The following is a 72,089-nucleotide window of genomic DNA, read 5'->3' on the forward strand; positions in this document are numbered from 1 at the left end:
AAAGAAAAACACAGTAGGAGCAGCTCAGTCTCTTATTGGACCGTGAAAATTCAGCTTGCTCCGTTAGTTAAAACAATACACACACACACACACACTCACATTCACAGCTTTGACGCGCGCGCGACCGGAACCCTTAAGATAAGGGGAGCTCCCAGAGCTACTTACTCCCTAGACCCAGTCTAGACCCAGCTGGGGGAGCTACCCAGAGCTCCAAAGCTACGAGTCGACGAGCTCCCAGAGCTACCAGCCGACGAGCTACGCTACGAGTCGACGAGCTCCCAGAGCTACCAGCCGACGAGCCACTTCCGCTATTTTAAATTCCCTGAATTCAAAACGCGCTTTTACGCAAGATTGTGTCAGTGTGTCTGTATCTACCTGGTCAGTGTCGCCGGGTCTGGTCCACCTCGATCGGGTCCCACCACCGTGGGTCGCTTTCTAGAACGTTGGCCAAGACCCGAATTTAAACGCTCTTGGACTTTTATCACACACCTGGTGTGTGAGCTGTCGACAGACGAACAACGTGGACTGGTCACGGAGATGGGACACGATGGAGGCGCCCCGGCTGTCGAAGGACCAAGAAATGTTGGGGGAAAACTCTGTAAAAGACCCAGGAGAAATAAAGACACAATGAGACAAGATCACTTTTTATGCTTTAACGTGCACACGGGTAAGCTGTCCAGAAACAACTCACACCGTGTACAGAGGCTTGGCACTTTTTATAGGAAAGACAGTGAGAACAGGATAAGAAAATACAAAACAGATAAAATAAACAACTCCATATGTGGCGCTAGTCTCGTCAGCAGAGAGCTGGGAGAAAGCTGTGAGAGATAAAACAATCTAAAACAATATGTCCCAAAACAGTATGTCTTTGCTGAGAAAGTCTAAAAGGATAATTCTAAACTAATCTAACCATAGACGAAGGGCATCCAAACAATGCTTTGTACATTTAAAAGAAGGTAAAGAAACATAGAATCATTTTTCCTGTAACAGCCGGGTACTAAAAGACTGTGCTGCGGACCTGGCGGACGTCTTCACCTCTATATATAACACCTCGCTGTCCTGTTCACTGGTACCATCCTGTTTCAAAGCAGCAACCATCGTTCCCATCCCAAAACAGTCAAATGTCACATGTCTGAACGATTTCAGACCTGTGGCACTCACCCCCATTCCCGCCAAATGCCTGGAGAGACTGGTCATTAAACACATCAGAGCTGCTTTTCCACCATCCCTGGACTCGCACCAGTTTGCATACAGGGAGAACCGGTCAACCGAGGATGCGATCGCCATAGTGCTGCACACATTACTGAAGCACTTGGAACACAGGAACACCTATGCACGGCTCCTCTTTGTAGACTACAGCTCGGCTTTTAATACCATCCGGCCATACAAACTCCGTCCCAAACTCCACCAACTGGGACTTAACTCCTCTCTGTGCAACTGGATTGTGGACTTCCTCACTAACCGTAGACAGAGTGTCAGAGTGGGTAAGAACACCTCTTCCACCCTTGTGGTCAACACCGGTGCCCCTCAGGGGTGTGTTCTAAGCCCTCTGCTATACACTCTCTTCACCCATGACTGTATTTCCTCCTGCGCGTCCAATCTCATTGTTAAGTTTGCCGATGACACTACAGTGCTCGGACTTATATCCAACAACGATGAGACAAACTATAGGACAGAGGTGCAACAACTAGAGTCATGGTGCCACGACAATAACTTGGTCTTAAACACCAAAAAGACCAAGGAGATCATTGTAGATTTCCGGAAGAAGGGTCATAACAACCATCTGCCTCTCTTCATTGGCAGTGAGGCGGTGGAGAGGGTGAGCAGTTTTAAATTCTTGGGGGTAACTGTGACCGAGGACCTGTCCTGGGGCAACCATATCACCTCAGTTGCACGGAAGGCCCAACAGCGCCTCTACTACCTGAGGAGACTGCGGAGCGCACACATTCCCAGATCTCTGATGTTGAACTTCTACAACTGTGCCATCAGCAGCGTTCTGACGAATGGATTTCTAGTGTGGTTCCCCAGCTGCACCAAAGCCGATCAGCAAGCACTCCAGCGGGTGGTGAAAGAAGCTGGCAGAATTATTGGAACAAGTCTGCCAGAGATCAGTAATATCTTCCCCACTCGCTGTCTGAGGAGGGTGCACAGTATCCTGCGGGACCAACATCACCCTGCACGCCACCTTTTCCATCTGCTGCCCTCAGGGAGAAGGTACAGGTCTATACAGGCCAGAACATCCAGACTGGCCAACAGCCTGTATCCACAGGCTGTGAGGCTCCTGAACTCTCTGCCCCCCTCTCACGGACAATAACCATATCCAACTTCTTAATAGCAATGAACTGGTCTGCATTGGTGCATCATATCTTTATTCTCTTCCCCCTCCTGCCCCCCCCCCCCCTCTTTCTTAAATAGATAACTATTGTATCTGATATCATATCTCACAGTACAATAATATTGAATGGGTTGCATTGTTGTACTTTGTCATGTTTCTCAGGTCTCTGTCTGAATTTCTACGAACATTACGTGTCATGTTCTCATGTTATTGCTAAGGATTGTCTTATTGCATTGGAGTCACACTGGGTTAAATACAGTTGTGGTCAAAAGTTTACATACACTTGTAAACAATATAATATAATGGCTCTACCGAGTGTCCCGTTATTTCTAAAACTCTGATTTTCCTCTGATAGACTGATTGGAACAGATACTTCTTTGTCACAAAAAACATTCATGAAGTTTGGTTCTTTAATGACTTTATTATGGGTTCCAATCACTCTATCAGAGAAAAATCAGAGTTTTAGAAATAACGGGACACTCGGTAGAGCCATTATATTATATTCTTTACAAGTGTATGTAAACTTTTGACCACAACTGTATGTACACTTGGGTTTTAAGGGGTATTTATTATTTTCTTTTTTTTTTTGGGTTGTATGGAAGCCCCAAACGCAATTTCATTGTTCCGACAATGACAATAAATAAATACTACTACTACTACTAAGCTAGCGAGCTAACTCCCTGCTAACTTCTAACTCCGTTTTAATTGTCATAAATTCCGTTTTCATGGATGCCTGGATGTTAAACTCAATTGTTACACCTGGTAGAGCAGAACGCTGATCATTTTATTAAAGATGAAAGACTTTAGACAGTTTTTCAACTCTCAGTGATGCCATAGTGATCGTTTGATATATGGACCTGCAGCAGAGTTTAGGCCCAGACACGGCTAGTGACGTCAGACTGAACAACTGGATTGGAAAGGGGAAGTGTTTAGAACCCCCCCCCCCCCCAAATCATGACCAGGGTGGGGGCAGTGCTGAAGGATACAATGCATAACGGGGTTCGCGGACTCAATAACCACAGAGCCTCGAAACCTCCCCCTCCTTAACATCAGCACAAATGCTGTGCACTGGGAGCTCCATGGTTTAGGTTTAAATGACGTCACTGGTTTTGTAAAACTAATGGAAAATTGTTCATATTATGCTCTCACAAGTTTACTGAGCCACTTCTGCACCTTTGTTTCTCTCCTTTGACTCTGCCATCTATCAATCAATCGATGTTTTTAACTTTGACTGCATTTCTCCATGAGCTTACTATCTGGTATGGCTGTAATTATGCATACCAGTTCATTATTTTTGACCATCTGCTCCTATCCTTCAAGGTCACATGGGTCAGCTGGAGGACTGTTGACTTTTGCTTAACTGGGAGAAACTCTCTCTCAAGTTGAACACAGGATACACACACACACACACACACACACACACACACACACACACACACACACACATACACACAAGCGCACACACACATGCACACGCACACACACACACACACACACAAATCTCCCATGTACACAGACACGCACTTACCCCCCCCCCCCCCCCCCCCCCCCATGCCTCCAAACGCTTACTCCGACCCGAAGTAGGCAGGCGGATCTGTCTAGCACTGGAAGACTGGCTGCTGTCTACATGGACTAACTCCTGACCCCCCCCCGCTGCAAGTCATGTGCTTTTAGGTTGTAAGATGTGAAGATTTATGTGCTTTCTGTGCTGAGGTGTTTTTTTCTGTTCTCAAGCTGCTCTCCCCGAGGAGCTCAGTCTGCGAGGATATCTTTTTTCTCCTCCTCTTTCCTCGTGTGTATTTCCATTGTTTTTTTCGTACCTCCCCTACCTGTCTTCCCAGTGTTATGTTTGTGTATTCCATGTATGGTCAGAAAGGGTGCTCATGATGACACCGGATTGTCTGGTAGCCTTTTAAACAATTTCCCTCGGGATAAATAAAGTATTGTTACTCAATCAATCAATCAATCAATCAATCATGTGACTTGAAGTAGTTTGTTTAGCCTTAAATTTGCTATTTAGCTTGTAAAAGTGGCTTTCAATCTGTCATTTTTCCACTTATATTGTAAAAATTAGTAAACTTTAGTTCCACGTTATAAATGGTTTCACTTGCTATCTTTAGTTAAGTTACCAACAGAAACCTTACCTGCAGAGCACTCTCTAAATCGATTCACTGGTACTGCTGGCATAGCAACAGTGACCTTAAGCCAGAGCCACTGAATGGCACTGAGTCAAGCTAACTGAAACCTAGCACTGGGAATTTCCTAACTCTTGTAATAATTTAAAATAAAATCGTGATAAAATAAAAATAAAATCTTTATAACATTTCATGCAGTTCATGACTGAAAAACAGCATTGTGCTGGTTAAAAATAAGGACAGGGAAGTAAGTCTGATTTAAGAAAAAGAAAGGAAAATGTGAAGGAGGTATGGAAGTCCATTCCTGCCAAGAAAAGTATACAAGGAGGTGAAACACATGAAAATGCTAACTTTTTTTATGTGGATTCATGATCAGTGTTTAACTGAATTCCAAATCAACTGTCCAAAAACCAGATTAGTATTTAAGAGATTAATATTTAATATTTCTTTTATTTCTCAGTAGATATGTGTATATGTCTATACACATATTCATATAAGCAAAAAATGACCAAAGATTACACTATTTGGTTCTAGCTTTTTGGTTTGTATAATTGTACAGTTACAGACTTTTTATTTTAGATTGTTGCTACAAAATATACAATTTGAAGACATTAAATTAGGATAATTAGGGTAGATCACTATTATCTGTCAGAGAGAAGTGGGTCTCTAATAGGGTCCGGGGGACAAGGGATCTGTAATCTGTAAAATAATTTGTTAAATTGCACTAGATCATTAAAAAGTGCATTTTACAGATTGGGGACCATTTGATAAAATAACAAAAGCATATTTTATCCAGTAATTGCTACCACATTATGGAGGAACTGATATGATTGTGACTCACTGCAACAATGAAATCACTTGCTAGTTTATTAGCCTGGTAGCTAGCAGGTGTGGGAAGATTTTCGAATGCTGTGGCAGAACCAGCCAAATCGATATTTTGATTATAGGAGGTTTTGTGTCACTGGACCCAAAGAATTTGAGAACCACTTGTCTATGGGATTAATTTAAAAACCATTAGCACATTATTATTATCAAAATAACCAGAAATTATAGGTATGTCTGATCAACGTATATATTTTTCTTTTACAAAATCCATCCACCCCAACTTGCTCAGAATGACAGCGCTACAGTTTTTGTGGAACTGTGAACACACATGACACAAGAAGCACATTGACAAATCTTTGTTGGCAAGGTTCACATGTTATTGTAGCAACCGTTCAACATCCCCTTTTGTTATAGGAAATGTCAGCACACAGTTGTCTGGGTACTTGTTTCCCATCGCGGTTCTCCCACTGACAAGTGTTATTGGAAATATGGAGTGGAACTTGATGATGTCTGCCACAGAGTCAAACATCTGAGGAAAAATAAAGGGAATTAGAGTAAATATAGTGCGATTGAGGGTTCTTAATGAAACATTTTCTGAAATGTGTTCACTCACATCATTTGAACGATATCCTGTGCCCAATGCGTACTTTTTTGTGCTCTCGACAAACCGAATTTTGACATTGTAAACTTTCTTCTCATGATACACAACCAATACCAAGGGTTCAAAGTTGCTGTTGGTGGAGCAGTCTCGTACCAAAAATGCACCATCCTAATGGGAGGAGTTACAGAAAGAAAAGAATACTCCTGTTAAACTGTGCTTTTGGTGTGTTGTTTTTACACTTTCAACTGATATAGATCCAAATAACTATGTTTAACATCTGCCCAAGCTTAAGACATGTTCAGTTATATTTTTATATTTAGAGTCCTTATTCATATACCTTGTTCACCAGGTGCAAAGCGTGCTCAGCATCTGCTCGATTACATGTCCCGATGTACCAATCTTCCTCACAGGTCTGCCAGAAAAGTTCATTGATCAGTGGATTCAAAGCTAGTTAATATCACGTTGTGATGGATATCATTCTTGATTACAGGATTAGTTTGGGTTAATTATGGATAGCTGTGAAAAATTAAATACACCTCCACTGTTTCCATAGGAATTAAAGGGATAATTAGCAGCCAGGTGATGCCAATACACTTGATTACCTGATCATCAGCACATGTGATCATCTCTAAAACACAGAAGCTTTGGCATTTTGCTGGAAATGATTATTCAGGTGTTTGTTAACACAATACTACAGTTTTCCCAGGAGTGGATTCCCCCAAGAAATTCACCCCAAGGTCAAACTGTGCATTGCTAGGTGCTGCAAAATAAGTGAAAAATACCCAAGAGCTACATCTTAGACTCTACAGGCCTCAGTTAACATGCTGAACCTTAAAGCTCTTGAATGTACAATTAGAAAAAGAATGAACATGTTTGGCTTTTTTTGAAAGGGTTACCAGTAGAAAGCTACTTCTTTCTGAAGAAACGTAGTAGCATGGCTGCAAGTCTGCAAAGTTGCATCTTAACAAACCACAACATCTCAGGAACAGTCTCCTTTGGACTGATGAGACCAAAGTGGAGATATTTGGCGTGGCGAAGTGTAATTTCTTGGCTCAGCTGCTGGAGGGAAAGGTGGAGCAAAGTGGTTGAGGAGAAGTGCCAGCTGAAGAGAATAGTGCATCTGCTAATTAAGCTCTCCTACTGAATAATAGGTGTTAAAAACTGTGTCTATGCAATACTGAAGTGACTCATAGTAGCAAAGATACTTGCTGCTGCCACATGCTAAACATAGCATGTCAGTGCAAACACCTCTTACCAACTGGTGGTGGAGGTATGATGGCTGGGTCTTGTTTTGCAGACACAGGACCTGTGCAGTTGATCATAAACTCCGCTGCATACCAAAGTACTCTTAAGTGAAGTCTATGGCCATCTGTCCAACAGCTAAAGCATGACTGAAACTGGATCATGCAACCGGGAAAATCATCCCAAGTACAGCAGCAAATCTACAACGAATGACCCAGTCAAAGTCCAGACCTCAACCTGATTAAAATAGACGGTGGGACCCTAAGAAAGCTGCACATGAACAAATGCCTGCAAACCTCAATGAACTGAAGCAATGTTGTAAAGAAGAGTGGGCCAAAATCCCTCCACAATGACACAAGGGACTGGTAAAGTCCTTTAAAGTCATTCTTGAATCCTGAATCACTTAACCTTTCAAATGTCTTTTTTAGAGTTCTATGAAAATTTTAAGTTTGGAAAGAAAAGCGTCTGGACTTCTTTAAGTTTCCTTGAAGATGTTTCTCCTCTCATCCAAGAAGCTTCTGCAGTTCTAAGAGCAGTTGGTGGAGAGTCCCAGATTTTAAGCCCTATGGGAGTGTCCCCAAGAGGGTCATGGACCCCCTCTTGATCCTCTACCGAATCACACGAGCCAAGGTGTGAAAGTGGGTGTGGGTCACAATCAGCCAAGGTTTCAGGTGAACCCACTGTCAAACCTATCCCCACACTGTCATGTGATTTACTGAGGTTAAATGGCCCAGGATGTGAGTGGGTGTTAAGGTGTCTGGGGAGGGAACTCAAAACTGGATTATAGATGTCAGTTGGTGTCGTAAGCCACCTTCTCTGTTCAAAGATGGTCGTTCACAGTGGACATAGATGCTTCTTTCACTCCTCTTTCAAACCGTCTGTCTTCTCTGTCCAAAATGTGAACATTGGCGTCCTTGAAGCAATGACCTTTGTCCTTTAGATGCATGCGAGTTGTGTCCCGTGGAGGTGGCTCTTCCATGTTGTGAACCCATTGGGCTAGTTTTCACAGTGGGTTCACCTGAAACCTTGGCTGATTGTGACTCACACACACTTTCACACCTTGGCTTCATGTGATTAGGTAGAGGATCCATAGGGGGCACATGACCCTCTTGGGGACACTCCCATAGGGCTGGGAATCTGGGACTATCCACCAACTGCTCTTAGAACTGAAGAAGCTTCTTGGATGAGAGGGGGAAAGTCTCTTAAAGAAGTCCAGACGCTTCTTTCCAAGCTCCTTAGAGTACGATGACCTGGATGACTGAGAACCTTTACAGACATACTTCAACAAAAACTTTCTTTTTCACATGACTGTAGCAGCACATGTACCTGTTGAGGCTTTTCCATTGGGACAAAGTCGTGCTGGTCAAAGTCTTCTTTCGTCTGAGGCCATTCATGGTGATGGCGTTTTGATGGGACCCTTTCTTTAAGTAGATGTCAGGGGGGACTTATTAAGTCAGTAACTGTATAATGACTGATAATGACGAGCTCAAAGATACTTACCTAGACTTTGATGGGTCCTAAATAAAAGATAAAAAAGATGCATGTAAATAAGACATTTAAAAGAGCATCTTGAGAAGCCTGAAAATATAAAGTCAGACCTTCTTTCTAAGTGAGACTCCAAATCCAGTGAATGCCTGTAACTGCCAGGTGTAAGACTTTCAGAACTGAGTGGACCTAAAAATAAAAACCCTTTATGTGTTAATACAGTTGTAAACAATTATTGGTAACACTTTATCACAAGAGGCTGTGATTTTTATCTTACCTTTCATATGTGAACTAAACTCTGCCTGTTAAAAGTATAAAAAGAGAGTTAAACGACAATGCTTGGTGAAATTTGTAGAATAAAATCAAATGTATATATGAATAAGGAAAGCATGTTTATTTTACAGTATTTCTCATAGGACTTAGTTTGTTAAGAGATGGTGAATAAAACACAAACAACACCTTCTAATAGGTTCAGCATTTTCAGCTACTTACATTTCTAGTGGTCCCGTGCTCTCTGCTGAAATCAAATGACATTAAATAACATGTCAGAAGAGCCTCCAGCATTTTCTGTGATAATCTTTCCAACCAGCAGATGGTGTCATCGCTACACTGTACAAACTGTGGGGTGTTGTTTTTGCTTTACACCATTATTGCAGGGAAAACGTCACACTGGGTTATCGTCAACTCCAGCAAATTAAAACCACAGGGAACTGGGACAAGTGTCAGGTTCTATATGTAAAATAAAACAGTACTCACTCTCTCCTGCAACCTTGCTGTGGAGCCTTTCCAGACAAGACATTGACCAACTCCAGGGTAAAAGGTGACGGTGATTGCAAACTCCTGCAGGAACAAAGAATCAAACAGTAAGTGCGTCCATAAGGCAGATAAATACAACAATGAGTAACTTAAACAATAATTTAGCAAATTACCTTTGTGAGTGCTGTAATGTTAGAAAGAGAAAAAGTTGGTCACCTTTTTGATAGTTTGTCAGCATTACAATTTATTGAAAGATAAAAAAGCAAACAAACAGTAGTACAGTAAACTGTATTGTTTGGCAGGTGAAGTTACCTGTTCTCCTTTTGGCACAGGTGGAATCCTCCTATCTGTAACTACACCACGTGAATATACAATATGAGATTTAAACTGTGACCCAGAAAGGCAAAACAATTTCAGTCAGCTGAGATGTTACCTGTTTTTATCTTTTGTCGGCCAGGCTTCAGATCTCTATTTATCACAGGTGCTGTGTTTCAAACACAGAAGACAAAGGTGAAAAGGTTCTTCTTCTGGGACAGAATCAGCTTTTACTCAGTTTACGGAAAACATTACAGTACATTTAACTAAAGACAACCAGCATCCTTCAATTAATCTGTAATAATCAGCTTTAGTATTAGAGGATGCCAAATCTACTGAGATCAGAAGCTGTAAATCTATGAGAAAAAAGTATTTTATGTTAAGCTGCATTAAATTAAACAGAAAAAAAGAGTCGCCAAAGACTGCACATCACTAGAGGCTGAATATTTCTCACCACACCATGCATGGATGAGAGGTATATCTAGATCCTGCTTAGTTAAAAAATATTCTTAAGAATTTCAAGACAATGTCTCCCATTTTTGAAATGTTTATTAATTTTAAATGTTTGCCCTTCCCAGTGGTGCAGTCACCTCTATGCCGCCCTCTGTGCCATCTCTGGTAAACTTTTCATGTCAACCTATCCATTCGTTTCTGAGCATTACCACAAACAATACAACAAAAAGATATACAGACTGATGAAATGAACTACATAACTTCATGTTATCTGGTTGAGTTAAAAACTAGCTGAATATCGACAGCTACCACTAAATCCCCAAGTTGTTTAGGTGGAGTTGACTTTCCTACTTTGTCAGTCAAGTGTAAAACACAACTTCAGATTTCTTTTGAAGTACTTTCTTTTCATTCTTCTTTGATTTTAAGCGACAATTAGAGCTAGTATTTGCTTCACTATGTTCATTAGCTAGTCGCTGCCCACTCTGGCAGTGCAAAGGTGCAAGGGCAGGCAGCAACTAATTAATGAAGTTAGTTGCATCATATGGGTTTTCAGCATGAGTAATGCCGTCTAAGTGACTCTGTGCTTTGATGAGCAGCAACCAAGAAGAGAGAAATTATTAAGCCATTGCAAAGACTAAGTTACCTTCAATATTTATCCAATGTTTTCTCATTTTCATTGATCATATTTGCCAGCACAAGCTGCTGTTACCAGGCAAAGTATGGATGTGCGCGATTATGTAATTAAGTTATTTTAACTGTTAATTAACTGTGATTTAATAGTTTTGTTTTTCAAGGTAAACAAAGATGTCTCTGATTTGAATTTCACTGTTACTGTTTAGTATCTTTACCACAATAATCACTCAATTTTAAATGCGTTGTAGGTTTACCTGTTGAAAATGGTGTTTCTCTGGATGGACATCTTGGGAGGATGTTTGAGTTTCCCTGATTGATTGAAGAGCACAACGAAATGTGGAGTACGGTCAGTAAGGTAGTTGCATTCAAATTGTATATTCATTAATGAAGACCAAAAAAGAAACCTTACAGGGGAGAGTGATGAAAGGTTGTGAGCTGATGATGACCTTGGGAGATCCCTGTCTTAAGAGCCAAAGAAACACTCTCATCAATGACTGTGATGATAGTACTTTAAGAAGTTCCAGTGTAAGCTGACAGTTTAAACACCCTGTGAGTTTGTATCATTCCTGTAAGTCGGTCGATGTCGGTCCCAGTAGTGCACTGCAGCAGCAGACTGTATTGATTACAGAGGGAGAATGCTCCAAGTGTGAACAAATTTAAAAGCCACATTCACTATAAAGTTGTAGACATGCAGCTGTGAGGCCCCTGGCTGCGGGCCACATCCAAGCAGGAGAGTAAAGCGAGCTTGTTCGCACTGCACATTTCCCTCTCTTCCCCCTCAGCTGCTGGATAATTGTAATCTCCCGCAGTCTGACTCAGCCAACAGATGGCCCTGGAGACCCACTGGCAGATCATGCTCACTCAGCATGAGCTCTTTCTCAGATCCAGGCTGCTTTCATTCTCACCACAGTTTGTGGTAGATCTGTTTTTTCCCCTGCACCTCATTCAGCTTCATTCTAATTACATTCATGAGAGCATTTCTGTGTAGGAAGGTAAAATAGACTCAGTGTCCCTGTGTCAAATACAAATAGTACTTTAAGTCAAGTTTGAAGAAGTTTGGGAATTATTAAAATCATTTTAGTGGTTTTAGATTAAGATAACTGCTTAACAATTCATTTAATAATTACTTGTGGACGTATGTCCTTAATCCACTGTATATGTATACATTTAAGAAATAATGAAAAAAGGAAATAATAAAACACTATTAAACATAATAATAATAATAATCACTAAGCTCCTCTTACTTTCATGTTTTAATGTGCTTTATTAGGACCAAATAAACAACTTTTCTCAGTGGTCTCATTAAAGACGCTTTAAATACATTTTCAACTCATGAAATTAAAATCAAGCTATAGCTGAGGTAGTAGCAGTACTAGATGTTAGTATGAACAAAACTAACATTAAAATAGAAATGAAAGACTTTCTTTCTACCTGCATACTCTTGGTCATCATTTATGGGCCTCGCAGGAAGAATGCGTACACTAAGCACTTCTTCCTGGTTATCCACCACGTCGTACTCTGGTTCCTCTACGTCGTTAGCATATCTTTGAGTTCTGTTCCTTTCTGCTCTGCTGCGATCCTGTGAAAAGAAAATTGCAGCTTCTTTAGAGTGGGAAATGACACTGGCCTGCTGTTATTATTGCCATTATTTTTGTTTTTTGTTGTAGTTTTTTTAACTTGCCTTTTCTTGCCCTCAACATCAGTATAAAGTAACATATTCTGAGCAGGCAACTCTTTGCAGTTTCGATGCACATACACTACACTAAGCACAGGAAGCAACTATGGTGATATAACCCGCTGCTTGTCCCCCAGGGATTTCCTCATTTACAATTACACAGGCACCAAAGCCAACACATCATAGAAAAAGAGGTGATAGCTTGTGACACAGTGTTAAAAATCAGCAGCGTCTATTTCTGGGAGTTAATGACATATGACACAAAGTGCATTGTGACCATGTTTGGTATTTTGTTCCTGCTGTTGCAAATTTGGAAAGATGGGTGAGATTACGGTGAATACACAGTTAACGGGTGCATTGATCGTGCCGAATCAAACCTGTTCCTCTCCTTTAGTTAAAAACCTCCACGTCAGAACTCCTTTGCTTTTAATGAGGAGAAGTCAAGACTGACTTTTCCACAAGGAAATTGATGTTTGTGTCCAGCAGGTGCAGTGTCACCATTAGACATTTGTGCACCACCCAACCTGAATATTTTGTGGAAACCATGTGTCCATGTTTTCTGTCTCTAATGATGCACCCTGAGACTTTATTTTAAAAATACTGGGCTGGAAATGTATTTTTTTAATTCCCCATTTATTAAACTAATCTATCTAAACTACCTGACTAACGCAGTCTTAATGAGAAAATTAAATTGCAAGCAATCCTTAATCGACATTTAAACCAAATAAAAAAAAGTAACAGTATAGGTTTTTAAACAGATATTAGTCCTCCTCAGCTAAAAACACTTTTATGAAAAGAAAACATTTGAGATATGCAACATTAGATTTTACTTCAGGTCTGTTACACATTTTTGTAGTTTGCTGTAGTTCATGATACAATGTTCAAAATAGTTTTTCAGAATATGATTGAACTATAATGTTTTTGTTGTAGAAATCAACTCTAACTCGACATTTTCAGTCTTTGAATCATCATATAGATCATAGAGTTCAATAGAGTTCAATAGAGTTATCCAGATGAATGAGAAAAGAACAAAAACATACGTTTAGGTTTTTAAGTTAAGATCAGATTTCGTCCCTTTCTGATGTACATGCAAGCCGTTTCCTCTTTCCAGAGGACTTTGGTCATTACGTTTGAGTGTTAGCACTTTGCGCCATGCAACGTCGTTCTGCTCTGCACTTCTGAGAAGCATCGTGAACCTAAGCGCTTAGGAAAGTACAGAAGAAGCTTTCCTCTAAACACAGAGCATTTCCTTGTAATACCTTGGTGCTGACATTACATAGTAATCGCCCAAACAATACGTTTACCTAGAATATATAACAACTATTTTAATTTCTTTAAACCTCTTATGTTTTTAAATGATAGACGTATAATGTATTAATTCATTAACAAGTATTATTAATAGTAACCAACACATGTCAGCAGAGTGCATGTAAACTTATGAGAAAATTATTGTATAATTGGTGACACTAATATAAAATATTTCACAATTTCAGTTTAGAAATGATATTACTAAATCACAGAGAACAATCCTTGTCGCCTACAATGTGTTGTTTTTACAATGCACTAACAATGACAGAGCAGAATCTCACTTCAGTCATTTCTGTGCTAAAAGGTAATTACACAGGGGGCTGCAGACTCCCAGCGTATCCCCTGGGAACATTCATGTGGAACCAGCAGCGAAACGCTGTGGATACGGCCGCCATAACTCACCATTATCACAGCAGACTCATGGCTGTTCCCTCTCTCTGCAGCTAACGAGGGGGTGAAACAAAAATGAAAAACATCATTAGTTGGGTGTTCAGCAAAAGAATGTGGCCTTCCAATACAGTTTGTCCTTGGACTTTTCTTACTCAACAGTTACACATGCAGAGGAATGAGGTCATTATATACAACAAAACAGAGCCGTTTGTGGCCTCCTGCTGCTGTCACTTGGAGCCACGATGTTTTCTTTCGGGTGTGAATTATATTTTTAACATAACAGAAACTGTTCAGCTATTTTTTTTAACACTTTTTAAAAAAATGTTAACTCAATCCATCCATCCATTGAAGGTTGATCATTTGACATTTGACATTACCACCTAGGGGTGGGGAAAAAAATCGATACTGTGTAGTATCGTGATATTTTGTTTGCTAATGATGTATCGATACAGGGACAGCAGAAATCGATATTTTGTTACAAAAAAGGTTTTTGTGCTCTGACTTCAGAGCATGTTGATCCTTTTTCTGAGCAACAATCCTGACATCCCTTCACTGTCCAAATGTGTTTAACTGGTTTTTGGCAGCAATAAACATGACAGTTTACTTATTTTAATTTAAGACATGTTTTATTTTAATTAAGTTTAAAACTTTTTTATTTAACGCAAAATTATGTTTTGTTTTAATTTACTTTCAAATTCTTCAGTTGCTGAAGGGGCTGCATAGTTTTCATATTGCATAGTTCAGAATAGCTGTAATTGTACCAGATGGTTGCATTCAGTTCAGTTGGACTAGACTGTAATACAAACCGTTCAGTTTGTCAACAATAAAACTGAAATGAGAGAAAGACTGAGTGCGAGACTTTGATATTAGATAAAATGAATATTGATAAAGTTTACCTTTATGTACAGAATCTGAATATCGCAAAATATTTTTTAAAATTGCAATAATACCGTATTGTGCGTTATGTATTGTGATAATATCGTATCGTGGGATGTATGGTGATTCCCACCTCCATTATCACCTGGCTTTGGAGTTTGTTCTTCAAATGGAAGGACTGATGATGCCAAAAAGCAAAAAGCAAAAAACAAACAATCAAACAAACAAAAACAAAAACAAAAAACCAAGCAAAACAAAAATACCAGAACTATTCAATTATTCTTATCTTATGTTAAGCACGCTGAGTTTACATGTAACAAAGTGTCATTGAAATTAACACTGACGAGTTTTTCTTGGTCATAGCTGAATTATGGTCAACAGTTCTGACCCCCCCCCCCCCCCCAACACCCAAAAATCTAAGAAACAAACCAAAAAAACTTGTATTAGTTAAAATTCATGACGATGATCAAGTTTGCTAATGATTATATTTGACTTTTTAAATATAATTGTTCACATATTAACATTATTCCTACTTAAAATGAGGTTCTGCAGGATTTGAAGGAAGAGACGTGACCTGGTTTAGATTTATGGAGGTGCTTATGGAGGTAACTCATATTAATAACTGAGGACACTCAGTTTATAACTTTTCTAGACCAGCGTCAGTGCTACACACTCTTGCCTTCACTCTTGGCTCAATCATACAGATGAGTTTACCTAAACTTCAGTGATGACTGTTTTATATAACTTTCTTTTCTAAAAGGTTCGGTCAAGTGTCATCAGCATAATGAGCAATAAGGCTGTATTGGCGGATTATGGGAGGCAGAGGAAACGTGATATTAGATTTTGGTTAAATACGCAAAGTAATTAGCATCCCGAACAAGTTGTAGATCACCCAAATAAGACCAGATCAAACACGATCAAACGTGAGCCTTCCCTGCAACTCGGTAATATCACTGCATGTGTCTAAAAGTATCTCTCTGTATGGTCAAGATAATGTTGCTGATTTTTACAATTTTGTTTACAGTTTTGTCTTAAAAATCTAACAATTAATTCATGAAAAATCCATAAAATTTAAACTCACAACCGTATACAATGTCAGAATTTAATCCATGAATAATTTAACCGGTCAACACTCCTTACCCCAAACATGCTGGTGCTGGTGTATTTTGAATCAAATAAACTTAATATACGTTAAATCTGATTAACTTTACACTGTTTGAAATACACTGTATTTCAAATGGTTAACACATCACTAGCGAGAGTATGTCCAAAGTAAAAGTCTTACTTCTTCTGTAATTTAGAGGCACATACTTGTTGAATCACAATGTGCCACAGACGGTTTTCTCATTAACAGTTCAATAATTAGGTGCTCCAGAGGTTTCAGTCTTTCTTAATGCCAAAAAACGGGGGTTAAAGTGAATAAAAGTGAGCAGATTTTACGTGGTCCACAAGTTCGTGAATATCACAAAGGTGGCTGTGAAATCGTTTTAAATTTGATCACATTAGATCACTCAGATCAAATGAACTGAAATCCAATCTCACAGTGAAACAGCTGAAGGGCACAAAGACAGTTGTTATGCTTTTGCATTAGCACGCTGCACTGAGACAGACTCGTGCAGTCACAGTTCCTTCACTTGTGTAATTTTCAAATTTTAACCTCCTAGGACCTGCGTCCACATATGTGGACATCACATTTTGGGATATTTAGACCAAAATACTAAATTTTGCTCTACAAGGGCCTGACATCCACTTACGAGGACATTATTCTGCTACCGTTCTATCAAAATTGTGAACGAATATCCTCAGATGTGGCTCTCATTTTTCCTAAAAACAAAAATAAGGTAAAAATAAAAAAATCTGGTAATTCTTTGTGTTTACATTCATCGTGTCCCAATCAGCCCAAATATCAAAGAGAAATTAAAAATGCTGCCGTGGAAGAGTTCGGGTCTTAGGAGGTTAAAAATATTCCATGAATTTTAAAATCCTGTTTTCAAAAAGGGCACAAAGAGGAAAAGAACCACATCCTCACGAGTTATCCACCAGTCTTTGATTGACAGCTTTTGATAGTTTTCTTTGGCCATGAAGGAAAACAAAACAGAAAGCAGGAAGGAAACCTGCCCAAAATAGGATTTAGGACATTTCAGCAATTTGAGGGATTGTGAAAATGCCAGCTGACATTAGAGGCTACCGACTCAAGAAGCAGCAAACTCAGTATTGGATTTGGCACTGTGGTCTAACACTCTGTGGGGTTGCCTGACTGCTTTGCAGAGCTTACTGGGCCACGGGAAGTGGGGTGGGGCGAGACATATGAAAAAGGAGATTAGATACATGGAGCTAGCATCTGAGGTTAAGCAGTTAGTCTGGAAAATAAACTTGTGCCCCATGGAAATTGGGTGCAGAGGATTGTGGCAACTCAAACCACCAGACTACTTAAGGATTTGTGACCTGGCTTTGCTATGGAGATCAAGAACGTATCAACTGCAGAGAGCGAGAATAAGCTCAGTGTGAGGAAGCGCCATCAACAAATTATGATGATTATCATTAAAAGTTATTTCCCTCTGTTGACACACGTTAATCGATTTGTATCGATTTGCAGGTAGTTAGAAGCAAGTAGATTGGTTCGCTCTTTGTGCATCTTTTATCAAACTCACTTAGCACACTTGACTTTTTAGGTTGTGCAATAAAAGCGCTCGTTGACAGTTTTCATTTTATGACTGTAATTTGGTTACGCAGTGTGAAATATTTCAATTTTGCTCTGTGTAATTATTTTTGTGAATCAAAATTAGAGGCACCTTATATTTCTAACATACATATATATGTATTTTTAGAATTGACCATAATTAACTTGACACGGTTTCAATCACACTTCAGTTTTAGGAAGTTCAATGTTCATAATAAATAATAATAAAACGACTTTTTAATCAAATTTAAACCAACTGAAATCTTGTTCTTGAATTTTAATCAAAGTGAGTTTCTCATCTTTTGCAGCAGCTCTTGCCTTTTAAAGACCCCCTTTCCTATTCACACATTTTCATCTATTTTTAGCACAGAGAAACATCTGCGCTTTGTTCTTTTGTAGCATTTACACACTCACAAATGCAGAATTTCAACATTCAACTCAAAGTGAACCCACCTTTTCTGAAGATTATACAGCAAGCACACCTTCATCAGTAAGTGACCAGCAGTTTTGTGCTTCTTTGGTTTGTGTATGGTTATAGAGAGAAAGTGTCTGCAGTATGTCTTCCTTCCCGGTGTACGCGCAGAGACACTGAGGTTGCATCAAGTCTCTAAGTCTCAGAGTTAAGCAGCCCACTGTAACCTAAAATAACTTCCTGTGTGGTGAGTAACTGGCCTATAACTCAAGGTCTTCTCTGTTTTAGACAATAAAATGGTTCTTTGCAGACAGTTTCTACTTGTGCATCTGTGCCCTGACTTTACTGACACTAAATTGTCAATTCAGAAAATGAACAAAATATTTTGCAGACGCATCCTTTCAAACACGAGTCTTCGTTTAAGTTTCTTTATTACTTCTGTGGCAACTTTTAGCTCTGTGCGAATTATTTCCTGTGTTGTTTCGCCCTGTGATTTTGACAGCTTATTGTTTGACACTATTTTAAAAGCATGCATAAAGCTAAACACTACACCAGATGCTCAGTAAATCAGGGTCGAACGAATCTTTACTAAAGTAGGTTTTTCTGTTGATTTTAAAAGGAACATGATGACATTTCGACATCTGCTCTGCCAAGCGGTAAAGGAAGCACGGTGACATTTACCCATTCTTCAACTGGCTTCATTTATGTAACAACCATATGGGTGAGCCCAAATTGTAATCTGAGTAAATATTTTAGCACGAAATTTGACTTCAGTGCAATATTTACTCATTTTATAGCACCTAATAAAGTATTGAGGATATACTTAGGAAGCACTGCTAAAAGAAAAGCTTTTGTTCACACATTCAACCCTTTAGCATTTAATGTGATAGTTATAAACCCAGAAACCCAAACTGGACAGCTGTAAACATGTAACTAACTAATATTACTAATGTAATAGCTCAAATGAAGGAAATCTGCTGAATCGTGTTTTAAATGCGTCATTGTTGGCCATGAAGTGACATTGGAGTGAAGCTCCAATGCTCACTGAGGATAGCTCACGATAAACGTGCAGACAGTACTTATTGTTTTCTTCTTTTTTAAAAAAACTTGATCTGGAACAAATCCAGGAAGGTATTTAACGAATGTTCTCTTTAAATGCCTCATTTTCTCACATTCAGAAAGTGGTGACCTGTGCACGCACTTAAGATGACCTTTTAGCTCAAGAGAAATGGAAAACTTTTTGGTCCTTCAGTCCCAAGATTGCACACATTATTAGAGCTTCGCTTTTATTGCTTTGGCCATCTGTAAATGGTAAAGCCTGGAATCAATGCACTGCTGACATGTAATTCTGCTTCATTCTTAGATGATAACTGCTATTTTTCTGTTAATTGTGACTTTCATGTACTTTGATCCAAGTAAATATTTTTTTATAGGGATCTAAGTAGTTAACTTGCAAACTATTATGATAATACAAGCAATAGAACCAAGACTTCTACAAAATAAATACTTTTTAAAAGAAAGTAGTTATATTAAAAGATGTAATATAAAAGCGTAAATATTTTTTCACATGTTTTTCTTTTCCGGGCCAGCTTCTTCTGTTCTTCCTGTTCATGCGAGCAAGTAGTTTTTGTGTCTTTTTAAAGTTACTTCCTGTTACATTTTGAAGAGTTTCATGTGTTTGCTTTAGTCATTCGATCCTTTTCCTTTTGTATTCATGAATCCATTTTTATCCTTCTCTGTGTTCTACCCTGAGCTTCTCACCTGACTCCTGATCCCATGTTCTTCCTCTGTGTATAATAATTCTAGTCATATTTACCATCCTGTCAGTCACTGGGTCATGCTAAAGAAAACTTGGCCATGATCAGTGCAATTTTAACAAAACAGATCAGGTTACACATAATTTATGAATATAATTTGTTTTTGTTTTTTAAGTAAACACAAAAGGAAAGAAAAACATGAAAGAAAAACTTATTTTTTTTGTTTCTGGTGAGTTCGGTTAATAAGCTGTCAGTGGCTGAGCTGAACACCCACATTCACAGTAGTTCACATAGTCTGTGGGCACATAGTAACCTTACTGCTAACCTTTGTACTGTTTATTTTAGTTGCTTAGGTTAAAGAAGCCACCTAGAGCAACTGAGTAAAAAATAAATTACATCATACATTATTGGGGATTTAAATGCTTTTAATGCTGCCGTTATGAAAAACTGAAATACTGAAGTTTCAGACGACTTCTCAGCGATCAGCAAATCCATTCTAGAGCTGACCTGCCTGTCTGTTTAAACAGAGTAATGCTACAGCAAAGTGTCTTCCTGTCTGCAGAGGGTAAGAGGCCTGGTCCCCTCTAAAAAGCAATGCAGCAGAGCACGAGCGCACAAGGTCAGTCTCTCTCCTGTGGTTTCTTCTGCAATGGTATAGCCTGACTTCCTGTGAAAGATTACCATCAAGCCTCTCGTATTCTCACTGATGCTTATCTTTTGAGCCACAAATGCCAACTCCCTGAACATCTCTACACCTTGGCCCCCAGTGACAGCTCCACTGGCCTGTCAATCTGGCAGTCCATCCTGTGTCCTCAACCCCCCCCCTCATCCTCATCCCAGCAGCCCAAAAATGAGCCTCCTCTATCCTGGACCTGTCATCAAGAAATAAGATCCAGAGTCCCAGTCTGGGGTGTGATGAACACAAAGGCTGAATATGGGAGAGATTTGTGTACGTGTATGATCAAAGTTTCAGTTTAACCCTCTCAGGCTCAAATTGAGTTTTTGTTGCTAATGCACAAAAGAATACCTGCAGTGGTACTTCTGAGTACAAAAAACTCATAAAATATGTATGTGGGGGAATCAGGTTGTTAGCTTTTAACTGTTGCAAATCTGCAACGCCTGCCTTGAGAGGGTTAATATCACCTAAGCTTCAGTGTATTTATAGTTGTCTTGCTTGAGTTACAGATGTTGAATTCCTAGCTCCACAGGAAGGATGCATGTGAGTGCGCTGATAAACCACATCACGTAAAGAAGCATCATTGAACAGCTGCAGAAGTAGTCTGTATCAGGAGGCCCTCCTCTACACAGAAGAACCACAAAGTGACAGTAACTGTGGGCTGACATTTCCTGCAAAGAAATTACCTAACATTCACAAATGGATTGGTTTAAACATATTTCCCAATAGATATTTATATTTGGGTTTTTTTTCTGACCAATCAAAAGATTTATTTAGCTTTTTTATGTCTCAAAAGCTGAAAGAATAAAAAAGAAAACAGACAAGACTCGGTGTGTAAAGCCGTCTTAGCGGAACTGCGAGGCTTAGGCAATGCTGCACTTTGTAATAGCAACTCACTGAAGCCCTGTTGTATAAAACCCCCCACAAAAAATAAGTTCAAGCATTTAACAAAAATGAAGCTAAAAATGCCAACGCAGTGTGGAAACCTAAATATAACTAAACCTGATCTAATAGAACTCTATTTAGCAGAACAACTTAAGTTAAGTACGAAGCATGACATTTTGTGTGTGACCTTATCAGTCTCCTCCATCGTTGCGGAGGAGTTTTGGGGCATCCTTCTTTTTCAGCGTTCAGTTCATTGAGGTTTGTGGGCATTCATTTTAGCACAGATCTCTTAAAGTCACACCACAGCTGAGGTCTGGACGTTGATTTTGCCTGTTTGCAAGACCTTGATTCTTTTCTTCTTTAGCCCTTTGGCTGTAGATTTGATGCTGTGCTTGGATTTACTTTCCTCTTTCATTGGCCGGTTTCAGCCAAAGCTTTAGCTGTGGGACAGATGGCCTCATGTTTGACTGGAAGGTGCACAAGTCCTATGGCTGCAAAACAAAAAGTAAAACCTCAACCCGTGTGCTGACAGTGGGTATGACATATTTGTGCTGGCGTGGTGTCTTTGGTTTCACCAAATATGGCAACTTTGGTCTTATCTGCCGAAAGGACTTTGTTGTTTGGTCAGATGCAATTTTTCACAGACCTAAGCTGTGCTGCCATGTTCTGAGAAGAGCATTTCTCCTGGCAACACTTCCTGTCGTGAAAATTTAACATATATCTGCAGTCCCCAGGTAGCTACTGAAATGATAAATGAGGCCTGTAGATGTAGCTCTTGGGGTTTTTGCAATTTCTCTAAGCATTTCTCCATCTGACCTTTGGTGAATTTGCTGGTGAATTTGCATCCACTGCTAGGAGACTGGCACGTTTCTCGAATGTTTTCCACTTTCCTACTGTAGAATGATGAATGTCAAATGGTTTGGAACGCCTTTACAACCCTTCCCAGATTAATGGACAGCAAGAGTTGCTGTTTTTCCTCCATTGCATTGTGTTAACACCCGAATGTTCCAGACCTGTACAGCACCAACACTTCTGCTTTAATAGAGGTGGTCACTTTTCAGACGATTAATCAAGTACAGGAGCACCTGGCTGCTAATTAATAGACGTGTATCTGTTGTTTGTTTTAAACAAGTGTTGAAAACAAATGTTTCTACATTAGCTTTTGCTTCATCTTTATTCCATTAATTTTCACCATTTTAGATCTAATGCATGTAGGGAAGTTTATATGTGTGAAGAATGTAAGACCATTTGCTTGACTGTGTCTGTGTGCTGGAACTGAAACTACCTATAATTATATGAGTGTATGAGTTTGAAAAAGTGCTATGCAAATATTATTATTATTATTATTATTATTATTATTATTATTATTATTATTATTATTATTATTATTGTTGTTGTTGTTGTTGTTGTTGCATTTTGGCTTGCTATTTGTGATCTATTTTAGAGCCTCTTTATTTTCATATGTTCAGTTCCTTTAGGTATTTCCCAATAAACTAATAGTGAGATAGAAGTGAAAAGTCTTCATTTCAGTCTGGATTCTCACCTATTCCACATTTGACTGCATGCTTTTAGAACAGTCATTTTTCAAAGTTTCAAAAGTTGTCAATAAAGGTCAGTGTTCACCATAATAAGCACTTAGCTTGAATTATGCTTCAATCTTTAATGATACAAAAATGACACCATGTGACTCTTTCTTTGTTGCATTATTTGTCACTATGGAAACAAACTTACTTTTATCGCCACGCGTTATTTAGTTGACATTAAAAGCTCTAGATTTAGCAGTAGATGGCCTTTATGCAAAGAAGACACATGTTATCTGGAAAAGATTGAATGACCTGCAGTCAGTGAGTTCTGAGCCTGCTGACAGTGTGATTGAAAATGGTTGTAAACACGCTGTCAGTGCCCATTGATGATGAAGGCCAGCAAGGACATCACAGAAAATATGTTGGCAGAACATAAAATATGAAGACGGTTCATCCAAATAACTTCACACATTTCTCCTCTTTTGATCCCCAACAATACACCCACTAAGTGTGGTGTACACATACAGAGATACATGCAGAGAATCGTTCCTTTAGTTAGATAGAGGAGAAGGATGAGATAATTTCAAACAGTCAGATAAGATCGCCGAGAGAGAGAGGGCAGGCAGTCTGACCAGTTTGGCTATCTCTCCGATGAGCGTGTGATTCAGTGGCGTGAATAATTAAAGCTGGGAGCAGAGATAGGAATCTGTAGACGCCAGGCTCGGATAATACTGGACGGATATCAGGGGCCTTTGGTGCGGGGAGGTGGCAGCTGAGATGACATTAGTCACTCTCCAGTGTGCCCTGGGCAGCCGTCAGGGTACAGTGCTGAAGGTCAGAAGATGATGGATGGACAGACACCGGCGGTGGCTCGTCGCTGAAGTTGACTAGAAAACGAATGTCCTGTACATGAAATATTATCCTCATGGAGGAAGATACCTGATCTGATACTGCAGCGATGTGTCATGGTTATGTGAACTTTGTGAAAGACTGTGGTTCATCAGCTTCAACTGAAAAATGTGGAAAGACGGATAAATGTATTGTGTTGATTATTCAGAAATGCATAAAGGTGATGTTAATTCACATAAGAACGCTTTCAGATTGTCATGAAAATGATTCGTTAGACATTCATCTTGCTATATTAAGTCATTAAATTCTTCATCATAACTACAGATTAAAGGATGTACTGCCTGATCTGTGTCTGTGAGCTGAATTTGAAGGGCCATAGTGACAGATTTGTTTTTCTCCCCTCCTACATAGTGATTTTTCATTTTCCTCTCTCTTATCTTGCTGCTTTCTCTGAGCCAGATGTCTTTCATGTAAGCTGCACAGAGACACAGTCAACTGTTAGCGTAAACTTTACTAAGAGTTTTTTTTTTGTTTAGTCTACTGCAAAAGGCACAACTGCCCACTCACTGATTGTTTGCATGTTTATAGAAACTAATATTGTTTGGCTTGCAAATGAAGCTACTCTAAATTTAGCTTGTGGGTAGATGTCACAGCATGCAAAAGTTGTTCTGAAACAAGCATCTGTATGAACCTAACCACAAAAGAGCGTCCTCCTCCACCCTGAGCATCAGTGTGACTGTACTCAGTCTTTTTCTCTCAATCTTGCATCCATGCAACGCTCCATTCATTATAATGGTAGCAGTGTGTCAGCAGAGCCTCCAGGAAGGAACCCCATATTCAGGTCAACTCACAGTCAGAACGATTCCTTGATTATTCCTTATTTATCCCAGTCATTCCCCCTGCTGTGGTGTGGAGTCTCTGGAAGATGTGTGTCTGAGTGAGTGGAGCCAGGGCTAATGAGCTGAGAGCTGGCCTGCTGATTGTTAGTAGGCTAGGAGCTGTGCTACAACCCACTCAGAAAGCACATTCAAATCATCAGAAGGCCAACCCTGCATTGAGATTGATGCAGGCCAGTGACGCAAGTCAGTAATGCAAATGTGTAGGTGTTTACTGCCTTGTTTTATGGTGATAAAAACACTCAATATGCATGTAACTCGAGGTTGTTCCACTGGAGAGGTGATTCAAAATCTGACAAGGGAAAAAAATGGCTATATCAACAGCACTTAGACAAAAACATTCCAGTACTGTCACATACAATCTGCAGCCATGCTATCAGTTCTGTGAGGCTTTAGGCACAGGGTTGCTTTGATTTACAAAGCTCAGATTAGCATGTTAGCATGCTATTTGCTAATTGGCACTGACTGCAAAGGTAAGATAAAGCTGACTGGAGTTTGTTATTCATTTTGTAGTAAAAATGGAGATATACACACTTTCACCAAATAACAACCCTAGATGTAAAGGCTAAGAGACTGTATGATGGAGGTGGCTGTGGTGGTTGTTGAGATAGTTGTTTCCTCTGGGTGTTTGATTCATATTCACTGGAAAAATATAGCACTGACATAAATACACAGCAGTGATCATTCTTGTACCAGATGCCATGAAGTTACAGCCAATACTTGTTAGCATATTTAACTCAAAATCATAAAGTTTGTGCTGAGACATTGAAGGGAAAGTCAGGTGTTTAGCAGGTTCCGAGTCCACTGTCCACTGAATTTCTCCTTCCTCCTAATGTCCAGACACAAGCAGTTTGTGGGGTCAGGTTAATTGGTGATTCTAAATTGCCCAAAACTGTGAATGTGCATGCAATTGTCTGTCTGTCTCTCTGTGTTAGCTCTAGTTTAATTGGCAACCGGTACAAGGTGTACCTGCCTCTTGCTATAAGGTGCCTATCCAAGTGTTGGATTACAGTACAAGACAAAAATAGATTAGTCTCTCTCTTACTTTTTGCAGTTAAGCTGTAATGTAACGTGTTATTTTTAACTTTCTAAGATTAGCTTGTATGAAACCAATAGCTTCTGTACATACATATTTAAGAGAGGTGATACTTTTTTTTCTGCTAAAGTATTTAAAAAAATACATATGATGAGCTTTTGTGTTCAGTGTTTAATTTGATTTTGTATAAAATAAAATATGCACTGGTACTGCCCACACACACCCCACCAAAAAACTAGCTATATATATTTTTTTAGTAACATATATTTATTAAAAAACGGTATAGTTCATACACGGTAGTACTGAAGTAGGTATAACATTCAGATAACTACATTAGTGAAAATGCATTCAAGAAGCTGTTGAGAAGTTTAGGAATTTAGCACATCCGTGTCTGCAAACTGTGCAAATTATACATTTATGTGTTGTGATGTTAAAGTCAATTTAATTTACTGTCTTAACTAGAAAGTAATTTACTAATTATTAGTTGTAGAAAGTTAAGTTACAGCAAATGCATTTGCTTTAATCAGAAAAGAACAAACCCCTGACAAATCTCAATTTCTTTAACGTTTCGTATAAAGCACGCTACCAAAAGCCTGACTGATAAAAGCTGCTCATTTCTGGAAGCATCATAGCTCACGCATTCATTTCCTATTGATGTGGTGCACCTGGCAAACAGCTGTACGTTTCTCATCATCTGCCTGTGGCGAGAAACATTGATAGCATCAGCATGTGTTTTTTTCCTGTTAAAATAAAACAAGTAAACATGTTCACCACTTACCCTGTGAGGAAAAATTACAAATCATCTTAACTATTATGAGCTGTGTTTCAGAGCCACGATTTGAGACGGTTTTTTCTTTGTTTTCCATTTTATTTCTGGTCGTTGTCGAACCATTTTAAAAATATGCTTCAGTTTTAAATTTATGTTTGGAGTGCTGTTAAGTTTGCAATTGTAATGTCTGTTGGTTTTTTGAATACCAGCACAGTCTGTTTTTAGATCTCTCTCCATCAATATTAAAGGCATTCATTCCTCCAGAGATCTAAACCTGATGTGAATCATTGCAGTCAATCACTGACCCAACGCCTCAGTAAGACACGTTATTGTTGTCAGTATACATAACTCTATAGTGTTAAGTTCAATTTTGCCTCATATAAATGTAACACAAGATAGTTGCTTATCATTGCCTAGCTTCTTAGGTAAACTTACTTCATCTTTTACACAAAGAGTGACTTTATCTTATCTTTTACATGATTTGTGTCTCATTTCCTGTCGCCCAGATTTTTGTTACAAATGATATCAAAACCACAATATAGCAGAACTTATTTCAGCAATATCTATGCTGCCATCACAAATTTCAAACGGTGAAAACATTTCAAAAACTTTCAAAAAAACCCCGTAATACGGTGCATTATTTTATTTAAAATTGAAGACATTAAAGGCATTTAATGTCTAAAATATACCATTGTGGGGAAAAACATTTGATGGCAGGAACATATCTAAAACAAGTTTGGGCTATCTTAGCAAATAGGCTGGAAAAGTTAGTGGTGCTAAAATAAACCACTGGAGGAACATTTTGCAGCTAATTAGGTTCATTGGCACCAGGTCAGTAATATGGTTGGGCATAAAAAGAGCATCTTAGAGCAGCAAAGACTCTCAGAAGCAAAAACAGGTATAAGTTCACCAATGTGAAGAAAACAAACAAACAAACAAACAAACAAACAAACAAAAAAATAATAAACCCCCCCCCCCAAACTTTATCTACAAATTGTAGATGAATTTCTCCTCAACATAAAAATGTAAAGACTGTGAATATCTCTTAATCTACAGCAGGGGTGTCAAACTCAAACACACAGTGGGCCAAAATTCAAAACTGGAACAAAGTTGAGGGCTAACTTTAATATTTATTGAAAAAAAAATCTTCCTCCAGATTTAAGAATGAATCTTTTCTTATGGACTCAAACAAGTTTTGCTGGAAAACTGAATATGGAACAAGCAAAGCTTAATACTAAACAATATATATTAGCTGTGTAATACCAGTAGGCCAGCTCTGATAGTAATCTGGTATGGCTTTGCGGGCCAAATGTAATTAGGCTGCAGGCCAAATTTGGCCCGCGGGCCAGAGTTTGACACCTATGCTCTACAGTACAGTACAGAATTTAGAGAAATCTCTGTAAGCAAAGGACAAGCCCAACAATCAGCATTGATGTCGGTGATTATTGGGCATTTGGGCAACACTGCATTAAATACAGGCGTGATTCTTCATGAAAAACACTGCATGGGGTCATGAAGTACAATTAAGCACTCAACGGCCCCAACAATAGAGACACTTTGGACACTAATTCCCCCACCTCTCCCCCCTCCATAGAGCCATCACCACCTTCAAACTGTTCACCTACAACACCCCCCTCCTCACCCCACACAAAAGAGGATTTCACACCACCTCCTCCCACCACAACTCTTCATATTCATGAAGCAGATGTGAGGAAGCAGTTTAAGAACCTGAATGCTCAGAAAGCTCCCGGCCCAGACGGTGTGTCTCCTGCCACCCTCAGACACTGTGCAAACGAGCTGGCCCCAGTGTTTTCTGGCATTTTCAACTCCTCACTGCAGGCATGTCATGTGCCTGCCTGCTTCAAGTCCTCCACCATAATCCCTGTCCCCAAGAAACCTAGGATCACTGGACTAAATGACTACAGACCCGTGGCTCTGACATCTGTGGTCATGAAGTCCTTTGAGCGCCTAGTTCTCTCCCATCTCAAGACCCTCACGGCCCCCCTTCTGGACCCCCTGCAGTTTGCATACAGAGCCAACAGGTCTGTAGACGACGCCATCAACATGGCCCTACACTTCATCCTGCAGCATCTGGACTCCCCAGGAACCTACGCCAGGATCCTGTTTGTGGACTTCAGCTCTGCCTTCAACACCATCCTTCCAGACCATCTCCGAGGCAAGCTTTCCCAGATGAATGTGCCTGATCCCATCTGCCGGTGGATCACTGACTTCCTGACGGACAGGAAGCAGCATGTGAGGCTGGGAAAGAATGTCTCGGACTCCCGGACCATCAGCACCGGCTCCCCTCAGGGCTGTGTTCTTTCTCCTCTGCTCTTCTCCCTGTACACCAACTGCTGCACCTCCACCCACCAGTCTGTCAAGCTAATCAAGTTTGCAGATGACACCACCGTTATTGGGCTCATCTCGGACGGGGACGAGTCTGCCTACAGGAGGGAGGTTGAACGTCTGGTGTCTTGGTGCAGCCACAACAACCTGGTGCTAAATGCCCAGAAGACAGTGGAGATTATTGTGGACTTCAGGAAGCACACAGCCCCACTCCCCCCCATCATCCTGACTGACACCCCCATCACCTCTGTGGACTCATTCCGCTTCCTGGGTACCACCATCACCCAGGACCTGAAGTGGGAGCCCACCATCACCTCCGTCATCAAGAAAGCCCAGCAGAGGATGTACTTCCTGAGGCAGCTGAAGAAATTCAACCTGCCAACACGGACGATGATGCAATTCTACACTGCAATCATCGAGTCCATCCTCACCTCCTCCATCACCGTGTGGTACGCTGGAGCCACTATCAGGGACAAACAGAGACTGCAGCGTGTTGTGCGCTCTGCTGAGAAGGTGATTGGCTGCAGACTCCCATCTTTGCAGGACCTGTACACCTCCAGGACATTGCGGCGTGCAGCTCGGATCTCAGCTGACCCTTCTCACCCTGGACACAGTCTGTTTGACGTGCTCCCCTCAGGCAGGAGGCTCCGGTCCATTCGCACCAGAACCTCTCGCCATAAGAACAGTTTCTTCCCCTCTGCTGTTGGACACATGAACAATAACCGTATGACTGTCCCCGCCACAAACACATGACCCTACGCTGTGTTCACTGCATCATTCTATGTTTGCACTGATCACCACCTGCACTCATGTATATATCATGTATATATCTTTCTACGCAGCACTTTTAATTCTTATTCTTATGTATATATCTCATGTATATCTCATGCACATATCTTTCTACATAGCACTTTTAATTCTTATTCCTACTTTTATTTTTTTTCATGTCTATTTAATCGCAATTATGACAGTATGTTTGCACTGAAGCACCGCAGCAATTTCCTAATGTTGTAAACCTGCACAACATTTGGCAATAAACCCCTTTCTGATTCTGATTCTGATTCTGAAATGCAGACGTGGGAGGCAGGCTGGATTAATCAAAAGGTGTGCCTGTTTATTGAAGTTGTTTGTAAAATCCATAACATGAAGCCAAAAAGGCAGGAAAGCCAGAGAAAGACAAAATCAATATGAACACGGAGGGAGGAACGCTTAAGGATCACAGACGCTCTGACGAAGAACAAAGGGGAGGCAGTGCAGGCAGCCGGGGGGAAACGAGGCCATCTTGTTATCTGAAGAGAATCTTGATAACAAGATGGGGGAAAGTACAACCAGATAAACAACGCAGGAAACAAATGTTACAAAATAAAAAAGGAAGTACGTAACATTGAATAAACACAAACACATGAAAATAACTAAAAACAACAACAACGACAACAAAAATGGTTTTAATACTTAAAAAACCCCCACTAAGATCTCCAACTACACAAAGATGGCGCTGGCATGGCTGGCAGCCTTAACCTAGTTAAAGTATTATCAATCAATCAATCAATCAATCAATCAATCAAAACCACAAAGACCTTGGGACCATGACACGCTGGTCCAGGAACACTTCCATATCTCCAAAATCAGAAATATCCTGTCTCAGAGGGATGCTGAACAGTTCAGGCATTTATTGCTTCAATGCTGGTGCATTGTTATTCATTATTATTAATGAATAACAATGCACCAGCAATGCACCACCTAAAACAGGTTTAAAATTGCTTCTAGCTAAGGTAAGATGTGTTTTGGTTTAAAGTGGGTGGGTTGTGTTGACTGAAAAACTGCAGATGTCATCATGTGGTTCGTATGTTTATACCACATGTATGTGGCTGATCATAGCTGGAAACAAAGCTCGCAGGTAGTAGGGATGACATTAACACCGATTCAAGAAATTACTTGAATCGTAGGGGGAATCTTATCCCTGAATACATAATGAATGAAATCAAATCCATAATAACTGGATTCAAAAACTGCTTTTTTAATGTAAAGTTTATGCAATTGTGTGATTGAAATAATTCTTCAGACTTTAGTTTGCAAACACTGTGGACTGTTGAACTACTCAGAAATGATATGCACACATAGACACATACCACCATTCACTTGGGAGGAAGGCGTTGCTCTAGCAATTATAAATAAGCAACCGTGAGTCCAAGAATAATGCATAAGCAGTAGCACGGTGGAGTCTAAATCCTGCAGTCTTGTGACCACTGAAACCTGGTCTTTACTCTCCTGGCCACCTCTCGTCTGGTCGTGTGTGTAATACCTTTTTGGGAGAGCAGGTTTCAGTCATATTGTGACACTGCACTTTAGCAGGCTATCAGTTCAGGTCCTCACCCCAGCTGCAGCTTCCAGTAAATGTGGCAGTACATCACCTCGGACGCAATCCATCCACATTAACTTTGAGCAGGAGGAGCCTTTTTCATCCTCATTGGCTACAGTGTCTACATCCGACAGCTACTTCATTCATATCAGCCAAAGATCTCAATGTGCTCATGAGGTTCAAGTGGTTTAAAGGGCACGGCGGGGCAGAGAATGGAAATTAATTGACTGTGCGATGACTGTAATGATTTGATCCCAGCCTGAGTGTGAAAACCATCATGAGTCTCTGCAGACTGTGACTGTCCACAGCTGGAATTAGCTAACAGTATTTATCACTGCGGCTGAAAGGAAATGTGTTATATAAACAGGATGCCCTCATTCCAGTTGTTTGTTATACTGGTGAGGATTAAGTCATATATAATAAAGGTGCCCCACACGGAAGATTGATTGCGGTTTTTCAAACAGCTGTATATTAAATATTATTGCCATAATTTTGAACCTTGTGTACCACATGCCCTGCTTTTCAGTTTTTCTTATATAACCTAAAATCTGAAATGGACCTGAAAGCAGCACTACAGCCAGACAATTTTTAGAAGCGGGGCCAGGCTGAGACTACTTAAATTGCTGTGCAGGCCAAAAAGTATGACAGCTATGTAGAAGTACATCAACTTGTACTGTATATAGTAAGAGTTTTATGTAATGCTCAGTGGATAAAAAAGTAAATTAATATGGATGCTTGAGGAATTCTTTTTTAATTGTTTATAAGAAGATGACATCGTAAATGGTGTTAGTGCTATTAACCCTCTCAGGCTCAAATTAAACTTTTTGTTGCTAATGCACAACCAAGTCCTGCAGTGGTACTTCTGAGTAAAAAAACTCATAAAACATGTATGTGGGGTAATCAGGTTGTTAGTTTTTAACTGTTGCAAATCGGCAACGCCTGCCATGAGAGGGCTAAAGGGTGTCACTGCGGGATTAAAGCCATAAAATAAGAATGGTGAATGGCCTGTAAATGGCCTGTATTTATATAGCGCCTTACTAGTCCCTAAGGACCCCAAAGCGCTTTACATATCCAGTCATCCACCCATTCACACACACATTCACACACTGAAGAAGAAATAGTTGGTTTACATTTAGTTGTGTGGAGAGGGATAATCGCTGGACTCTAAAGCAAGAAATTAGCAACAGTGGAGGGATCCTTGATTTACAATATGCAGAAATTTGTTAAAAAATATAAATAAATGAATTTAAAAGCAAAGAAAACAATACCATACTTATTTTAATGGAAAAAACTGAAAACAACCATGGTATGAAACTCAGAAATCCTTCGTTTGTCATAAATTTCTATTATGTTAACCAGTCAAATGTATGTTGAACTTGAACTTGTTGCATTACACACTTGAAAAAAGGATAATGCCGCCTGTTTAAAAAAAAAAGTTGACACTTTTGTAATTTCCAAGAAACTTCATGAAAAAGACTGAGACCAACAATGACTATTGAAGACAAAACCTTTTGGAATTTGGCACAAATTACTCCAAATTAAAACAGATTTATGAAAGGAAAATCATCTCCTAAAATAGACTCCTGCGCCTCTCATCGAGTGTCTCGAGCCAGGATGGTAAAGCACTGTTTTCAGCCACACTTACACAACACAGTCTTTATATAGTTATGCAGTATTCATGGACCCACACACACACACACACATATGTATTAAGGACAATGTCAGGGGTTAAGACATTTGTTCACAAGTAAGAGAAATAAGACACTGCAGACCGACTCAGAGAGTATTAAGACATGCGCATGGGTGTGTGCCTCTCAGCAAAATCACACACACTCAGCGCAGGCTGGTTGCTTTATTTATAAGGCAAAATGGGTTACATAGTACTTCAGGCAGGGCAGGGATAGCTCAGTAGGTAGAGTGGTTGCCCCATGATCGGAAGGTCGGGGGTTCGATTCCCCTTAACAGCTACCCTGAGGTACCCCTGAGCAAGGTACCGTCCCTACACACTGCTCCCCGGGCGCCCAATGGCTGCCCACTGCTTCACTGAGTGAATGGGTTAAATGCAGAGAGCAATTTCCCCACGGGGCTCAATAAAGTACAATAATGTACACTTCTTCTTCCTCTTTTAACCGAAAGGGAAAAGGCCAGACATTACCTAAGCTTATCTGACCTCTGCACACAAACTAAGAATAAAAACATAGAAGTATATCACACTTATCTGACATCACACACACTGGGTTAAAGAATACATACTTGTATACTTGTCAAACATCTCAGACACTAAAGTAAGGAATGCATTATGTTCTCTTTAACAATAAACTTGGTTATGTGAAAATATATGAACACTCGATTATAAGGCACACTTGATTATACTTGATTTCATAAAAATCCTCTCACAGACAACCATAAAAAACCAAAGAAACCAGAATATCTTTAAACCTCTTTTTTAAATTAATTCACGGCAACTAATAATTTCTCCTAATAAGATGCATTTAAAAATAATCTTTTCAACCACGACATCCTTTTCCTGTAGCATTTGCTTGATCGAATTCAGCTATGTTTGCTTCAAATGCAAAATCATATCAGAGTATAGCATGCGGAGCAGGGAGAGAGATGCATGCCTCAATCTTCGCTGTGGTTTCCTTGCGGAACATGCAAACAGCTTGCGATCAAGACTCATCCTATTTATCTCTGTTTTATCATACTCGCCGTGACGTATTGCATTACCTTGAGGTGTTCATTCAACTGAAAGAGGAAGTCATAAAGGAAACTACTATCTACAAGTGTTTCAATCCCTTGGTTCGCTTCAAAATATCTCACAAACCCATAACATATGTGTAAAAACAGACTGTGTATGAATGTTGAAATTGTGATTAAAAATGCAGCTTCTATGGTTCCTCTAACTGTGGGTCTCATTTACTTACTAAAGTAAAGAAGTAAAGGAGTGTGTCAGTTTCTCTTCATGTACAGGTTTTCTTTTTAAAGCCACCACTTGGTGGTGCCAGTAATCACACATCTTTCATTTCCCCGTGCGTGAGTGACTTCATCAACAGACAATGAGAAATATGGAGTCATTTGGATGTCATGGAGAAACACAGTGTAAGAAAAAATAAAATAAAACTGGTGTTTTCTCTTTAAAATACATATTTGGTTTAGAGAATGCACACAATGAATGGTAGCATGTGTATTGCTGAGGTTATACATTTTCTTTTTCCTCTGCAGTAGATTAAAGGCAGAAAAATAAAACCTTTATTGAGAGTTTCAGCAGAAAGGTTTGTGTCGTCTCGTCTCTGAGACAGAGCAGCTGCGAGACTCCTTCACCTCTAAAGATGAGACCATCTTTTTACTCTCCTGCAGAGACCAGATGAGGCTTCGCTTCCCCATCCAACACACACATGCGTGCGCAAACACACGCACACACTGGCTGGCCTCAAAGACAGAGCCATTTTGTCAAATTTGAAGCAGGTTTGGTATTTCAGGTCCGGTGCTTCTAAATTGGAAAGGTCGCAGTGTTACAGTTATTTTGTTCACCCGAGCCCCTTGTGGGACAATTTAACGACTCTGGGCTGAGAATGGAAACAAGCCGTGACTGGCCTGTCTCGTTTTATTATCAAGTCGCTAACTGCAACTCTTAATTTAAGCAGTCACAATGAGCATTTCTATTCTGAAAAAGAAGTCAGTGCAGGGATTTTCCTTTATGCAAAAAATGTCTATCTAGGGACAAATGGTGAGCGAAATTCAAGCAAAACTTCTTCCTAAATGTAAACATGTGGAAATAATGTGGCAAGGGTGGGGTTGGGGGATGTAACCTATGTAAGCTGATTTTTATATATATTTTAATCGCAGTTTCTGTTCATACTTTGCTTATACTGGGTATTAATTAGAAGAACTTTGGAGTTTTTGAAACTGGTTTTATCATTTGTTGGGGAAAAAACAAACCCCATTTTTCTGTTACCTGAATGTTTGCGGGTCTTATCAGACTAGCTTGCTTGACAACAGAAACAATCCACTGAACATGAAGGTTAAACTTTTCCTTTCAGTGGAGATTTCAGTAAACAAAAAGGTTTCTAAAGTTCAGTTTAGTCACTGAGGATGGGGGTGGAGGCCATCGGCAGCATGGTTTGGTCGTTCTTGTCGTGTGCTAAATAGGTGTTGTGAAAACAAATATCATCATACCTTTGGCAGAGCACCGCACAGATAAAGCTCTCCAGCCTGGGCTAATGGAAAAACCCTACTAGATGAGACAAGTGATGCCATTCACTAACACAGTAACCATGATACTTACAGCATTTGGCTATCTTAGCGTAGCATAAAGATTAGAAGCAACTGAATAAGCTCATCTGTCTCACACAATCACCAGCTCACTTTTCCCCTTTTCTAAATGTTTGTGCTCAGCTGGGCTAATTGGATATTGGCTGCAAAAATTTACTCCACAGATGTGAAAAAAATATTTCACGTGTTAGAAAATGCTGTATATGGAACGTTAGAGTCCCAGCATTTCGGGGCAAAATGGGTGACTTAAGTCTTGATTAAATCAAGTAACATTAATTTTGTGATGGTGACCTTGAGGGTTCGCCTGGATGACCTCGTGACTGCCTGTTTTTTGTGCCCATCTGCAGGGTCAGGTTTGATGATCGACTCGAATCCTAGCAGAAATGCACACAGGGGACATATGATTAGGGGTTTGGTGAGAGGTTTGTAGGTAACTGAAGGCTTTGCAGGGGGATACAGCACAGTGCACTTGATCAGTGGTTCTCAAACTTTATGCCTCACTAGTGGGACCTAAGACCAGGGAAAAAATAAAGAGTGAAAGTAAGTCAGATTAATTGAATTGTTGTGGGGAAAGTAAATGAACGTCTCGATGCGTGTTAAATCATCCATGTAAGTAAATCCCAAAAGGTTGATTCTGTTGATCTGGACGTAGAGCTTCCAGTGGGAGAAACGTTGTGTTACTCGTCCAAGCGACGTCTTCAGTCTCAGCTGACTGCAGGTTTCCTCAACAAAATCAACCTTTTGGGAAAGTAAATAAACTAGTGATTGTGCATCTGTCGTGGTGACCTTCATCTTAGTATTATACAGGTCAATTTTTTAAATGATTAATAAAAAGTGTGGAGTGTGGGTGCTAACCTTTTAAGGCCTTCTAAAGCGAAGCACACCAAAAAGCAACCACTTAAAAACTACTGTCCTGACAAGCTAAAAAACATGGAAGATTGATCTTTTTCTTAAAATCAGTGGAAAAAGCTAAAGTTGCTTGATTGTTGTATTTTTCTTATTTTGTTTTTGATTTTTGTTTGTTTTGCGGGTGGACAAACCTGTAGCTTGTTCGAGTTGAGTGGAGATTTTGGATAATTTTCTGAACGCATAAACAAAAAGACAGCGTCCCTTTTGCATTGACGCTGTTTTTGTGAGATTTTCAAACACCGTGCTCCGATGCAGTACTCCGAAATCCCAAATGGACATCACTCGACGTGGATGCTGATTAATTGATAAGGCTCCAGAACAGGAAAGAGAGTGACAGTGAAGGAGCAGGAGAATGTGATCAAAAACACAGCATGAAAAGCACACACAGTGACTGCAGTGGACACTTCTCATTATTTTTAACACTCAGTCTCACTTCAGCTCTTTATATGTTACGACTTTGCTCTTCTCCATGGCTGGATGATGGACCGACAACAGCTCAAGCGAGAATAGACCACAGACTGGCTGTATCGCATACTTTGTGCACTGCCTTCATCGACTACAGACGCTCTCTGCAGATAGATGGGCTGTCCATGGACTGCCGCTGCTGAACCACAATTTCAGTTTAATAGGTACTGAAGATATGTAACACTACTGCCATTATGTGTTGAGATGTTGTTCTCTCAATCAGAACTCTCTTGCAGGTATGTTCCTGCTGGCTTCATTCAGATATTTCCATGACAATAACAAGGAAAATCACTGGATGCATGCAGGAATTACCACAGTGTGACCACTGTTACAATGCCCTTATAATGCCCAACAGCAGTTGGCTTTGTTTTTATTTAGTTTTTTTTCCACATACAAATACTGGAAATTGTTTAATGACTCAAGCTTGGAACGCTTTCCAAAGTTGATTTTTCTTACATGTAACACGGCATAAATTTTGTGTGAGCAGCACTCACATGACTCTGGATATTCAGTTTGGCGTTTGTTAAGGTGCTGCTTGAGCAGAGCATGGAGGACGCGGGTTAAAGATTGTTTAATGTCTCATCTGGCTGCCTCAGACATTTCAATCCTCACATGCACGCTTGTCAAGTAAAGTCTAGAAAGGTTCAGCTTCTGCGAGTGCGTGCCACACAGGGCTGTCTCCAACACTCCCACAGCTTCAGTGAAGGATTATCTTTTTTAAACAGACAATTGTGGAAACGCATCTTGTCTTTATCTTATTGATAATTAGAAACTGAGCTGTTGAGACCATCATGATACTTAGAGAGGCCACATGAGACACCAGATTAATGTGTGTCCCATGGAAGACTCTTGAGTAAAGAGAGGCATAGACTAGATAGAGGTAAATTTATGGATCAAAATGAAAAAGGATGACGAGAAGATACAGAATATGCACCAGTGTCTTAAACTCTTCTTTCTGGTAGGTATTTTGTGCATGTTTTTGTTTTGTATAAAATTGCTTAAACTGTACACTTTGGCATTTATGAAAACAGTCAGTCACTCACACAGTTTGAGAGGCTCCAGCATCTTACAGTACATCTCAGATGAATTAATACTTTATGAGTTTCCAAACTGCTTCTCCAGGGAGTAAAGTAAAAGTGCAGCAACAGTGCAGCAATCATATAAAACACATTGTGTTACAATGGCTTCATTGGCATATGACAGGCTAAAGAAGAGTTTTTGAAGCTGACTGCATATAGACGTCTTCCATGCAAAACCTTGTCCTACATATTCAAAACAGCTCCGAGCAAGGCGATGAAATTATTACATCAAACTGAGACAGTGCCCTTTTTCTTAGTTCAGCTTGTATATTAGGGGAGGAACTTTCGTTAAAGAACTAATTCAGAACTTCTGGAAATATGCTTATTTTCTACGATTTTCTTTCTGTCTTGTACCAAGTCAGATGAGGATGCTGAAAAACTCTCATATCTGATCACTAAATATACGTCGGTGTCTTGTGGTTACTTTTACAGAAAGGTGAGCAGAGTCGATTTCCTGTAGTAAAAAAAAGCAATACCACACTGTGAAAACGCTGCACTACAAGTAAAACTGTTTGCTATTAGCAAATGTTGCTGCAGAACAATGTTCCTGGGTGTGGTCTTCTGTGGTCTTCTGCTGCCTATTCTCTTAAACAGAGGAGCTAGATGAGGACATTGAAACAACCCTGCATACCAATACACTAAATATGTAGCGACGACTTGTAGTGATCTTTAGAGGAAGGCGAGCAGAGATGCTAATTGATTTCCTGGAGTAAAAGTAGCAACAGCACTCGGTGAAAACTCCCCTTCACAGACTGGTGAACCTGTCCCTGGTGGTCACCTCATAGTAGCTGGGACAGGCTGAAGTCCTCCCAGGACTGTCAATTGGACAAGTGGAAGAAAATGGAAGGATGGGTGTAAAATGGCCCACTACTATTAAAATTATGTGCTATTCATTGTTTTTTTTACTGAAGCATAACTTATTCTGTAGAAGAAGAAGAATATTCCATGTCGGTGTTTTATTGTTATATGTGATGCTTATTGATTTTACTGTGGCATTTTGGGATGTGCATAATGCACTTTACTCCTGTTACGTCCCTCTGCAGCCCCTAATGTCCTCAATGTTTTCAGCTGGTGCTAATTGGCCACGCCTAGTCAGGTGTGGATAAAAGCATACCTGAGGCAAGCTTCCCAGAGAGCTCACCTGTCGTTGCCTTGGTGGCATCAGCCCCTTTAGCCAACCTGGTTTTCCATTTTAAGATGAAACCTTCTCACCCATACTCTGGTATTCGTCTCCTTTTTTATGTTGCGGCTTTGAGCCGGGTCGTAACACTCCAGAATTACTTGTGTTAAATAATTGACTGGAGGTTTCTGATTATCGTACTTTTAATTCTATTTTTTGATGTTTCTGTTGTAGTCCCCATCTGTCTTCCTCTTCTGCTCACCAGTTACTTTGATAGATACACTGTTCTAATACCAGGTTGGACCTCTTTTTGCCCCCAGAACTGCCTTAATTCTTCACAGCATAAATTCAGCAGGGTGCTGGAAATATTCCTCAGAGATTCTGATCTGACATAGCAGCGTCACACAGGTGCTGCAGATTTGTCAGCTGCACATCTATGATGTGAAATTCCTGTTACACCACATCCCAAAGGTGCTCTATTGGATTGAGATCTGGTGACTTTGGAGTATTTGAGTACACTGAACTCACTGCCATGCTCAAGAATCCAGTTTGAGTTGACCTGAGCCTTGTGACATGGCGTGAAGCAGTTATCATAAACTGGATGCACAACGGTCATAAAGGGATCGACGTTGTCATCAGCAATGCTCAGATGGGCTGTGGTGTTTAAATGATGGTCAGCTTTAACTAAGGGGCCCATAGTGTGCCAGGAACATGCCTCCCTCAACCATTATGTATCACTAGCTGAACCATTAATACAGCACAGTATGAATCCATGCTTCTATGTTGTTTATGACAATTTTTGACCATATTGAAATACATCAGCAGAAATTGTGACTCATCACAACAGGCAACGTTGTTCAAATCTTCTTTTTTCCAATTCTATTAATCCAATCCAAATGATAACCTCGACTTTGTTTTACGCTGATAGGAAGGGTTTCTGGTGCGGTCTACTGCTGATGGCACCCATTAAGGTTCATGATTTTAATGAGTGGTTATTTGAGTTTTCATTTTCTTCCTATCAGCTTAAAGAAGTGCTCTGACCTCTGACATCAGCAAGGCATTTTTGCTCAAAGAACTGCTGTTCCACAGATATTTTGTCTTTTTCTGACAATTCTTTATAATCCATAGAAATGGTTTTCTGGAAAAATCAGTAGATCAGCAGTTTCTTAAATACTTAGACCAGCCCATCTGGCACCGACAAGCATGTCAAAGTTACTTAAATCACCTTCCTCATGTGATTCTCAGTTTGAACTTCAGCAGGACATCATGATGACATATATGTCAGATAGATGGATAGATACACAGAGGAGGTGGACACCTGGAGGGCTCTCAGTTAGCACAACTGTCTCTGATCTTCACTCAACAGCAGTATTTGGGGCGAGCGTGGCTCAGGGGGTTGGGAATCGCATCTGTAACTGGAAGGTCACTGGTTCGATCCCTGGGCTCTCTGTCCTGGTCGTTGTGTCCTTGGGCAAGACACTTTACCCTACCGCCTACTGGTGTTGGCCAGAGGGGCCGATGGTGCGATATGGCAGCCTCGCTTCTGTCAGTCTGCCCCAGGGCAGCTGTGGCTACAACTGTAGCTGCCTCCACCAGTGTGTGAATGTGAGAGTGAATGAATAGTGGTATCGTAAAGCGCTTTGGGTGCCTTGAAAAGTGCTATATAAATCCAATCCATTATTATTATTATTATTATTATTATTATTATTATTATTATTATTTAGGCCTGGTCCTCTCCTTTGCTCTTTTCCAGACTGTTGTCCTACATCATGGAGTATCATTGCTCAGGCCTTTTATTGCAATGTGAACGTGTTTGCATACTTATCTGTTGTTTGCCGTCACCCTTATCCTTGTCTCTCCTTTGCCACCCCCTTAATCCCCCTAACTGGAAAACCCCTCTTTGCACGTATTCTGGATTGTTTGCTTACTGGCTCCTGTCAGTTAATCCCCTGTTGATGCAATATTCTCTGGTGACTGTCAGTAAAGCCTGTTTACTTTTTAACTATTGCATCCTGTTTTCAGGTCCAATCTGAAAACCATAACAATTTGTCTTTTTAATGTTTCTGTCTTTATTTTGGATTTATTTGTTTTTATGTATGTTTAGTTTATTATTTCACTTTTTTTTCTTTTTTTTTAAATTCTTGTACTTATTGGCCACTTTAATCGCTTATTATTGCATATAATGTGTTTTGTTCTATTGCTTATGACGTATTGGCTTGTCCGTCATCTGTAAAGCACTTTAGATTGTAACAACCTGCATAAAAATAAAACCTGACTGCAAATATTTACCGTTGAACTCATTTTAAATATTTTATGTCCTTGTTGTGGTTTAATTTCGGGTAATGTGATATATATTTTAACAAATAATGAAAATTGTTTGTCATTCTTTGCCGACAAAACAAAGCAAAGATAAAAACGAGCAAAAAGAGACGTTAAAGTGATTGGCACAGTGATGCTACTTTAGAAACATGAACAGGCAGAAACAGAGGCTGCAGCCTGACTGTACATTACTACTTTTGTTACCTGTGGAGGTGTAGGGTCTTGCTGCTGGGCTGGGGTCTGCACTCACTTAGCTTTAACATCACTCTGGGTTCTTGGCGAGCTTAGCATTAGCATACTATCTGTGCAGGGGTTGCAAAGAGCTTAAGTTGCATTAGCAACATAATGCCGTTGTTTCGGTCCTGGATACAGTTTCCACTTTACTATCATGCTCTCAACCTTTCTTCAATAAAATATAAATGAAATATCCATGACATAGACTACACTATTTTCTTCCTCCAGCACATGAACTGAAATCAGCTGATTGTAGCACAAATGCAAGAGGAACCAATAGAGGAATAAGAGGGATCAATAGGCAAGGAGACCATCAAATCAAAGGAACTGAACTACTGTGAACCAGTTCTATACCAAACCCAGTTTTGGATCCCCATCCTTATTTGAAGGACCATGCATAGCTGTCATCTTGCTTTTATTATAACCCATTTGTGATTTTATTTACATTTCCGTCCCTACTATTATTATTATTATTATTGTTATCACTGAGTTATTTATTTTTCTTCCTCTTTGGTTATTTCATGTTTTGTTGGGGTTTTCCGTCTTGCTCTTGTTCCTGGTCGTACTTGGCCTCATTAGTGTGCAATTGTTCCCAACTGTGTTTCATTTCCAATCTTCCTGAATTGTGGCAGCACGGTGGTTAGCACTGTTGCCGCACAGCAAGAAGGTCCTGAGTTCAATTCCACCATCAGGTCTTTCTGTGTGGAGTTTGCATGTTCTCCCCGTGTTTGCGTGGGTTCTCTCCGGGTACTCCGGCTTCCTCCCACCGTCCAAAGACATGCAGCTTGTGGGGATAGGTTAATTGGATAATCCAAATTGTCACTAGGTGTGAATGTGGGAGTGAATGAGAGTGCGAATGGTTTTCTGTCCCTGTGTGTTGGCCCTGTGCAGATATAGTGTCAGATGTCTGATTGCCTTTTGGCCTTTTATTCCTAATCTTTTGTGTCTCATTATCCTTTTTTCTGTGCATTTTTGTTTGCATTAATAAAGACGATATTTTATTTAAATGTTTTTTTAACCTGCCTCTTAGTCCCACAGGTCCTTTGTCCCCACAACCTGTGGAAGTCTGTTTAAAAATAAATAAAAAATAATTCACGGTGAGAGTGGTTGTACAACATGATGGATCGGGGCTGCATTTCTGCCACTCGTCAAACTGGAGGAATTATGAATGCAGAAAAGTATGATCAGTTTGATCCACCATGTACTTCCACGTGGAAAACCATCTTATTGGCTTTATTTTTCAGTGTGACAGTGATCCTTAAAACACTGTCAATGCTGTAAAAGCAAACCTGGATAGAAAAACACACAGTGGAACAGTGCCGATCAGTCATGGATCAAACTGCGCAGAGCCTGGAGCGGGATCATCTTAACAAGAGAACAAGAGAAGTGAACAAAAGGTAGCCAACATATAAAGAAGAGCTTTTAAATGTCCTTCAGGAAGCAAGAAGAACTGTTCCTGAGGACTACTTAAAGAAATGATAAAAATATCTCTGTAATTATATAATTATTTCCCATATTATGAGTATAATATAAAGAAATTAGGGTTGGCTGAAGTATAAGTGAAGCATAAGCATATTCATCATTATGTACTTTTTCTTGGACACCTTGTAGTGTCATCTCAGAGGTTTCTGTGTTTTGTGTGTTTTAGATGCAAAAATGCAAAACCTGTGTCAGAAGGAAGACTCTTTATACGCATCACGATTATAATGCGTTGGAGGTTTGTGTAGGTGGAATGCATGTAGAAGTTTTACGATTTTATCCCCATTTTCTATCTGTATGCTAACTCAAGCTAACATCTGCTTGCTATGGACTTTTTTAAAATAAATAATTATTGTTTACAAGCTACAACATTAAATAAATGATTTACAAAGCAAACCCTCAGTAACATCTCAGTGAAATGCTGCTCAGCAACCTGCTGGCTGTAGGCTATGTACATGCAAATAAAGGTGAAGCACTGCCAGGTGTAAAACCAAACATGTCCACCCCCTCGCCGTGCGGCCTCACACATCGTCGGGGTCAAAAGTGAAATTTTCCTTCAAGCTCGGTGAAGAATCACGAATGCATGTGGTTTGACAGCAGCTTTGGTTCTAATATTTCTCTCACTAAACAGCAGCAGGTTGTAGAGGTAGTGTAAGAAACTGCAGAGCACTGCTGAGAAAGAAAGAAACCACAAGCCGGCTCTGCCTGTGCCCTCCTAATCCCTCCACCCTTCTGTATTCATCTCTCTCCATCACCAGAATTCCAAACGGGTATGAATGTTTTTCTACTCGCTTTTCTCAAAGCTGCGTGTTAACAATTGTATCGTGCTGCAAATGGCATCTCCAAGGTAGGGGCTGACCTTCATCCCTCCGCAGAGGGCATGCCAGTAAATCCATTTCTCCAGAGATGCGGTTCACTGAATAACAAATCACGGGGCAGACGTGGCTTTCTTTCCTGTTAAGAAGCCCATTGCTAGAAGCTTCCTTCTCAGGGCGAGTAAGGAGTTTATTATAACGAGAGGGGAGTAGACAAATACAGAATCTGCAGCCCGGGAGCTATACCTGCAACCATTTCTTTTTGTCCACTTTCTCCTCCATTTCTCTGCTGATTATAGCCTTGGTAAATTACACATCATACCATGTGAAAAAAAGCAATAAAGGCTTGTATATAAATAAATAAATGTAGTTCTCGCTTCTCCCTGGAGTTCACACATTTAAGAAAAACCCCACAATGATACTGACAACACCCTCAGTGTCAAATGCACGTTCCCATTTCTGCATTGATATCTCACGCATTCTGCATGTTTCTGTATTTCATTTCCGACGCGCTCCTCCGTGAACCAAATATCATCCACCTGTCAAAATCTGTTAGGGCTCGCATTTCACAAAGCACCTTATCTCACTTCCTGACCAATGTAACGTTATTTACACCTTGCAAACAAAATGGCTTCAGCCACTGTCAACACTGATAAGCACCTTTAGTTGTGGAGTAAGGTGACAGCAGCCAGATTACAAGTTGCTGATTTACCTTATTCATTTCTGTGACCTAGAAAAGAAGACCAATTTCAGTAGACGCTGCTGTTCCCTTGCAGACAGACTTGATTTACTGTCTGTGGTGTTTTATTGAATCCTCCAAAGAACCGTTCAAGCAACTTTCTTTTTATTTGAGAAGAGATTACCCTGCAGATTGGAAGAGATACTATTTACAGCATTTGCGGTACCTAATTTTTGAATCCTTGTGGAAGTGGTCTGAAGTGAATTGCATCTAATTTCATTTTTGTTGCCTTATAGAAAACTATGTTTACTGAAGTTATCAAGCCATCATAATTGTCACCATTGTGACTGCAGCTATCTGCACCAACAGTGTGAAAACCTGGAAGAAGCTACTGTGGCAGTGAAACACTGTAAAGTTTTCATAGTGTACAGATTTAATCCTATTATTCATTTTTCCCGAGTCTGACAAACAAAATAAAAATGGAAACTGCCTCTATAATGTAGATCACAAATGTACTTCTGGGGAGCATGCGAGCTAACCATAGTATCACAATAATCAGCACACACCATTTCATTTCACCGGTATGTTATTTTTGAGCCTGTGTGAGTGAGATGTTTTTGGCATTATCTTATATGGAAACAAGGCAAATCAAGTGCAGTATATACTGAAGAAAAATGTATACGCTTGTATGATGTAATTGTTGCCATTTTATCTGGCATACATACTTGGTTGTTACATCTTTTTTGTATTGAATCCACCATTAAAACCAATTTTTGGCCATACATAAATCAAACTTTTGGGTTATTTACTTAGTTTCAAAACCTTTGAGCTGGTAAGTTGAAGTTTTTAGGGTTGTGACCTGAAGTTTCACCTTATGAATGAAGTTTTTATTCTTTTATGTTTTTGTTCGGTGGCGGGAACAAACTTCCATACCGTTTGATGCAATATTTTGATTCAAAGAAATTGACCCTTCAAAATTGTAAAAAAAAAAAAGAAGTTGTGAGCAGATAAGACTGAAGTTGAACCACAATATTAAGTTTTGGCCACATATTGTGCTTTTCAATCCAGATGCTGCCATATTTGCCATGTTGCATTGCATGCTGCAGTATCATCTTAGGCCAGTTAGCCTAGTTTGCAAGCTGCAAACTGCATAAACGCATATACCTGCTTATTAGTCTCATCTGACAGGCAAATAAAAACATAATTTGACTCAACAGAACTTCAGCAAATGTTTCTGGGCTGCACCACACGACAGAACATGGCATTTTCAGATATACTCAAATAACCAGCAACAACACTAACATGATTCAGAGGGACTCTAGAAGACTTTAAGCCTCAACAAAATCCAAGCTGTAAACAAGTTTATTTCTGTTGTGAAGCTGGCCATCTTAACATGAGGGTTCATAGGGATTAACTAGCTTTTGAAGGGCTTTTTGTGGTAAGAGAAATGGCAGTTTTTGGCACGCATTTACACATGTGGCAAAAGCATAGTTACTTCTTTAATTATTCATAACTGCTGATAGATTTGGAGAGACAGAGACGGGACTGGTCAAATGGTAAATTGCAGTTTCTGCTCTTCTCCTCCTCAGACAGATGTGTTCATTCAGAGTTATAAAGGTCAGTTTACAGGTCAATTTGATTGTTTGTTTTTTCAGGTTTTCTTTTTTCAATTTTACTTTTTTTTTTATTTTTTATTTTTTTTAAAGTGGAGGCCATTAAAAAGTTTGAAATTCTGCATACACATTGCTTTTTTTTAATCCATATTTATTCATTTATGGATGTATTTATGCGAGTCCACATGGTAGGAGGCAATAATCAAGTAGCACAATTGCTGAGGAAATTCACAGCATTGGTTGTGAACAAAAATTTTATCATCATATGTGAGTCACTGGCAATTCTAAGGTGAACACGTCAGGTTTCTGGTATGAATTAGCCAGCCACAGATAATGCACAAAATCATCTGTAAACTCGTCCTGTGCAACCAGAAGTTGGGCAAACATGCTAAGTACACAGATAGATCTTTGGACTGCGAAGGATCATTTCTATCAGATCTTATGATGTCATCATGTTGCCAAGTAACCATGTACTACTGGACAAAATGATACATTTGTAACATTTATTACACCATGGCCCTTTATTAAGTCATCAAAAAATTTTTAATACATTGCACTAACATATAATTTATGTACATTAAACTACATTATGAATTTTATATTATGATATCATCCTGTTGCCTAGTAATCACCTAAAATCTTTGCGATACCTTTAAGATTAAAATATCTATAAGTTCCCTGTTGCAGGTCATTTTAGGTAAAGCAGGCTGCATGCCTCGCAGCAGACCACCTTCCTCTATCTCACCCTGTCCCTAATATCCTCTGTCATACCAACTCTCTGCATGTCATCCTTCACAACATCCATGATTTGCTGATTGGTCTTTTCCCCTCTCCTTTTCTTTTGCCAACAGCAGCAGAGTTTCTGCTGGTACTTTGTTGGTCAACAGCACCAGAGGAGGTCATTGCTAATGCTGGGCCTGGACAATCCAGTATGGAAACACCCCCATTGCCGGGTTACATACAGTGGCAGAAACCCTGATCCTGACCAGTAAACAGTTAAAACCACAGATCAAATGTAACACTTGAAATTCCTCGCTTTGTTTGTCCAGCAGACCAAATCTAATCTTGTTTAATGTGTGAAATAACAGGGAAAAAATTAGCTTCAGGAGTGCACATTGCTATAGAACAGGGGTGTCAAACTCAAACACACAGTGGGCCAAAATTCAAAACTGGAACAAAGTCGCGGGCTAACGTTAATATTTATTGAAATATATTTATTCCTCCAGATATGAGAATGAATCTTTTCTTATGGATTCAAACACGTTTTGCTGAAAAATTGAATATGGAACAAGCAAAGCTTAATACTAAACAATATATATATTAGCTGTATAATACCAGTAGGCCAGCTCTAATAGTAATTTGGTATGGCTTCGCGGGCCAAATGTAATTAGGCTGCGGGCCAAATTTGGCCCGCGGGCCACAGTTTGACACCTATGCTATAGAACAACATATCTAGTTATTAATCATAACATATAGTGACAATAAAAAAATGAAGACATTTGAAATTAAGACCCAGGTTAAGACAAATCGGTTCCCCTCTAGCAGATCATTACATGAAGGAACCTTTTAATACAAGCGCGTCCATGCTCACAGGTGTACACACGGGTGCTCACACACACAAACTACACCCTTTTTGGCTCCTACCTCAAAGCACACTGTGCGCTGTTGATCTTACGTGCTGCACAATAATGTTTAATATTTACTGTTATATTCCCATAGAGCATCGTGATGTTGTTTATTATGTTGCTTTTTTTTCCTTCTTTCTTTTCCGCAGTCAAATTTGTCCCGTATTTAGCAAGTGAAAATAAAATAAACAATAAAAGGTGAATCAAATGGACCATTACGGCAAGGCTGGGATGGTCCATTTGGTAAAGTAAATCCGTTGGGCATCTTTCTTCGCCTTTAGACAATAATTCTGATGCAAAAGAGCCAAACGGGACAGGCAAAAAAAAAAAATAGACAAATCGGTTCAAGAGAGAAAAATTTTACCTTTATGTATTAATATATATCCAGACCTTTAGGACATTAAAGGTCTGGATATATATTAATACTTATATTGTTTACCTTATATTCTGCATTCAGGTGGCTGAAACGTGTTCCTCTCTACTTGTGACTTTCTGCATGAAATGTTAAAGTTTGGAAACTTTAGAAAAAAAGAGAGTAAAGGAGTATTGATTTGAAGGCTGAGTACACATGGGATACAAAGGTGCTAAGAGCCTTCAGAGTGCATGCAGGATCAGTCTTACTTTTCTTCTCTTCTCTCCTCACACAAAGCATGCACGTAGTCTTGGGATGCCCACAGCTACAACCTGATAAGTGCATCAAACAGCCACACTCCCATGTAAGAGGCAGGTTACATATACGCACGAATGGGTGAGAATGGGCCTCATACCAGCTTATTAGATAAGTGGAGGTCCTGCATGGTGAAATGGAGCAGCGAGGAAGAGTTATATGCACTGCCTCCTCTGCAGTGTTGGTGGACCGCCAGCATCACCATAAACAGTCAGTCAATAGGCTGACTCAACAGTGTGTGAAATTAAGAGGGAAATAGAAGTAGACAGACATTAAGCCTCTCTCCCACTTCCCTTCACCCTCACAGACGCCAGACAGCAGCTAATGCACGCACCCCCCACCACCCTAACCCCCCAGAGCCCTCACACATTGCTATCACACACCAGCAGCACACCCGCTCCACTTCTTGTCATCTGCTCCTCAAAAAAATAAATAAATAAAAAATCCCACCAAACGCAGAAACGCTACACTGACCTCCTTTCAGAGCATTAATGTAAATATGACACTGAGACAAATTTCATGAGCATCTGTTTCTGTGAGTTACAGGTTTAATGAAACCTGCAGAGACGTAGTGTGAACATCTCTTGATGGCAGAAGGCTCAAAGCTGCTTCGTGCTGACGAGGTTTTGTTTGGCGGCTGTTTGTTTATATATGGAAATGGTGAAGACGTGAAGTCAGTTTGTGACATAAAGCTAAAAAGCCTCAATTTCTGACACTTGAGGAATAAAAAATAAAACAAAAGCAAAACAAGAAAAGCTCAAATAAATGAGAAATATCAAAGAAATACAGAATATTATGTTTGAAATTCACATGGCAGGAAAAAAAAACCTGCTGCTCCAATAAAACCAGACGTCTATTGTCAGAAGTCCACTGGGAAGATGTTGAGAATATCTCCCAATCTTTTCTCTTTTTCTTCCGGCTCCTTGATATGTTAATATGGGTCTTGTTTTTGAGTTCGAAACAAAATCCTTTCTGCTGAGAGCCTCATTTTCTCAAAGCAGGGAGGAGTCTCATTTCCATACGAAATGTCTGGGTTAGAATGAAACTACTATTAAGGAAATTTTGAACAGTGGCCCAATGATAAAATAGGCAGTTGCCAAGGTAATATGCAAAATAGACTCATTGACTCCAAGTTGAACTATGAGAACCGCCTCTAACATCGAGGCTGGAGAGTTGAACTGAATACTGCTGATGGGGGGAGTAAGATCTGCTACATAACATTAATCATCACACAGTAACAAAATGCTGTAAACTTGTATGTTTCATGTGCTGCTTTTGGACAAGTCATTGCAACAAAGTAACTAAACACAGAGCAGTAAGCACATTTTTTTTCTGCTTTATTAGAGTATCTCTATTGCTAAAACAGCAAAACAGCTTTGACCTGCCAGGACATGCATATGTGACCACTGCAGGTATAGTGTAGTGTCTGTCTGTGTGGGTCCTGTGGGTTTCTGTGAATTGGGCCTGTTCTAGGAAATGTAGTGAGAAGCCTTTGGGTGGAGTGTGAATGCCACAGAGGAGAGTATGCAACAATGTTTAGGTTGCACATAGTTGATCAGTGTATGCATGTTTTATTATATGCCATGTTAAAAATGAGCAACCATATACAGATCAATTAACCAGCCCGGGCCAATAAATGTCCCTTTAAAGTCTAATAGAGTTGTTAGGCTCATGTGCTGCATATGCCACACATTTCTCTCAAGTGGAGCCAGTATGGATAATTAATTGCGTAATCAGACACTCCTCCATATTTTCCCCCTTTCTTCAGTGTAAAGACGACAGGTTGAGAGACCTGGGCCAGAGCCAAGATTAAATAAGATGAAATTAATAGAAATCAGCATGTATTCGTTCTGGTTACGTTTTTTTTTCATTTAATGAGCAATCCATTTGCAAAACAGATGATACAATGATGTAGTAAGAAAAAATAAGGACATTTCTGAATTAAATCTCAGTTTTTCCACATCCACTGAGCACGTGTCCTATTAACGGATCACAGCTGAAAAACACAAACCCTTAGAAACAACAATATTATTCAACATTTTAAAAATCTACATATGTTCCTGTGTAGTAAAGCTAGAGTCATCACAAAAGGAGCAGTAATGCATTTTACTGAGAAAGATTTAAAAATGTATGACTTGCAAAACAACCCAGTTTAGACCTCGAGGCTGCATGTTTGTGACCCTGTGACCATGGCGTACATCAGTGATGTTATACATCAATATATTAACTGATATATCAGGATTAATAGTTTGTTGGAAATTTGAAAATGGTGTCTGATAGACTAACTGTTAGAGCACATTTAGAAACTGTTTTTCTGTTACAGTGTGATCCTGGTGTTTGTGGACCAGCTCTGCTATTTCCCTTGGTGACTGTGTTTGGCTACCCAATGCCTGACAGTGATGAGCAGGACCACATCACGAAGTCTCTAGTTCAGACTACAACAACAGTAGTTTTCTCCTTTTCTAGAGATTTCTCGTGCTTCTGTTTTGCTTAGGCCTGTTCTGTAGTATTTCAGATTAAGTTGTGAATTTTATAGCATTAACCATACGAGTGATCTTTATTTTGTTTTATTGTCTTTCTTTAGAGTTATTAAGTTGTTTCTGTTTTTTTCTCTTTTAGGGATATTTGTTGGGAGGCTGGGCACCTTTGCTGAAGTCCCTCCTCACGTTTATGCAGGTGAATGAAAGCACTGGGAGTATAAGAGACACTATTTTGGTCCGTTGTGAGATTTGAAACAGGGATTGCAGTGAGATGCATCAGATCAATAGTTTGTAGCACCTCTGGACACTCCTCAGTGTAGACTGCCTCCCCAAATGGCCCCCAGTTGTATTGATTTTCTAGCTACACAGTAGAGCTGCTGTTTTTAACTATGTAGTGTTTGTAGCTGTTATTTTTTTTTTTGTTATAACCAAGTTTAATTTAACCATCATTTAAATTTTCTTTTGTTGCAGAGCCGATCTTATACTTTATTTGTCAAATAAAATATATAAATGGGCATCCATCATGCCTCTGCCCATGCTTTTGCAACCAACTGGTAATGTAATCAAGGTTTACTAGTTTAATATTGTCAGGGTGTAATTTCACTGACTGTGTTGCTGGTTTTCTTCCATCCATCCATCTTCTCAACCCTTCGTCCTTCAGGCTCGCTGGGGGAGTCTATCCCAGCTGTCATAGACAGGTTGCTAGTAAGGGCTTCATCAGTCCTTCAGCAATGATTTTTAGCCCTAAATTCAACCATTATATTGAGTGTTTATTAAATTGTTGTACTGATACTTTAAAGTAAATTTGTAAAAAAATCTGAGCAACAAATTGTTTCATCACAGGCACATTTTCACCTTCAAGACCGAGGAGACTCAATAATCCACTAGAGGGAGCATAAACAAACAAACGCAAAGTATTGAGACAGTGTCAGGATTCATATCATCTTCTGTGTGCAGCTTACAGACTCCAAATTGATTCTTTTATCATTTGAGCAGGTCGGGATGCTTTCTGGATATTATTAGTTGCCTACTTACATCCTCCGTAAAGTTAATGGACTGGAGACTTTTTCCATTGAGCAGGTTTTGAAGCAGACGAGTATAGAAATACAGGGAAAAGGTGTCTTATTTCTCTGTAGTACAATGTGCCCACTTTTTCTTTCCTCCAACCTGCAGTCTGATTCTGTCCTATCACTGAAGGCAGGCGGCTGAAGATGAATACAAGTGGCTGAGGGCTAAGAGAAGACAATGTGTGTAGAGACTCTTCAGATAGATATTGACCAAAGGGAAGAAAAGCTGATGGAATTTCATTGACCTATGGCAAACTGCACAGTGTTACACAACCAGATCAATGTCCTCTCTCTCTCTCTTTTTTCCTCCGTTTGCATCTCTGGGGGACTTTTAATGCTCAAACTTGCTCTGGTTGGAATCGCGAGGGCGGTGGAGCACCTGAAAATGTTGACAGATGTATGAGAAAATGTTCTGAGGCTCCTCAGGATTGTTGGCTACACCGTTTGATCTGCGAGATTGAAGGATGGCAAGCCAAGGTTTCAGCTGCTGTTGTATATTCCTCCTCTGACTTCAGAGGGAATGTAAGAAATAGAGAGATTCTGTGATGTGGAAGATACTGCACAGATGCTGCATATGCTTCTCCCGCTCTGAGAGACATTTTGTATTCATGCAGTGGATGCGCTGCCTTTATGTTCTGTGACCAAGGTCAGCGGTTGAAAATATCTGATTAAATCCGTCTGGCTGATTTGTGATTCAGAGTTTTAAGGACACGCGTGCCAGGTCAACATCTCTGACTTACAACAGACACAACAAAGATGATGTCAGGGTTTAACGTCGGCAGCAGTTTGAAATATGTCGCGCCTGAAGCTGAGACCAATAGAGAAGTTTGACTAGGCAGGCTTTGAGTTATTCTCATTCTATTGTTAAAAAAAGAATATGTGCTTATTTAACAGCTGCAAATACAACTGAATGAATCGAAAGCCCTTCATCTGTGGAAATGCAACTTAAAGTTATCCTCTCCTCTCACTAAAGACCTCGTGTCTTTACTGCTTTTTTTTACCCTTCTCAAGGTCTCTGTCAAGCCTGTTTTATTAACTGTAATCTGAGCTCATGTCTGATCTGCTTTCAGTTTCTTGTTTGATCAGTAACTGTCAAAGTTTTACAGCTTTACAGTTTGTTGGAAAAGAGTTGAAGTCAAATGTTAAATAGTTTTTTGATGAAATGTCGAATCATAGCAAAAATCAATTGCATAACCCCAAACCTTATGAATCTCAGTTGATATAATTCTAAACCTTACATGCCATCCTGTTGGCATCCTTTCATTTTGGACCAAATTGGTGATCAATGCCTTCATGCCTAAATGCAGAAGATACCGTGGCTAAAAATGATGAACGGACTGGTACTCGGAGCTTTTCTACTCTCTCTGAGCACCACAATCGCCAATTTACAAAGCACTTTATTCTATGCTGTTATCAAGCACACACTCACACACCAGTGGATGTGCAACAAGGGGAATTTGGGGTTCAGTATCTTTCTTTCTCCTCTAGACAACCCACTCTGGTTCCCGAGCTAAAATAACAAAACAAAAAACCTTCCTATGATGTGCCAGAGAGAATTTCTACAGCTGATGTTAAATGTTGACCATTCTTTGCTATCTAAAAAGCAAAGTGTGACCAAAGGGCATGCATGTGCAAATAAAAATCTATAAAATTACAATTTCATTTTAAATCACCAGAGAAAAAATTTCTTTTTTTTCACCACAAAAGAAAACAGGAACTCACAATGTCAATACACAGTATTAATGGGTTTTAATTGGTTGTGTTAGAATTAGTTAAAAGAATACATTATCATTCTCTAGGTGAGACGCAATATATCAGCCTTGCAGGTCATTGGATTTCAAGACTCGCAGGTGAGGGCATTTGGTCAATCATGAAACAGCCAATTGATTTTTGTTGTTTTTATTTGCAGAGGTTGGCATGAGGCGGGGGAAATTTCTTTCCCCGAGCATGCTGATTGAATGTAATTTGGTCTTTACACAGCAAACACACTCTCCACCTGTTTTCTTTTTCACAGGCTGACATTTGGGGAATATGAGATTTTTTTGTTAAATGTTTGAAATAAGAAAACAACTGTAAATAGTATAGGAAAAGGTTTTGTTTGACTGGGGAAGCGTGTGTTTCTTCTGAGAAGCGTTGCACGAATGTTAGGAGGAGATTATAAGGAGAAATATTTGAAGTGTGCCAAATGTCAAATCAAATCAACACAGACTTTATTTATAAAGAAACTTTTTTTCTTTTCATAAAGCGCTCGGCTGTCTTTCTTTCTGTAATCTCAGAAATTCAGGCGCAACATCCAGGGGTGGGTTTAAAAACTTTTGAATGCTGTCGGGTGAGCTGCAGGAGGCGCTGGGGAGACAGTCATAAAAGCTGATCATTTTTTTAAAAAATAGTTACAATATGCACATCAGTGTAATAACTGTCAAATAAACATTACATATTCTTCTGTGACTATCAAAAAAAATCTGCGTTTTGTAGCACCAAATATCTCAATATCTCATAATTGGCGCAATCATGTGATTCTTATAGTCATTTTGCACTTCATTTTTTTTTGGTTTGGTAGCTCTTTGAAGTTGAATTACATCATTTTGTGGGTTTTTGTTGCAATATTTGATGATCATTTTGTATCTTGTTACATTTGCTGTTGTTGTTAGTCTTTTTTATGACTGTTGTTGTATTCAAGAATCAGGAAATGTTCAAATCCATCTCATACCAGAACCAGCCTGATTCTAAAGGGTCCAATTTAGCCAGCTGAATGGCTTTGCAAAGCATGAAAAATTGCACTGAATTCAGTAATTACTTCAATGTTTTCAGTAAGAAAAACACACAAAGAAAACCTTTTGGGAGTGGCGCTAACATTACACAAGAGTAAAAATGGGTGAGTAAAAGTATTTCCGGATCTATAAAAGTCGTGAGTCAAAAAGACATTAAAGACTGTGACAGTTTCTTTCTTTTCCACTCGGAGCTATAAACTTTAATGTAGACGTAGAGTAATCAGCGCTTATTTTTCTGATGACGTCTCAGGCTGTTTTGTAAATGGGTTACTCACTGAATGAGTAAAAATGATTTAACAAGAAATAATGCCTTCTGTTGTCTGGCAATTTTTATTGTAAAATCCAAGCATTTTTCACTTCAGTGTGATTTCAGCAGAATGTACTTCTTAAATCTAGAAGAAAAAATAAAAGGCGTGCATGTTATTGCTATTGATCTTTCTCTCTTGAGATCAAATTAGGCTCTAGACTCACTGGCCACTTCATAAAGTACACCCTGGTACTACTTACCAGGCTGGACCCCCTATTGCCTTCAGAGCTGCCTCAATTCTTGATCAAGAGTAAATAAGATGATGATGCCGTTAAGAGCAACAAGATGATGGAAACATTACTCAGACATGCTGTTGCTGCATATCCATGACATAGTTTTTCATTCCACCACATGCAAAGGTGCTTAACTCAGATCTGGTGTCTCTGGAGGCCTTTGAGTATGTTCAAAAAACTGTTTGAGATAATTTGAGCTTTGTGACATGCATATGTTCCTGCTGGAAGCAGCCATCACAAGATGGGTACACTCTGGTGATAAAGGTACATGATCAGCAACAATACTCAGCTATGCTGTACCACTACACCATTACACAGCAATCACCAGCCACAGACTAATCAGATCAGGTGACACTTTTCCAGTCTTCTGGCACAGAGTGTCTTCTGCTCCTGTTGCCGATTTAATTAATTCAGAGGTGCTCTTCTGCATATCTTGTTTGTAATGACGAGTGATGGAAATAACAGTGTTACAAGTAACAGCGTTACTAACAGCGTTACTTTTTTCAGTAACGAGTAATCTAACTAATTACTATTTCTATCGTTACAACGCCGTTACCGTTACTAACAAGAAAATGCGGTGTGGTTGTGTTACTATTTTTCAACAAATAGACGGTTGAAGCTGCGTTCAGCTTACCGTAAGTAGCTGTAATCTGGGCGCTACAGCTTTAAGCAGCTGCACGCGCTCCCGCGGGCGGCAATCACTTTCTGGTAGACGATCACTTTTTGGCACAACACCTGGAGCTAGGGGGGGCAAAACAATCATATGTTTTGCCCCCCCTAGCTCCAGGTGAAAGTAGTCGTGGTAAGCCAATCACACGACCACTTTAAGATGACAAAGCAACAAGGTGATATATACCAGTTTATAATAGGCCACGTAACACCAGAGTCATGATAGGTGGTGTTTTTTCCTCAATAGTTTCGTCATGTTTGCTGTCTAAGGACAGCGCTAGCAAGCACTCTCTGCACATGACCAAAAAATTAAAAAACAAAAAACAGCCCTTTGGTGTTGGTGAAAAAATGTACCATGTCAAACAATCAAAAAATGATATGGCAACATGACATTTTGTTATTTAGGAAGAGGGGGGAGTTTTAGGAGTGACGGCGAGAGAGAGAGATAAAGACAGCAGAAAAAGAGAGCGAGTTTTGAGATGTGAGAGATTTGTGACGTTTAGCCTGTTTGCAGTGTGTAGTTAATGTGCTGTCTTGTGTAGTTAATGTGCTGTCTTGTGTAGTTAATGTGCTGTCTTGTGTAGTTAATGTGCTGTCTTGTGTAGTTAATGTGCTGTCTTGTGTAGTTAATGTGCTGTCTTGTGTAGTTAGTGTGCTGTCTTGTGTAGTTAGTGTGCTGTCTTGTGTAATTAGTGTGTAGTGTTGTGGATAGTTTTGTGTTGTGTGTCAGAACAATGAGGCGGCTGCTGTCTCCAGGTAGAAACAGGAGTGATGCACCTGCTGCTGTCAGACCTGCAGGTATCAGGCTGTGACAGAAATTATGTTTTTGGAGAGGCACAAATAATTTGTGGCATCTTATTGAAGAACAACTGATTGTTCTGTAAATAGTTTGAAATGGTTATTTAAAAAAAGGGTAAAAGGTAAATGGATGCAAATAACTTTGTTGTTTGCAAAACTTGTGCATATGATTTTAACATTGACAATTTATATTTGCATTTATGAAATATAATAAAATATGAAATATAATCATTAAACATGTTTGTGGTTGTTACAGTAAAAAATATAACTTTTTCTCCTCGGATTTTATGTTTTTTGTCTGATTTTAGATCAATTGTGTTAATACAGTTTGTCACAATGAAAACATGACTGTAAATTCAGACACGTGAGGTTGTGCTGAAAAGGATGAGACCAAACAAGGCAAAGTGAATAGTTTTTAACGGTGAAATAGAGGAAACATCAAAAGTAGTCAAATGGCCAATTACACCCTGGAGCCCAGAGGGTTAAACCTTTTTTTTTTTATAAAGTAACGGAATAGATTTTTTCAAGTAATTAAATTACTTTTAGAATCTTGTAACTCAGTTACTAACTCTTACTTTTTTGAAGAAGTAACTAGTAACTATAATAATTACTTTTTCAAAGTAACTTGCCCAACACTGGTAATGACTAATTATTTGAATTTCTGTAACCTTCCTATCAAGTCAAAGCAGTCTGGCCATCTTCCTCTGATCTCTGACATCAACAAGGCATTTTCACCTGGAGAACTGCTGCTCAGTTGATATTTTCACTTTTTTTGTACCGTTCTCTTGAACTCTGGTGGAAGTTTTATGGGAGAATCTCAGTGGATCAGCAGTTTCTGAAATACCTACACCAGCCCATCTGGCACCAGCAACCATTTCACATTCAAAGTCACTCAAATCACCTTTCTTTTCCATTCTAATGCTTGGTTTGAATTTCAGCAGGTCCTCTTAACCGTGTCTACATGCCTACATGCAACGGATTGGTTCCATGTAACTGAATGATTAAACATATATTTTTAGGAGAAGTTGAACTGTTATACCTAATGAAGTGGCTGGTAAGTGTATGCTATGCTGACACTCCTTTGGAAAATAAACAGTTCAACTATCTATCACCCTCTACTCCTATAGAAAGGGATCCTGTGCCACACCTGATCACCCCTTTCAGTGCCACTAAACATTGAGCCTCAGTTTAATTACAATACCATTATTTTGTGTCTCTTCTCTACTGATCTAGAACTGCAGCATATTCAGGAGCATGACACAGCTACCCAGGGAAAATCCAACACATGGTTTCAATACCCAGCGTCAAAACAACACACACAAAAAACCTAGTTATGTTGTAATGTGATACTTGAATGAACTTGCATGTCATTTAGCTTTGATTCAAACCATATGCAGCATGTTAACAGAGAATATTTCTTGCGTGTCTGGAGAACAAACAGAGTTATTATATCCGCACACTAGAGACCATGTTTTCTTACAAGCAGGGTAACACTGCAGAATAATTTGAGCGTCGGAAGCGTCCAAATAAGCTCAGCAGTGACGTCAAGTGCGAATGACACTATTCTCAGTAACAGCACACATTTGGAGTTATTATAGTTTTGCTCTGTGGGGAGGATCTGGAGACCAGAGTTTTAAAAAATCCTGCTTGGCATCATAATCCATATGGTTCCCTGCTCCCTATGGACAGACACACACATGTACTTAATCCAACACATACACATTTGCATGGAAACTGGTCGATATCCTTCATGAGTAAACAAAAACTCATGCAAGCCATGAAGCCACTGTGCATCTCTCTCTCTCTCTCTCACACACACATGGGGAGTGAGGACTATCAGTAGGCCCAGTCATGCTTTACCCATGCAGAGGTATCTGTTGGCAGTGGGAGTTATCACTGGCCATGGAGGCTTATTCCTCTGCCAGAAGACACCATGCCAGGAAATGACTGATAACAGTGCACAGCAATGACTGCCGGCTCACAGCAGCAACACATGTAGAACCTGAGCAAGATGAGGGAAAGATGGCAATATGTGCACATACATCATACAGGAGAGCACGGGCCTTCTCTGCCTTCCCCTCTTTCCTAATGACATGTATATTTATGACCCATTAGCTCTGAAAGGGTAAACAGGATTGAGGAAGCAGCTCACTCAGAGGTAAAAGCGCATTTTTCTGATCTAATATCTAAACGTTATTTGTTACAATGTCAAGCTGCAAAATGAAAACACTCATAGATGTAATAAGCATGGAGGGAAATTGATGATTTGCGTGATAGCCTGAGAAGAAATCATAACTTTGAGTCATAAACAGTGGTATTTAATTTAGGTGATTTAATATATTTACTGTAATGTTGTCATTTACTGCCAAAATCCCTTTCTGTTTGTGCAGGGAGAATGAGAAAGGTTATGAAACCATTCACGTGTCCTGACTGCTGAGGAATAGGGGCGAAAAGCTTTCTTTTTTCACCGGACATACTCAAGAGAATGCAACATGTAACGAGGACTCTTTCCAGTTAATATTTAAAATGTGCAAGAACAAGATGAAATACAGATCCCAGATCAGGCTGTGACAGATAAGCAATATGAAAAATTATGAAATGGCTGCAGAGCTGCAAATCTCTACAGTATAAAATGGGAGTAAACATTTGAAGAAGAGGTGCCTTTTTTAAGCCTTCTCAGCTGGTGTGTTTTTTTTATATCCACTCTAAAAAACTGTAATTTTAGTTACTCTAAAGACATAGACTGTATATAAAAGCTAGACAGTCTCAAAAGTGCAAGCGGTGGATTTCCTCTGTGCTGGTCAGTGTGTGAGTCTGGTCTAGGTGTGGAAAAGGCCTGCTGTGTGTGGCTTGTTGTAACTCAACTTGACGGCGGCCTCCATTTCTTGGTTATTGCTAAGAGCAGCGTTGCTGTCTTTTTTCTGTTGAAGCCTTATAGTTGTTTTCTTAATTGAAGCGGTCACCATCTCTTTGGGTTGGCCTGTCCGATTTATCATTAAAGCAGCGTTGCTCTCTTTCTGTTGTTACTGCTTATATGATTATTGGGTTAATTAATTATAATAAAGATTTATTTTGTGTTAAACACCTCTGCCTGGCATCCTTTTCATTTCATCCAACTGTTACTGTCCCCCACCTTCTTCGCCTAGCTTTCATGTGGGGACGTAACACATGGTTGTTGTCCTTCTAATGATAACAGGAGGGGGCCAATGTTTTGTTTTTTTAAAAAGAAGTCTAATTGAATGGAAGACCCTTGAGCTAAGGGAAAACTTTACTGTTCCCTGCATGCCCTGGAATTACCCTGGGGTCCTCGCCCAATAGGATCTGCCCGGAAAACCTCAGCCAGAATGGATTCAGGGGGCATCGTAGCCAAATGCCCAAAGTGATAGCAGGAGTACAGCTACTCTCAGCCCCTCCAGAGTGACCACACCTCTCACCATATCTCCAGGGGAGAGAGCAGACACCCTTCAGAGAAAGTTTATGTACACCATGTGTATCTGCTTCGGTCATTACCCACAGCTTATGGTGATAAGTGACTTGTATTTTGATAACCTTGCTTTAGGCTCAGCTTTCTCTTCACCATGATACTGTACTGTACCAACCTACCTACCTTGTGGATTTACAAGTTGCTATCTTATGAGCGACCACTGTCCCTCAGTTTCACCATCAAATCAGCCCCTCGCTGATCATTACGGATTTCAAAGCAATAAGTTAGCAACAACAAAAAAATGATCAAAAACACAAGGCCAGAATTTTTACCTCACTAGCAGGCTAACACTAGCTTAATCTGCAAGCTATAGCAACAGCTGTCACTTTAGCTTGCAAAAGCAGCCAGGTAAGGTGTAACAAAGTTGCTTTATTTTATTTTATTTTAAATTTCTGCCACAATTGTTAATGTGCAACAAACCTAGATACTAAATATACAACAATCACCAGCAGGGGGCGACTACTCTAGTTGTCCAGTTGTTTCGAAGTCAGACAGAATTTAATAATTTAATCTAAGACCCAAGAAAACATATTTCTGATGGGTTTTCGATCCATACTTTTAAGTCTAAATGGATACAAATGATTATTATTATTATCATTTATTTTTTGTGTGTGTTTTTCTTTTGAGTCAAAAGAAGGGCAAAGCAGGATCCACTCCCTATTATTACTGAGTTGCTACGTTTGAGTAAGGAGTGCCCTTTGGTTTTGCAGTTGTTGTCTCTCTCTTTCTCCTCGTCTGCACTCCATGTGGTTGTCAATCTGTCTGTGTGCTCTACAGCATAGGTGTCAAATTTGGCCCGCAGCCTAATTACATTTGGCCCGTGAAGCCATACCAAATTACTATCAGAGCTGGCCTACTGGTATTATACAGCTAATATATATATTGTTTAGTATTAAGCTTTGCTTGTTCCATATTCAGTTTTCCAGCAAAACTTATTTGAGTCTGTTATATCTGGAGGAAGATTTTTTTTTTTTCAATAAATATTAATGTTAGCCCGCGACTTTGTTCCAGTTTTGAATTTTGGCCCACTGTGTGTTTGAGTTTGACACCCCTGCTCTACAGTCTCTTCCTGTTCTTCCTACTTTTAGTGTCTCCTGCCGGCACCGGACCTCTCTCTGTTGTTCTATCCTAACATTTTCAATCCTGAGTGATATATTATGAACAATGTTTAGCATAGACAGGGTGTCTTTCCCTTAGCTGGCTTTAAAAAATCTAAATCTCCATAATGTGTATCACAACAGCAGTCCTTCTGCTTCAGGCTCTATGCGTGTTCACATTAAAAAAATTACGTTTCTGGAGGTCATGTGAACCTTCTTCTGCATAAAATGATTCCCATGAGTGCCACTTACTCAGATGATGATGATGAAAATGGTGATTAAAAGTCTCTATGGAACACAAACATTTTAACAGTATCCTGCAAGACTGCTGCAAATAGGACAAGCGATTAATGCTGAAGAAAATCATTATCTTGGGATTTATTGTACATTTGAATTCAAATGTATAATTTTGCTGCTCGGTGCCACTGTTTTTCCCCCCCAAGATGGCGGCTGCACGATAGAGAAGTTGGCTGGAGAAACTGATCAGGAGGGCTAGCTCTGTGGTCGGCATGAAGCTGGACACTCTGGTGACAGTGGCAGAGAAAAGGACACTAAAGAAACTGCTGGACATTATGGACAATGCCAGGCATCCTCTGCACACGGCCATAAACAACCAGAAGAGTCTGTTCAGTGACAGGTTGCTTCTCCCCAAGACAAGAACTAACAGACTTAAAAACTCCTTTGTCCCACACGCCATCAAACTGTTTAACTCCTCTCTGGAGGGGAGAGGGAGGGGAGACAGGAGGACAAAGGAGGGGGGAACAACTAAGCTGTAGTGCCTCTGCACCTCACTGTACAATACCTTGTGCAATACTTTTTGTAAATAGTCAACAGTGCAATAGACTCAATACTTGAAATGTGCAATTCACTTGTATTTTTATTTTTTATTCCTATTTATTCTATTTATCCCCTTTGTATATTTTATTTATATTTGTTTCTGTATTTATATATGTGTGTGTGTGTGTGTGTGTGTGTGTGTGTGTGTGTGTGTGTGTGTGTGTGTGTATATATATATATATATATATATATATATATATATATATATATATATATATATATATATATATATATATATATATATATATATATATATATATATATATATATATATATATATATATAACAATTCTGTAACTGTAACTTCGGTCGTTGCTGTGCTTTTTTTGGAAATCGAATTTCCCAGAGGAACCCACCCGAGGGATTAATAAAGTTCTATCTTATCTTATCTTATCTTATCTAAGTTGATATTTTTAAACACAAGTTGCCATGGTGATTTAGCCAGGTAAACACAGAGCGACTTTCTTGACACAGAAAATCCTGACTTCAAACTTGCCATAGTTCGGCTTAGTTTGCAAGTCATCTGGCTTTGTAGAAGTAGTGTCCAACCGACGTTCATGCTTGGAGCGAGCCCGCAGATACATGCAAAGCACTAGGAGCTTCATTTGTAATTAAAAAAAATAAATATAAAAAACCCCAACCTGCTGGCAAAGCAAAAAATATTCCCAGTAGCAATTAAAATGAAATGCATTTTCCCTTCATATAAATCTTAAACCTGCTGTGATTGTGAGCTGCAGCTACATCTAGTCATTTTACTGAACATTTTTCTCAACAGCTTTAAAGCTAACCACAGTGTTTTCATTTGACTGTGTCAAACAAAGCAAAGCCAAAAAAATGCTGCAGCCTTTCATTCACCTGTTATTTCTTTTTTCGCTTTTGTATATTAAACTAAGCTCTAAATTTCAATAGAAAGAATTTGTAAAGTTTGCCACATGGTGGGGCCATCAGCTACATGTGTGCGTGCCCAGAATGCAGATAATCTTGCCAAAGGGGGGGGTGGGACTTGGGGAACAAACAGTTGTCTTCATGATGCTTGATGCGATATCCTTGGCATGAATCTTGCTGCCATGCCTGTCACAGGGTGTGGTCCTATACCTGCTGTGCTGTTCTGTTTGATTAAAGCTGGATGAGCTAAAACTGAGACGTAACAACCAAAATTTGACGACTCCCTGTGTGACAGAACCCAGGCACATTTAGACAAGCTTTTCAATCAGGAACTAATCACACCCTTAATACAGAAAAAACCCTAAGCTGAACTAAAAACTCAAACTACATGTTAACGTTAATAACATGTTAAGTATAAAAAATAAAACAATTACTTTGGGAAAATCTTCTGTGCGTTCCTAAAACCAACCAAAATAATGTAAAAATGCATAGGATCTGTCCTATGCATAGTTTCAGCCTTTGTTATCATAACCTGCAGATTGATGAATAGAGAACTGGAATGTCTGCAATGGTTGTGAGTCCATTGACTTGGAAAAGTGTCATCTTGAATCTATATCTATTCTGAACTTGTAATTATTCAGTTTTAATTATTAAATATGTCTCTGACAAAGACCCTGTGGTAATAGTAAAAAAAACACTAAAAGGAGTAAAAGCTAAACTAGCAGCTACTAAACTTGGGAAACCTACTAATTATACCTCTGCCAAGTAAGAGAGGAGCGGTAGTGGCACACATGGACCACCCTGTGATCTGCCAGCTTTGGGGTTTGAAAAGAATCAGTGCCACACGCTGGTGCTTCTAGAGCTGTCGGAACCTTAAAGTTTGAACCATTGTGCCAAAAAAAGTCAATGGAGTGTTACCCTTATAGCACTTTTTAAGCTTAACACACACTCACACTCCAGTGGATGCAGCAGGGGCAACTCAGGGTTTCCAAAACATACTTTGATGTAGTTTGATCCCTGCCTAGATGAACCAGACATCAAACTACCAACCAATTAGTAGACAACCCACTCTACCTCCTGAGTCACAGCCTCTCAGATGGTGAGTTGAGAATAAAAACGAAACCTTATTTCCCGTGAACGGTGGGTCTCAAACAGCACATTTTTTGAAAATTTGCACAATGTCCCAGGCCCCCACCTTAAGCTGAGGGCTGGGATAACTGGGCCACCCAACTCTGACCAGAGCGTTTTAACTTCTTTTTTTTTTAATGTATATTTCACGACATTCAACGTGAAACAAGTGAGGAAGCTTGCTGAGCAACTCTTTAGAATATATACTTAGTAGAAATGTCAATACTAACAAGAGAAGACAGTTCGTATTGACATTTGATGATGTTTCATGACAGCACAGAGAAACCCCTCGTTTGCCGCCTAAAAAAACCATGCCTAAGTACATGGACGCCCTCTTTATTCATGAATTAAATTGACATAAATCAACATACAATTACTTTGATTCACTGTTGTCTGTGTTTTGGTTGTTTTAATCAAAGCTGATCGCCGAGACTGCAAAGAAGAGGCACAGTTTTGTGAGAATCTTTTCATTTGCCTGGTGTGTCCTGATTTCAAGGTTACCTGGTTCAAAAGGAAGAAACGTTACCTCAGGCTGTTTGAGCACGTCTCACTGAATGAAAGCTACCTAGAAAAGCTTTCACATACTTAAATGAAAAATAGGTCTGTCTGTCTGGTATTTTGTTTTTCATATCATATTACTGTTGTTTTCTCTTCACAAAGACTCAAATGCTACTTAGTAATTCTACCTGTCACGCCTCACATTAATTTGTGTTACATTCTAGTCTCAGAGCTAAGCATCGGCTTTTCATAAAAATAATTACCTTCCTTGTGAAAATAAAAAAACAGAGGGACATTTAACAAAACTTACAGCTGTTTTGAAGTTATTTCAAAAAGCTCAAGAGTCTCTATTGCTTTACAAAACAGTTTCCAAATCAATTTCTTATGCTTTGACTGTATTTCTTAATCCAGTTGGCCGGAAGTGGCATATATCTCTTATATTTGTATTTAAATTTTTATATATCTCTGTCTATTTTCAGCATGAAAATATATTTAAAAGACGAATTTGCTTTGAAATTAAGAGCCGATTTAAGAAGCAGGTTAAAAAGCTTTCTTATCAAGCAGTAGAAGAGTTATTTTTTCATTCTGTGAGTTAGAAAAGTACTTGGAGAATTTGAAAAGAGAAAAAAAAAAAAAAGCAGCAATTCTTAAATGACCTTTAAAACATGAGCTGTTTTGAAATCGCTTCCTGTGTATATCTCTGTGAAATCTGGAAGCTTAGCTCAGGAAGTGTATACATGACAGGCAGAGCTTAATACAGGGCTGGCAAGCACACAATGCAAGTCTGCATGTGTGTGTTTGGATGTATGCATTCCACTGTTCTTGTGGAAAATAGAGAAAGAGTGGGTGCATGTGATATTTCTGCCGAGTTTCACACACCGAGTGGACAAACAATCTATTCCAATTAAAGCGAGCTGCAGCCCTGGAGAGTGCAGAAGAAGCTATGCTCCATCGCATCACATCATCCTTTGAAAAACCCTAGAATAGCCGATTGTGATTCGGAGGAAACAGGCCCCTTCAAGAACAACTAGTGTGGGCTGGCTGTGGGGGTGGGGACGACTGGTTCCAAGTTAGTCTAGAAAGTTCCACAGCAAATAACGTTATGGTGGAAGTACTGGAGCAGTGGGAGCTGCTGGGAAGAGGGCAAGGCTATTAATCCTGCTTGTAGCGCTGGTTTACCACTCTTACTGCATGTGGGGCGAGGAGGCAAATTAATAGTGTGGCGGAGATTAATTAGGTGACGTTAAGGGAAATTTGTGACTGTAAAACTTTAGAGGTCTGTACAGCTGACTAGACTAATGAGGCGTTCATGAACTCTTAATAGATGCTACTCCGATGTCGAATATGAGCAAAGCAGAAGGAGAGGCAGCGGGAAAAAAATATGTGTCTTTGCACAAAGCATTGTCACCAGAAAGAACTCAGAAAGCTTCAGAAAGCTATTGAGTGCCTAGAGGAGCAGAGTTTATAACCTTCCACGGTGACAAACTCAGAGGGAATTATCACCAGTGCTCCAGAAACACTCAATTATTCCTGTGAATATTTTTAGGGCTTAATGACCATTAAAATATGAGTATTTTCCTGATTCTTCAAGTGCGAAAAGCGGAATATTCCACTCCCCCTTTCGGTGAAAGCGGAATAAATTCACTTGTGTCCATGAAATCTGATCAACTCCCTGATGAAGGCTTGTATGTAAAACAGGTTTTCTGTTGCTGGACAAACAAAAGCAGACCATGAGAAAAAAGAGGGACCTTTTTTAAAAACAAGACAAAACTCATATTTGAATCCCGTTTTGCTCTTCAGTTTCTTTAGCTGAATGACTGCTGTTTGAATGTCCACTCAACACATAAGTTAACGGCTGACAAAAAAGTGTCCTTCATCAATATCAGCTGGACGTCTTCTCTGACTGCTTAAAAACAATCCGGCATGCAGGAAGAGGAAGATAAAGAAAAGGTGGACCGTGAGATGAGATTGTGATCATGACCTCTCATTTTCTGCATGACATCCTTCTGTACTTTGAGAAATATACACCAGAGGCTTATACTGGTGACATCAGAAAGGTTGTGAGAGTATACAGACCTGAACAAATAACACATTATGAAACAGGGATATAGATAAATGTCATCAAAATGATTTTATATTCAATACATGGGCGTCCATGTGTATTTTGTGTATGCGAAGTGGATGTTGTGGGTCTGTTTGATGACAACCACTTCATAACCAATTCAGCTGTAAATCATATGTTGTAATAAGAAAACCACACACAGGCCTTTTGCTTTTGAAGAGAGGGTCTGACTCAACCGCTATTAGACGTGAATTAACCCGCCTCATTACTGCCCTGCAATTGTAGCCATGGAACTGCAACCATTTTTGGCTGGGGCAACTTTGCTGTCACAGAAATGTTTTCCAGGATCAACTTTTTACTAACTTTATCCAGGAAAAAGGACAAAAAGTACTATACATAAATGCAAAAATACCCCAACAATAAACTCTGCATTTAAAATTCTACCCAAGATAATGTGTGAGGTGTCTGCAAAATTTCAGAAGTAAAAGCAACTGACATACTGACTGTCTGTAAGATGATTTAACAAACACGGCATTTAACTAGCAACCCCCTTTAAATCTCAGGAGACATGCGATGATTAATATTGCTGGAAATGAGAAAAAACAAACTCCTACCACACAAATTGTGATTTTCTATGTAAATTATTATTCTCTCAATTTAAAGGTTTCAGCTTGTTAAATTTAAAATTAATTCCTGAGAATTTGAGAAGTGAAAATCCTCTTTGGTGGAAGTGCCAGCAGTGACCAGTGACAGCTGTTTTCCCGTGTGGGACTACTTGCCAAAAACAATTGTAATGCATTTTATTAGCTCAATTTATGGCTTGTCAGCTTATGTGAAAGCAGAATTATAAAGCAGCAGGATACTGAGAGCGTAGAGAACAAGGCCTGAAATGTACTTTGCCCAAGTAGAGGTAAAAAAAAGCTTAACATTACTTCTCCACATGATTCTCCTTAAATGAGTACTTTTGCAGACTGCGAGGTGGAGAGGAAAACAGGTCAATCTGGAAAATGCATCAGTCCTGCTTTGACCCGAAGGACGGTGACGCTGACATTGCTGTTGTTTTGTTCTTAACTTCACGAATTTCAACAGCATTCCTGAAAGTTTCTCCAGGTGTTGCTATTGCAAAAGACCATTTGGAGAGTTAAAGTTTTAAAAACAACACTATCAGCAGAACGTGCTAGATCTGGTGTTATTGCTGTACACACCAAATGACGCATGCTGATGTCTGATAATCTTACAGCGCAGCGGATCAGACTCTACCTCGCACCATTTCTCTGTTTTTGACTCCCCCCTCCTCCCAATGCCTGTAGCCAAACTTGTTCTGTTTAAAAACCATAGACAGTCTTACTCAGTACTAACACTAAAAAAAACACATGTTACTGCAGTACTATTCCTGCTCTCTGAGGGCAAAAAAAAGAAAAAAGCAAGAAATAAATATTGCTGTGGTCCGCATTTCAGGGGCATTGAGGTTAACCTCCTGTCTGCACAGTCCCAGTAAGCCCCCAAGTAAATCTAGGCCACATTCAAATATGAAACAGCTACTGTGGATTTTTAGAGCTTAATGTCTTCAATACTGCGCTGCTGATGTTTTCAAAGTAGCAATACGATTTGAATAAATAATGCCATGCCGCTTTAAAAAACTGAGTAAGATCACACCCTTGAGCATAAACAACTCCTCTTTAGATTTCTCATGGAAAAGACTGTGCTCAATTCTGACTTCACCTGCCTGCCCACTCATGCCACAGTAGTCCTAATTTATTAAGGTAAAAGTCAATTACCTGCAAATGAATGCAGCTGTTTATAACTGGAGAATTAAAATCACCAGAGAAGCAGAACTTAGCTTCATAAACAAGACCCCCCCCCCCCCCCCCAGCAGGCGCAGAGCAGCCAAACAGGAAATTCAACACAGTTGTGATTGAAAACGATAAGTTCCACCATTGCTGCTAGCATGTACCAGCATGTTTAAAGCATTTTTTGTGTGAATGTTCTGAAGGAACTTACAATCCACAAAACAGTTTTGCAGCACACGTATGCACCTGTTAGTGTAGACAAATGACACAACACACAAATACATAATAAATGAATAAAAATAATTCAATATGTGAGCAAAAGCATCAGACATGCTAAAAATAAAATACATCTTTATTATGGTATTAATTCTTCACTTAAAAAAACAATAATTACAGTAATAATCAGCAATAGATGATGTGCATACAGCATATTTTTGACTCTTACATGAGGAAACGTGAGTAGCAAGGAGAACAAATACATATTCAGTGTGGCGTTTGCCTGAAAGTGACTGAAAAAGGAGGGAAAAAATAGCAGCAGATAAAGGTCCTTCGTAGCACTAAAAATGCAGTTAAACATTAATAATGTCATATGAAGTGAGAAAAAGAGGGTATGACAATATTAAACTGCTCAGTACTAATTTTGATGCAACACATTATCACAGTCTACAGTCTGAATATCATTATCGACGTCATAGTAAGTTGTCTTTGTTCAGAGGGGCTGAACAGCAGAGTGAGTGTGTAACAGCACAGAAACACAGAGAACGTGTGTTTAGGAAAGAAAAACAAGACATGCACTAAAAGCATGTCTTCAAATGCAGTCTGCCCTGATATTTGGCTGGATCATACTTCTGTAGCAAACACACTAGTACAAAAATAGATTTACTTTAATTTTACATTAGCTTTGACTCACTGTCTACATTGTTAGTGTGGAAAAACCACGCATTTCCCCAAGAAACTCTACAACCAGCTACAGACACTCTGACGTTCATTTCCAGTTGAATGTTCGACCCACCAGCTCAAAGAACTTCTTGTTGGGTTCATGAAAGAACTGGTAGAGTTTTTGCAGGATGGCAGGAGCCACGTGAGGGTGAGCCCTGCCTTTCGAATCATGTAAACACCGCTCTCGCCCGTGGTCTCTCAAACAGTAGAATCCTTTAGTTTTATTGAAGTAAAAATTTGAAGCGTTTATTTGAGGCTCCAGCTTTAAGAACCTCTCCACCTTTTTCATCTCAGGTAAGGGGTCTCTGATTAATTCATCCCCATCCACGATGTGAATGCTCTCCAGTGGGAAGTATTGCAGCCAGTTTTGCATGTGGACATAGTAAAGGCTGCGATTGAGAGCCTTGTATCCCAGATTGATCTCACCGTCCTTCACCAGCACAGATTCGATGGGCTGGTAGCGCTTGTGTTTCTGGAGGCGGTTGTAAAAGACCTGGGTGTAGTCCGAGAGCACCCGCTCTGTGGGGTCTCTGAGGATAAGCAGCAGCTTGATGTCAGGGTTCATCTGATGGATGCGTTTAGGGACTTTGCTGGAGGTGAAGTAGGCCGGCGTCTTCTCTACCGTCAGCTGGTCGGGGAAAGCGTAGGGCATCTGGCTGAGATACCAAGGCAAGCCCCTCTGAAAGTGACTTTCCCAATCAAAGAAGTGCACCTCGTTCTGAGCTGCAGCCACTGAGCTGTGCAGGCTGAGCATCTCAATCAGCGCCCGTGTTCCTCCCTTCCTCACGCCAACAATTAGAATATGAGGAAGTTGCTGGAGTGTCCCATTTGGATGGCTGGTGGTCCCGTTGTCAGCGGGTGATGAGGTTGGAGGTAAAGGTGGCCCCCCGTCGCCATCGGCCACTGGCCTGGAGGGGATTGGCGGGGACTGCATTGCAAAAAGCAGCAGCCCAAGGAGCAAAGCTGCCATGAGTGAGGTCCTGACCCTGGAGGATTTCAGCCTGGCGAAAGCACTAAAACTGTATCCCACATTGAAAGAGCAGCTGCTTGTGGACAACGGTCTGATTGAAAAGCAAGAAGAAGAAAAACCCAAAACAGCCTCTTCTCTGCCAGCAGCAGCAACTACAAGGAAAGACAACAGCTGTGAGCAGACCAATAACAGGTTAATCTTTTGGCAGAAAGACAAATATTAAGTTTCACAACTCCAAATCCTAGAAGGAAGTTAAACTAGCAAACGATACTTCCTTTAACATAATCAGTGTCCTTAAACTTTCTGCCGTTTAACGTCCGCAAACACGAATCACCTTCACGTCAAACAGGAACTGTGTCTGCCCCTATAATAAACATGCTGTCATTTATATAACCGTGCTAATGATTTATGTACAGTCAACTGATGGCATCAAAAGACGAAGTGAAACGTCGATGAGCCGAGACTCACCTGGTTTTATTCTCTGCAACTACTGATCAACAATTTATTAATTTAGAAATCAGAACTAAAATAATAAATATGCGCTAAAGAGGTCAAACGCTCTCACGGTAGATGTTGCTTTTAATGCGACAGGAAACAAACAGAAAAGCAGGTGCGGTTTGTTCTGCAAATTAAATTCTGCACCGCTAAAAGAAAAAACAAAGAAATCATGCAGACAAGCTGGGTTTTTTGCTCGTTATATTTTCCATATGACGGTTGCATTGGGTGCCAATCCAGGAAACGCCGTTTATCTCTTACCTTTTTAACTACAATCGTCCACTCGACAAAGATTTCATGCCTTGCAGCTGGAGGCTCTCCGCTCACAGCACCGCCGCTTCCACACCAGCAATTATGTAGGATCCACCTCTGTATCGTCTGGGAATTTTCCGAGCGCGTATAAACTTGCGCTGCGCGGGGCACAACTTCACCGGAGCGCCTCCTCTGAGCCTCAGACCGACGCTGTCCTCCCGTTTTTTGAGTGTCAGCTGTTGTGTAGAAGTCTACGCCTACCTCACGCCTGCAGGACCACTCCCCCTACTGACTCAGGTTGTTAAAATGTTATCATATTTGTCAGCTATACCGCCGCTGGTATGTGTGATATGTGACGGAGAACTGAAGCAGGTGATCTATGCATCATGTAGAAGGAACAAAGCAAAAAAGAAAGCGACAATATAATTGCGCCACAGAGCAGAAAATCGCTCCAGTCTTGATGGGTGTTCTAGCTTTGATTTAAGACTATTTATGATTTTTTTTAAGCCAAACATTAAATTCAAGCAGACTGAGATGCTCTACTCAGTGAATTTGTTGCCCATAGAGAGGCTGAGCCTTCTCAGGATTGGGATTGAAAAAGACTATTCAGCTGAGCCTCCAGGAGTTCCCTCTTCACTGTTGCTTTCAGGGGAAATCAATGAAAGAGACAGGCCAGTTATTCATCCCTGGCATTCTTCTCCTCCTTTGCCCACAATGCAACTGCATCTGTGGGTAGTCACTGAGTCCAAGTTGCACAATCTCACCACCTGTTGAGCTGTATTTCTTTTTCTTCTGACATATTTAAATCGTTCTCCCATCACTTTAGCAATGAGT

General features: G+C 39.8%; 2 protein-coding genes across 3 annotated transcripts; both read right to left on the reverse strand.

Annotated features, from left to right (window-relative positions):
* Window positions 1-5,528: 5,528 nt before the first annotated feature.
* Window positions 5,529-18,390, reverse strand: clnk (cytokine dependent hematopoietic cell linker). 2 transcript variants are annotated; one of them, XM_082548870.1, is made up of 17 exons: window positions 18,163-18,390; window positions 14,166-14,206; window positions 12,212-12,359; window positions 11,190-11,242; window positions 11,035-11,089; window positions 9,813-9,863; window positions 9,692-9,732; window positions 9,553-9,563; window positions 9,380-9,463; window positions 9,116-9,137; window positions 8,901-8,925; window positions 8,737-8,812; window positions 8,639-8,655; window positions 8,465-8,559; window positions 6,234-6,308; window positions 5,909-6,064; window positions 5,529-5,824 (listed from the first exon to the last, which is right to left on the reverse strand). In XM_082548870.1, the coding sequence occupies exons 2-17, from the start codon at window positions 14,166-14,168 to the stop codon at window positions 5,672-5,674; spliced, it is 1,065 nt and encodes a 354-aa protein (XP_082404996.1). In that variant the 5' UTR covers window positions 14,169-14,206; window positions 18,163-18,390; the 3' UTR covers window positions 5,529-5,671. The 2 variants fall into 2 exon arrangements, with proteins under 2 accessions (XP_082404996.1, XP_082404995.1); XM_082548869.1 differs by having other exon boundaries at window positions 9,116-9,140; window positions 18,163-18,384.
* A 50,543-nt stretch (window positions 18,391-68,933) lies between these two features.
* hs3st1 (heparan sulfate (glucosamine) 3-O-sulfotransferase 1) lies at window positions 68,934-71,634 on the reverse strand. Its single transcript, XM_082502146.1, has 2 exons — window positions 71,265-71,634; window positions 68,934-70,660 (listed from the first exon to the last, which is right to left on the reverse strand). The coding sequence occupies exon 2, from the start codon at window positions 70,506-70,508 to the stop codon at window positions 69,585-69,587; it is 924 nt and encodes a 307-aa protein (XP_082358272.1). The 5' UTR covers window positions 70,509-70,660; window positions 71,265-71,634; the 3' UTR covers window positions 68,934-69,584.
* Between the last annotated feature and the right edge of the window lie 455 nt (window positions 71,635-72,089).

Source organism: Aulonocara stuartgranti (genome assembly GCF_965226115.1).
Source record: "Aulonocara stuartgranti genome assembly, chromosome: 2".
Taxonomy (NCBI): Eukaryota; Metazoa; Chordata; class Actinopteri; order Cichliformes; family Cichlidae; genus Aulonocara; species Aulonocara stuartgranti.

Excerpts from the sequence above, each read along its gene's own strand:
- clnk (XM_082548869.1), bottom strand. Across the intron at positions 9,141-9,379 it reads CAGCAAGGTTGCAGGAGAGA|CAGAGAGCACGGGACCACTA; the intron begins GTGAGTACTGTT and ends ATTTGATTTCAG. Across the intron at positions 5,825-5,908 it reads CAGGATATCGTTCAAATGAT|ATGTTTGACTCTGTGGCAGA; the intron begins GTGAGTGAACAC and ends ATTTTTCCTCAG.
- hs3st1 (XM_082502146.1), bottom strand. The coding sequence starts at position 70,508 with ATGGCAGCTTTGCTCCTTGGGCTGCTGCTTTTTGCAATGCAGTCCCCG.